General features: G+C 45.6%; 2 long non-coding RNA genes across 2 annotated transcripts; one reads left to right on the top strand and one right to left on the bottom strand.

The window, feature by feature from the left end:
- Window positions 1–43,901: 43,901 nt before the first annotated feature.
- On the bottom strand, window positions 43,902–47,083 carry LOC131280848 (uncharacterized). Its single transcript, XR_009188496.2, has 3 exons — window positions 46,806–47,083; window positions 45,306–45,397; window positions 43,902–44,140 (listed from the first exon to the last, which is right to left on the bottom strand). It is a non-coding gene; the product is annotated as an uncharacterized lncRNA (long non-coding RNA).
- A 589-nt stretch (window positions 47,084–47,672) lies between these two features.
- Window positions 47,673–56,647, top strand: LOC131280847 (uncharacterized). Its single transcript, XR_009188495.2, has 3 exons — window positions 47,673–48,562; window positions 50,095–50,238; window positions 51,280–56,647. It is a non-coding gene; the product is annotated as an uncharacterized lncRNA (long non-coding RNA).
- Window positions 56,648–72,089: the final 15,442 nt, after the last annotated feature.

The raw sequence follows: 72,089 nt of genomic DNA, 5'->3' as shown, positions 1-72,089 counted from the left end.
GGACAACTGCCAGACATTGTATGTCCTCCCATGGCCCACTGGATGGACGTGGGAGAGTGTGGGCTATGATGTGGACCACAGGCCATGGGGTGCAGCGATGCCCAGAGATGTACTCACCAGACGCAATGGATGTGTCATGATGATGGGGAGAGTATTACTGTGGGGGGAGTGGTGGGGTGGGGGCGGTGGGGGTGAATGGGGACCTCATATTTTTTGAATGTAATATTTTTTTTTAAATGAATAAATAAAATAAAATTAAAAAAAAAAAAAAAAGGAGGAGAAGGGAGAAGAGGGAAGCCAGGCGCCAGGAGGGAGGGACGGCCTGGGGCGCTGAGGCTGAGCCATCTGCGAAACCTCCTAGGCCATGGGGTAGGGTGGAGGGTCCTCGTGTACCTGCACCCAAAGGGGCTGTGTGTGGGGAGCACACCCCATCGTGGTGTTAAGCGTGTCAGGAGCTGTGAGTGAGCGAGTGTCTAAGTGCTTCTGGGTATGGGGTGACTTTGTGGCTGGGTTTACCTGAGTGTGTGTGGGGGGGTGACTCTGTGGGTTCCTTTGTATCTGCCTGTCCCTCTGTGTACTGGAGAGTGTTTTTTCTGTGTGTGTAGGTGTGAGCTCATGGAACCTCCTAGAATTAGCAAGCGCTCTCCGCGTGGGCAGGATATAGGACTGAGGAACTGGGGGGATGCAAACTTCTTTGGAGACTCCCAGAGGCAGGGATTGTGCCCAGACAGGGGCCCAGGCATGAGTCCCCGAGAGAGCCCAGGAGTGAGAACTCAGCTCAGATGCAGCCCAGGGTTGGGAAGGGGCCTCTCCCTGGAGCAGAAGAGGCCAGCACAGGACCTGATCCCCCAGGGCCTGTTCCCTGTTTCCCTCCTTGTTTGCACCTGGTCCCTTAACCTGCCCCTGAGCTCCGCCTGTGTCCCCGTGGTCGAGGGCAGGGCTCGCCTTCCTTCTCCCGTGGAGCAGCAGTCCCGTTCCTGGTGTGAACTCAGTCCAGGGAAGATGAGCAGGGACGTCCCAGAGCAAAAGGGTGCTTGCCTGAGTCACCCACGAGCAAGGGAGCCTTCACATCCCCTGGCTCCTTCCTGAGCCACGCCCACCCACTAAACCCGGCTGGGAAGTCGCCTTGGTGCTCTGGGGTCTCGCGCTGGCTCTTCTGCAGTGCCATCTCCAGCATGTCGGTGACCATCGCCATGCCCTGCCAGTGCGGGCCCAGGTGGCCTCGCTTTAGCCAACCTGACAACCGGGCCAGACCTGAAGTTCATGGCGGTTACGCGCCCCACGCCAGAGGCACAACGCCTGTCCCAGCAAAGAGGATGAGGCTGCACCAGCTGAGCCTGGCCCAGCTCTTCCTGTGCCTGTGTCTCCTTCCTCCAGGAAAGCGGCGTAGCAGCAGCGCCTCCCGGGCTCGTCGGTGGGAGCCTGTGTTGAAAGAGCTGCTTTGGGGCATCCCCACCACAGCGACCAGCAGGCTCAGTAGCTCTCAGAAGCACTGGCTGAAACTTGTCACCTTCTGCTGCTCCTGCATGCTGCTCTCTGGACCCTTCCCCCTTCGCTCCTCCATGGCCCGTGATCCTCTGGTCAGGTCCCTGCTACTGCTGCCCTGCCCACGTGCTGACGCCACTGCACATGGGCTGTGCCTTGCAGCACCTGGGGGCTGGCAGAGAACTGGGGCTGTGCTGACACCCACCCCAAGTGAGAGGACAGGAGCTCCCTGTCTGCAGGGCCGGTGGCCAGGAAGTGCTCGGCAAGGGTGAGCCACAGGCCCCCCACTGCCCAGGGCTTGCTGTGTGCCTCTCATGCCACCCTGCTGGCAGCCCAGGACTCCAGAAGCTGTGGGCACAGGTCCCAAGTGCCAGGCCCAGACTGGAATGCTCTAGCCACCCTGTCTGCCCTCAGGACCCCTAAGACCCACTGCACCTCCTGGTAGGACCCGTGGAAGCAGCAGTCGGGAGGACATGGGCCTCCCATTGCGCCATCACTGAACTTGGGGCACCAGGAGGGGATGTGCAGCACGTTTGCTTAGGGCCTTGGCAAGTACAGTGGGCACTGAAGCTTCTGCCCTCGGGGAGCACAGCCCAGGGGAGACCTGGGAGGCGGGTGGACAGGGGTGGCTGTGAGCCCACAGTGGGGAACCAGCCAGAGTCCCCGGCGTGGACAGCGAGAGGCCATGGCCTGGTGCCTTGGGGAGTGGACACGGCCACGTCCCCTTGTCTGCTTGTTTCAGGGGGAGCAAGCCTGGCTGGCGCTGCTTGTGCCTCATGTCCCAGAGGGTGGGAGTCAGCGCTGCCCCGTCGTAGAGAAGCAGGGCCTTCAACCAGCATGGGTGGGCTGCGCCGGGTGATGGGCAGGTGGAGGGTGGAGCAGGGCCCCTGGGGATGTGCCATCACGCCCTGCCCAGCGTCCTGCTGTTCCCCGGCTGTGGCCTGCTTCTCCTGTTTGGGACACGCTGTCACATAAACAGCAGCCAGCTGGTGATCAGAGGCTGCGGTGGGGGAGGAGGGGCACGGAGCCCTCCTCAGCCTCTCCTGCCTGGTGGCCCCGGGGCCGGGTTTGGTGACAGAGGGCGCTGGGCGCCGCCAGGGGAGGTTTCTCCACCGCCCTTCCCGCGACCTGCGCGTGTGCACGAGCCGGGGGTCCTCGCCCCCTGGGGCCACGCTGCGCTGCGCGGGGGACTCAGGGCGTCCCACTGCACCCGCGGCGGCCCGAGGCGCTCAGTGCGGGTCACGGGCTCCAGCCCCGGGCACTGGGCGTCGGGACCCCGCGGCAGGGCTGGCCGCCAGGACTCGCCCCGCGCCCGCGGCGCCCCCCCCTCCTTGAGGTGCTTCCTTGTCTCTCCCGACTCCCCTGGGGGCCTGGAGCCACCACGGCCCAGCCGCCCCGGGAGGCCCCTCGGTCGCGGCCCTGGTGGGGGGGCCGCCCGAGCTCCAGGCGCTCAGCGCGGCGCCCGCCGGGTCCCCAGCCCCGGCGCCGTCCTCCTCGCCGCCCCCAGCGCCTTGCTCGGAGCCGGGCGCGCTGCGGGCTCCCTTGGGCCGCCGGGGCGCTGCTCCCGCCAGGGTGCCGTCGCCTCCCGGCCCCCAGCCCTCGGCGGAGCCAGCGGCCTGGGGGAGCCGGGCTCGAGCCCCGAGCGCCGCCGCCTCTGCGCCCCGCGCCCCGTCCTCGGCCCCAGCGGCGCACCCGGAGGGACACGGGGCCACCGCGAGCGCGAGGGGACCCCAGCCCGCCCCGCCCTCCTCCAGGGCCGCCCGGCCCCCGCCACCCCCAGTCCCCGAGCCCTCTCCCCGCCACCCCCGGGCCCCGAGCCCGTCACCCGCCCCCCCCAGGCCCCGAGCCCGTCACCCGCCACCCCCGGGCCCCGAGCCCTCTCCCCGCCACCCCCGGGCCCCGAGCCCTCTCCCCGCCACCCCCGGGCCCCGAGCCCTCTCCCCGCCACCCCCGGGCCCCGAGCCCGTCACCCGCCACCCCCGGGCCCCGAGCCCGTCACCCGCCACCCCCGGGCCCCGAGCCCTCTCCCCGCCACCCCCGGGCCCCGAGCCCTCTCCCCGCCACCCCCGGGCCCCGAGCCCGTCACCCCACCCCGGGCCCCGAGCCCGTCACCCGCCACCCCCGGGCCCGAGCCCTCTCCCCGCCGCCTGGCGGCCTGGGGCGCTCCCGGGGCAGACGCGCCATTTCGCGCTCGCGGGTCGCGCCCGCCGCCGCCTCGTCCCTGGAACTGGGCTGGGGACCGCGCAGCAGGAGCGGCGCCGTCTCGGGAGCGCGGGGATGGCCTCTGAGCCCGCGGGGCCGTCACCCTGCTCCTGCCGTCGCCGGGCCCGCGGGTCCTGCTGGGGTCCTTGGGTTTGGGGGCGCTGCTCCCCGCCGTTCTCTCTCGTCCGGCCTGGTTTTCTGTCGCGGCGGCGGTGACTCCCTTAGACGTGGGGAGGTTTCTGTGTCGCTGGTGCTTTCCCCCACGAGGACCCTCGTGGCCCGTGGAAGCGCCCTGGGCCCTGCGGTCTCGTCGTGTCCCTGGGTCAGCCCTGGCTGCTTGACGCCGAGGCCGCAGCCGTGCGCGGGGACCCTCCCGCGGCTCCTTCTCCAGCCCGCACGTGGGAGGTGACCCGGCTCAGCCCGCCCTGCTGCCTGCTGCCCCGCCCTCGCGTGCACTTGACCTGGGCAGGGAAGGCCTGTCAGCAGAGGGGCTCGGGTCTCCCATGCGAAGCCAGTCACGTTTCACAGTCAGATTAAAGGGGGCTCCGTGGGGCCATCTTCAGGTGGCACTCCACGCACTTTGTCCCTTTACAGGACCCCGGGTCGTCAGGATTCCAGCCGTGCCCTGTGACCGGGGCCCAGTGTCCTTCCGCCTGCCGCCTTCTGTCCTCTCGCATGGAGTGACCTGCCTCAGTCGGATCTGGTGCCTCATGTGCCTGATGCTGCCTTTCTGGAATATTCCTAGGCCATTCAGCCCCGCCCTGCGGCCACTGGAGCGCTGGATGTCTCCCTCCCATGAGGTCCTCACGAGTGTGGCTGAGCAGCCAGCCCCGGCCAGGAGTCCACCCCTGGTCGCTCGCTTTTACACTGTGCGCTGCTCCTCAGCTTCGTGCTGGGGCAGGCGAGCTTCCAGAGAAGCGGGCTCCTCCGTGCGGTCTCCAGGACCTGGGAGTGGGGCGAGGCCGCCCTTCCCCCTGCACCAGGAGCCCCGTCTGATCTGAGCCCACACGCCCTTTCAGACATTTCCAAAAGTACACGGGTGAGTCCCACCGTCTGCGGCCTTGCTGGTCTCTTTCACACGAAGCGTGCTGCTGAGCGTGGCTGTTGCACATCTGTTACGAGAAGGCTGCCACACCAAGGCTCTTGATCGTCTCTGATGGGCACGTGGGCGCTCACACTTGCTTAGCCCTGGCGGGCAGTGCTGCTTTGAGCCTTCTCTGACTTGTCTTTGGTGCACGTCGGTGAGCACTTGTGTGTGCATACGTGGAGGGGAAATGCTCAGTCACGGCATGTTGTGTGTCCACTTCGATAGCTGATTTACACAGTCATGCTAGGTGTTGCCACATATCTACTTTGATAGCTGATTCACACGCTCATGCTGCTTGTTGCCCCGTGTCCACTTTGGTAGCTGATTTACATGCTCATGCTTGGTGTTGCCATGTGTCCACTTTGATAGCTGATTTACACACTCATGCTGGGTGTTGTCATTCATTTTAGCTTGTTTTTCAGTTTGCATTTCCCTGAATGCTTTTCTTATGTTTATTGGCTACTGGGGGGTTTCCACTTTGGGGAAGCCTTTTTCAGATGCATCACCCATTTTTCTAATGTCTTCTTTTTTCAGATTTATAGGATTTCTTCATGTGTTCCGAAATTAATTTCTTTCCTGAGAGTTGGGTAAATTCCAGTTATTATTTCCTGAAATACTCTCTCTGCCCCTTTTCCCTTCTCTTCTCCTTCTGGAACTCTCATGACGTGTATGTTGTTGCATTTCATGTTGTCATTCAACTCTCTGAGCCGTTGCTCAAATTTGTTCCATTCTCTTCTCTCTCCAATTTTAGCTCTTCTGTCTTCAGAATCACTAATTCTTTCTTCTATCATTTCAAGTCTGCTGTTGTGGGCCTCTAGTGTGTTTCTGATCTCGCCTGTCATGTCTTTCCCATGAGCTCTGTTACTTTCCTATTCAGGTCTTCACATTCTCCTTTTTGCTTGCTCTGCATCTTCTTGAGGCCTTTTAACTCTTTAGCCATATTGTCTTTTAGCTCATTATTTGAATTTGGAAATTTGTATGCATCTTGGTGATTATTTGTCTCAAAAATCGTGTCTCCTCTGGGATTTGATATATGCCTTTTTGTGGGGGTTCATGTCTTCTAATTTCTTAGTATGGCTAAAGATATTTGCTGATGGTTAGGAATCTGATTAGGATGTCGAGTTTTCTCAGATGCTCACTTTCTCTCCCTTGTAGAGATTTAGTGGCAGGAAGCTGTGTGTTACTGCTATTCTTTGATTCTTGGTTCATCCTGTTCTGATTAAGATTGCCCCTGTTAGTTGCTCAAACCTGGGCCTTGGACCCATAACTGGTCACAGACCCTATTCCGGGGGTCTTGGCAAAGGATGCTGGAAAGGCTGAAAAAGCCTCTCTCACTTATTTACTTTTAATTTTTTCACATGCACTTCCTTGGTCCGCCAGCAGATGGCGCTCCTTGACAGCCCTCTCAGTGCCATGCCTGGTGGAATGTGTTTGTTGTGACAGACTGGATCAATGTGACGAGGGTGTCTTGCCAGGAGGCCAAGAGCCTCATAATTCAAACTTTCTCAGAGCAGCTCTCCAACGTTGCTGGCAGCCCCCTCCATTTTCCCAGGTAGGAAATAATTCCACTCGCCTGTGTCCTCAACAACCAGTCCTGGACAGGAGTCAGGGAGGCTGGAAGGATCCGATCCCTTTGTTCCTGGCTCTCTTTAGCCCCTTGCCAGCTCCAAGGCAAACAATGGTGCAGCCTGGAAGGGCTCATGGGACACAGCACACAAATTTGTGGGTCAGCTGAGTCAGCCTCAGGCCTCTCTCCCCTTTCCTGGGGAGGTGGATCCCTGGGGCACCCTTTCTTTGTAGCCCAGCCTGAGGCCTGAGAATACTAAAGTGTCTACAGGGTGGGGAGGGTGCTGGCAGCAGCCATAGCTGTTAACTCACAGTTTTGCCATCACGATTCCCCTCCTTTCTCAGTCTCTCCTCTGGGCCATGTCCAGCCTTCCCCGGTGCCCTAAACCCTAGAAGATCTTTTTCCAGGCTGTTTCTGCCTGTCCTCTAGCTGCTTTTCTAGAGAGAAGAGAGCCCACATCTTTATCTTTCTACTCCATCTTCCCAGAATCCCTCATGTATTCTGGATACCAGTGTTCTGTTGGCTCTCCATCTCTGTTGGAGACTTCCCTTACTCTGCAACTCTCACAAGTCTTGTGTCTCCTACTTTGAATTTGTCAGCATTGTCCTGACTACTCATGACCTTTGTGTTTTCATTTAAAGTTTAGAGCTTAGCCTGTCCATCTCCTTCAGCTAATGCCTGGAGTTTTCACTGGAATGCCTTGATCAGCCTGGAGAAGTGATCTCTTCTCCCTGGTGTCTCTCTCATCTATTTTCATCTTGTATGTGTCCTTGTTTCTAGGTCTTTGTTTTATTTTCTCTCTGTAATGTTTTATGGCACTTTCTGGGTAAATATTTTGTGTCTTGATTTTTTTTTATGATACTATAAATGGCATCTTTTCCAAATTTCAGTATCTAATGACTTTTGCTGGTATGTAAACATATAATTCTATTGAGTTTTCTATGAAAATTTACTAATTTTGTCATCTACTAATAATCTTGATTTCTTTTCAGTCTTTATACCTTTTTGTCATTTCTTGCGTTATTCTTCTGCTGAGACTCTCCAGGATCCTTTTGAACAGAAGTGTTGGTGGCAGGTATTTTTGTTTCCTCCTCAGTCCCAGCAGGAAAGCCTTCATCTCACTGTTGTCCTTTGTCTTAATCAGGTGAAAGAAGCTCTGTTGTAGTCCTCCTGTGCTAAGACATTTTCTTTTTAATCCAAATGCTTTTCTCACCATATATTGAGATCATCTTACATTGCTTCTGTTAATGATGTGAATTAACTTCATTGATTTCAAATGGTAAACCAAGCTTCCATTCCAGGAATAAACAATCTTGGTCAAAGCATTATCCTTTGGATGCAATGTTTACAATTTGTTTAGACATTTTGACTTGGTTTATGAGAGAGGTTGACCAGTAGAGCTATACCTTTAAATTAATTTGTGTAAAGTTGCTCATGATAGCTTCTTGTATTTTTTATATTTTTATCACTTGTAGTTAGGTCTCCATTTCTAACCTGGGTATTGGTTATTTATTTATTCTCTTGCTCTTGCTCTGCCTCATCAAGTGTTTTTCAGTTTTGTTAGTCATTTGAATGAAGTAACTTTTGGCATTACTGCTTCTCTGCAGTATGTTTCCTGTTTCATTAGTTCTTGTTTTTTACATATATCACTGCCTTCTTTCCTTGGCCTCTGCATGCTGTTCTTGTTTGGACTCCTTGCTTTGTTTATGTAGGTGTTGGTCCTTATGCTTTCTTCTCTACTAATGTATGCATTTAAGGCAATAAAATAAGATGCATCCACAAGTTTTAATATATTGCTGTTTATTTTATTTTTTAATTTTCTTTTTTAAAGTTAATAGATCACAAAAAATGTTACATTAATAGTATGAGGTTACCATATAACCCATGATGCATTGCCTTTTGAATATCATTCAGTTCAAAATACCTACCAGTTTCCATTGTAAATTTTATTTTGACCCATTGGTTATTCAGGCTCATTGGACTTACCCAGGTCAGCTAACAGGGTGCTACAGATGGTCAACCACCACAGCAGGAAACCAAGAGTGCCCACAACAGCAAGCAGAAGAGTCACATCCATCAGCCATGTGGGACCTAAGCCCTCTCTTGATATAGAGGTGGAGTGGATATCACCAACCCAGGGTCCTTGGGATGGAGGAATAAAATATGGATTAGAGTGGACTTACTGGTATTCTACTATAGAACTATTGTGACTCTAGCAATTGAAGAAATTGTATTATTAATGTGGCGACAGTGGCCATGGTAGTTGCTGAGGGCAGGGAGAGGGAAGAAGAGATGTGATGTGGGGCATTTTTGGGACTTGGACTTGTCCTAAATGATACTGCAGGGACAGAACCTGGACATTACATATCCTGCCATAAAGCACTGAATGGACTGGGGGAGAGTGTAAACTGCTATGTAAACTACAATCCATGTGGGGCAGTAGTGCTCCAAAATGTATTCACCGAGTGCAATAAATGTGCCACAATGACGAAAGAGGTTTTGTTGTGGGAGAAGTGGGGGGCTGAGGGGTGGTGGGGTTGGGTATATGGGAACCTCTTACATTTTTTAATGTAACATTTTTTTGTGATCTATGTATCTTATTTTAAAAAGGAAATTAATCAACAATTCCAAAAAAAAAAAAACCAAACAGGAAAAAAAAATCTTAAATATTTTACTATCCAGACATTTGGTGATTTTCCCTTTTTTTTTTTATTGATTTCTAGCTTAATTTCATTATGTTCAGAGACCAAACTCTGAATAATATTAATCCTCTGATTTTACTCAGACTTGCTTTATGACCCTGTATAAAGTCAATTTTTGTAAATTTAAATTTTTGCACACATGAAAATAATGTGTTTTCAGCAGTTGTTGGGTGCTATGTCTTTGTATATCTGTGTATCCGTTGTTTAATCACATTGTTCACGTTTTCTCTATCCTGTTGACCTTTTTCTCTCTTCACTCAGATCCTGATAGATTTGTGTTCAAATCTCCCAGTATGATTGTGGATTTGTCTCATTCTCCTTTTAATTTTGTCAATTATTGAGTATATCTTTGGATGCTCTTTTATTAGGCACATAGAAATTGAAAGTTATCTTTTGGTGAATTTAACTTTCTATTATTGTGAAATAGTCTCTATGGATTCTTTTCTTTATATTCTTGTTTGTATTTTTCCTCTTTTCTTTTGGACCTTGTTCAATAAAGATATTTTCTTTGCATTTCCCCCCCCCCCCTCATTATATAGGTAGTAAATTTATGCTTTTGTGTAAGTTTTTAGCAGCTATTTTAGTGATTAAAACATATGCACTTGACTTATCAAAGTCTAATAATGTACTTACATCTCTTCCCGGACAATTTAAGGACCTTAAAGCACTTTGTGTCTCTTCGCCTCTTGCCCCGTGTGTAGGCCATTGTTGTTAAGTACTTAAATTCTGTATATGCACACGCTTCTGTGTTTCAATGGACATTATGGTTAGTGCTGTTTTGATACATTCACTTCTATTTACTCATATTTGTTACCATGCTTATTACTACTTTTTATCACCACCTTGTTCTCTAAGTTTCCATCAGGGTGCTTTTCCCTTCCATCCGCAGAATTTCCTAGATGTGGATTTATCTCATTTTCTTGTTTTGCAAAGAGGTCTTTGTTCCTCCTTTACTTTGAGGAATGTGGTTGTGGGTGAGACCTCTAGGCTGGCGCCCGCGCCTCCCTGCGAGCGCATCGTCCAGCGTCACTTGTGATCCTCCAGTTCTCTGCAGAAACCCGCTGTCTTCCTCGCCCTCCTCTCCCCCAGCCCCTTCTGTCTGTGTCTTCTTTATCTGAGGTTGTGTAAATGTTCTTTCGTATTTGTAATTATATTTTTAGTAAATAATAAATAGGCTTCAGTTTTAGAATGGTTTTACATTTACAGAAGAAGGAGGATGACGTGGGGCTCCCCTATCACCCCAGCAGGTTCCTGCACTGCTGACATCTTGGTTAGTGTGGGGCGTCTGTCACAAGGAATGAGCCTGTGTTGATAGGTCATTATTGATGCGCCGTGTTTGGGCTTTGTAGATGTTTCTGGAAGGCTGCTTGCTGCAGGATGTCTTTCTTTCCCGTCTTGCCAGTCCCTCTAGTTTTTAGCTGCAGTCCCGGAGCCTCCTGCTCGCGCGGGCCGAGTGTTCAGTGCACATCCCGGCGTAGGACAGACAGACACCCGGGCCCTTGGGCTCGGCTGAACGCAGAGAGCTGCTCTCACCGCAGCGGAAGCCCCGCGCGGCCCCGGCCCCTGCCTCGGGAGCCCAGGCGTGGCTCCCGGGACCCTGAGGAGGCCGAGGAGAAGCGCCGGCTGCGGGGCCGCGGCTGCTGGGGCAGCGCAGGGAGGGCGGCCCTCGCGCTGGGCGCGCCCGGCCCCGCGGGGAGCTTCTGCCCGCAGCTGCAGCCGAGCCCCTCCGCGCGCAGCGCCCCGCACGTGCTGGCCGTCGTGGGTTCAGGGAAAGCGCGAGATCCGCCCTCTCGTCCTGCGCGCACTCCTGCCCTCGCGCCGTCGCGCTGAGCGTCCCTGGAGAGGGGACGGGGCGGGCGGGCCAGGGTGCGAGCCGGGCCGGGGTGCCCGCTGCCCCGCACCCGGTGTGTGGGGTCCCCCGTGCCCGGGCCCTGCGGGGACCCCGAGGAGCAGGGAGGGCTCGGCACAGGCCTCGGCGCGGGGAGAGCTGGGGCGCAGGGCTGCGCCCGCCTGGGGCCCGGCCCGCGCGTCCACGCGGCTGCTGGCTGCCGGGCTGTCCCCGCTCCCGAGCCCCGCGGCAGGGGCCGTGGGGGGCGGGCGGAAGCCCCTCCCGCGCCGCGGTGGTGGCGCCCGAGCAGCCCGGGTGTCCAGACGCCCGTCAGTGCCGCCCCCCGCATCGCTTCTTGGGGACACGGGCCTGTCCGGGGGAGGGAGTTACTTTCCTGTCGTCTCCCCAGCCCGCCTGCCCCCCCCCCATGTCCCCCCAGGCAGGGTCGGGCTGGAGCTGCCGCTGCCCTCGTGGCGCGTCGTGGGGTGCAGCGCCCTGCCCAGGCGGCAGCTGGGGGCTCGGGGCGTGCTCTTGGCTCCGGCTGCTCCCAGCTGCCCCTCGGGACACGGCGGCAGAGCCAGCGGAGACGGGGCCCCCGCTACCCTTGGGGAGCCCCGGGACCCGGCGCAGTCACCCCTGCCCTGCCTGCGGGGCTCCCCGGGGACCGGCGCAGTCACCCCTGCCCTGCCCCGCGGGGAGCCCCGGGGACCCGGCGCAGTCACCCCTGCCCTGCCCCGCGGGGATCCCCGGGGACCGGCGCAGTCACCCCTCCCCTGCCCCGCGGGGAGCCCCGGGGACCCGGCGCAGTCACCCCTCCCCTGCCCCGCGGGGAGCCCCGGGGACCCGCGCAATCACCCCTGCCCTGCCCCGCGGGGAGCCCCGGGGACCCGCGCAATCACCCCTGCCCTGCCCCGCGGGGAGCCCCGGGGACCGGCGCAGTCACCCCTGCCCTGCCCCGCGGGGAGCCCCGGGGACCGGCGCAGTCACCCCTGCCCTGCCCCGCGGGGAGCCCCGGGGACCCGCGCAGTCACCCCTGCCCTGCCCCGCGGGGAGCCCCGGGGACCGGCGCAGTCACCCCTGCCCTGCCCCGCGGGGAGCCCCGGGGACCCGGCGCAGTCACCCCTGCCCTGCCCCGCGGGGAGCTCCGGGGACCGGCGCAGTCACCCCTGCCCTGCCCCGCGGGGAGTCCCAGGGACCCGGCGCAGTCACCCCTGCCCTGCCCCGCGGGGAGCCCCGGGGACCCGGCGCAGTCACCCCTGCCCTGCCCCGCGGGGAGCCCCGGGGACCCGCGCAATCACCCCTGCCCTGCCCCGCGGGGAGCCCCGGGGACCCGCGCAGTCACCCCTGCCCTGCCCCGCGGGGAGCCCCGGGGACCCGGCGCAGTCACCCCTGCCCTGCCCCGCGGGGAGCTCCGGGGACCCGGCGCAGTCACCCCTGCCCTGCCCCGCGGGGAGTCCCAGGGACCCGGCGCAGTCACCCCTGCCCTGCCCCGCGGGGAGCCCCGGGGACCCGGCGCAGTCACCCCTGCCCTGCCCCGCGGGGAGCCCCGGGGACCCGCGCAATCACCCCTGCCCTGCCCCGCGGGGAGCCCCGGGGACCGGCGCAGTCACCCCTGCCCTGCCCCGCGGGGAGCCCCGGGGACCCGGCGCAGTCACCCCTGCCCTGCCCCGCGGGGAGCTCCGGGGACCCGGCGCAGTCACCCCTGCCCTGCCCCGCGGGGAGTCCCAGGGACCCGGCGCAGTCACCCCTGCCCTGCCCCTCTCTTGTCTTGAAGGCGCAGCTGTCCCAGGCCCTGGAGGAGCAGGGGGTGGCGGCAGAGGGCGGCCTGTGGGGGGCCTGTCCCAGCCCCCGGCCCCATTGCTAAATTCCCGGAGTCGCACCTTCTGTGTTGTCCTTGGGATGGAGCCGTCCCAGCTCCACTCACCGCGCAGGCGCCGCACGCAGCCTCCTCCCGCCCTTGGCCTTGAGCGGCAGCGGCTGCGGGGCTGGGAGTGGGGAGGGCGGTGGTGGCCTCGCGTCGCGGTTCTCCCCGCGGCGGTGGTGGCGAGTCCCGGCCGCACTGGGCCGTGCCGGGGCCTCCGTGCCCTCGATGCCCAGCGGCCCGGGGCTGAGCGCTCCCCGAGGCCTCCCTGGGGCCCGCCCCTTGGCCGGCCTCCCCGGGCCCGGCGTCCACCTGGCGCGGGGAGGGTGCGCTGCCACCAGCAGTGGGGGCTGCGGGGAGCCGGGGCCCCTCTGAGCCTCGCCCGGCTGTCGGCAGCGGCGGCCGGCGTCCCTCTCCTGCGCAGGACGCCCTCGGCTGGGAGCGGGGCAGGGCCCGTGGTCCTGGCTGCAGCCCGCGAGGGGCCTCGGGTTGCTGAGCCGGGGAGCAGGCGGGGGCCGTCTTGGGGTGAGGCCGCAGGCTGGGTGCCCCCGAGGAGCTGCGCCTTGCACCCGCATGCGCTGATGGCTCAGTGGGTCGTGGGCAGCTGTGCCCGCCCCGGGAGCTCTGGGAGCAGAGCCGTGGGTTGGGTCACCCGCGACCTGTGTCATGAGCCCCGGGACCGAGGCTGGGTGCAGAGGTCAGCCCGTGTCCAGGAGCAAGCGTGGCCGGCGGAGGACAGACCCCGGGGTCCCGGCACCTGGCCTGGGTGTGTTCCAGGAGGAGAGTGCTGGCCTGGAGGAAAGATCCGGAGAGGCCTGGGCTGTGCATGGGGACTGGGCATCCCCCCACCCCCCGGGCTGCAGGAGTTAGGGCCAGGGGCGGTGCTTGTGGTGCGCTCTGGAGGGCTGGAGGGTGGGCCCGAAACTGCAGGGTGCTGCGCTCCTGGAGGGCTTGTCAACCGTGGACTCTGTATCCCGACTGAATGTTCCAGGAGAGCAGGAAAGAGTGACCAGGCAGGGAGAGGCAATGACGTGAGGGGCTCGGGGGCAGCGCAGCTGCGTCCTCCTTGGTCCAGGGTGGCAGCGGGCGGGGTGGGCACGTCCCACTTGTTCTTCCAGTCCAAGAAGAGAGGGCTTGAAGCTGGCCTCGGGCCTATTGGGTGCCACTTGAGACCCGTGGCCAGAGGTGCTCTGCAGTGCCGTGTGCCAGCACGGGTGCCGCCTGGGTGAAGACTGGGCCTGGGGTCCTGCCCAGGGGAGCAGGGGAGAGAATGGGGTTTTGGGGTGCTTGCTAAGTGCAGAGGGAGGGCAGGCCCTGAGCCAGTGGGCTCCCGTCCCTTCGTGTGTGCCGGCTGGAGGCACCCAGGGCCCGGCTGCTGTCTGATTTTCTCTGTGTCTGTCTCCTGCAGTGAGCGTTCCTCCAAGGGAAAGTCGTGACAATAGACTTTGGCGTGAATCCTTCTCCTTGCAGGGAGAACAATTCAGGAAGGAGGTGGTGGGTGAGCAACAGGGGCCAGGGGCTTGGAGCCAGGCCCCCCCAAAGGCCACACACAGTGCCTGGTGGATCAGGGCAGGCTTTGCAAACTGTGAAGTCCTGTGCAGGAGCATGTGGGTGGCTGAACCGATTGCTTTTGCCTTTTCAGCCTGTTTGGTGGGGAGGTGGGGAAGGCAGATGGGTCTGTGGGGGGGAGGCAGGATGGGTGGGTCTTTGTGTCGCCTGGGGGTAGGGAGGACAGGTCCATGGCCTGGAGGGAGGGGGGAGGCAGACAGGTCTGTGGCCCGGGGAGGGGGACCAGCCAGAGGCCTGTCCCTTCCTTGTTACAGCCTCTCCTGGGCTCTGGAGAAGTGAGGGGCAGGCTGGGGCGTCTTTGGGGCTCCCTGGGGAGCCCTGCATGTCTGGCAGCTTCCCGCTGTCGCCCTGCCCAGGACAACCCCTGGGCCCGAGAGCACTTGGGACTGGAGCTGAGCTGAGCACTGGCTCTCGCCAGGGCGATTTGCGGATGGCCGCCCCGGCCCTTGGCTCTGGGTCCCCACTTCCAGGAGCTCCACGGAAAGCCTGAGCCGGCTCCTGGCCCCGTCGTCGGCGCCATCTGCTCTTGGACAGGAGGAGCTGCTGGCCCGGAGCCAGGCCTGTCCTGGGGCCTCTGAACGGGCTCCGGGGGCCCTGCCCCTGTCCCGCGGGTTTGGTGTCACCACTCAAAGGCTCAGGGAGGGTGTTCTCTGTGCCTGGGCATTTGCAGAGGCCCTTTCTGATGCTTGTAGAGGGTGATGCCTCCCGGCGATGTTCAGGTAGAGCAGGGTGCTGCACAAGCACTTGGGAAGGGTGGAGCTGCCACTCCATCAGGCCCAGAGGACAGAGCTCCATCCACGGATGACTCTCAGGCCCTGGAATCTAATGGAGCGTGCTGGGCTTGTTTTCAGACTTGTTTGCGATATGTAACCCCTGTTTTCCTTCAAGTTTTTCCCTCCTGAAATGGGAATATTTATACTACATCATTGTAAATTGGAAGCAGGAAACTTGCTTTCTAGATTTACGGGTCCATCAGAGGAATTTTGCCTTAGCACAGACTGTACCCATAACAGATTTTGGTAAGACTTTGTACTTAGCATTGTACTAAAATGCTGAACCTTTTTGGAATGCTGTGATGGAATGAATGTATTTTGAATGTGGGAAGAACATAACTTTTGGTGTCTGGAGGGTGGACTGTTTGGGATTGAATCACACCCCCCACAAAAGACATGTTCAGGTCACAACCTCTGGTCATGTGAGACATATTTATAAATATGACCTTTGAAGAAGTGATCAGTTAAGGTGTGCCCAACCTGAAGAAGGGAGGCCCTAATCCATTATGGCTGAGGTCCTCAGCAGCAAATGAAACTGGACATGGAAGGAGAAGCCACAGGGAACAGCCAGAAGCTGGAAGCCAATGGAACCCAGAAGAGAAAGGATAAGATGCCACCGTGTACATTGCCATGTGGTGGAAAAGCCACATTTCCCAAAGATGGCTGGAGAGCCAGAGACACCAACCCCAGAGTATGTGAGCTGTCTAGCCTCCGAAAGCATGTGCCAAAAAATTCCTGTTAATCCAATCACTGGATTGTCTTTGCTTTAGCAGCCAGGAAACTAAAACTGGGGGTTTGAATCCTAATCTAAGAAGTTCTGGAGTTGGCCCAGTTGGATTTCAAACTTTTAGAATAATGAGTCATCTTTTCCTTTGTAAAAAAATGAAATTATTGAAGTATATAACTCATACAAAAATATACATAAACAATAAGTGTATAATAGTAGTTGTAAATTTATAAAACAAATATACATTACCTCATAGAGGACTCTCATAACTTACCCTACCACCAATAACTTACATTGTTAAGCCTTTAACTAATGATTAAAGAGCACTGTCAAAAATTACTACTAACCAAAGTATTTTTCCCAACAAACCCTATTATTATTATCTTGATATCATTTATATATGAACATACATAAGAGTATCATGAAAGTTGTGAACTTACAAAGCAAACATGCATAACATCATACAGGAGTCCCATACATCACCCCGTCATCAACACCTTTCATTGTTGTGTGACACTTGTTAAAAACACTTTTAGTTACTTTTATTGATATAATCTTCATTTCTAGACTCTCTTCCAGGTCTCTTTCTCCTGTATTTTCTTTTCAGGCTCTCGTACACCCTTTAGTATTTCCTGAAATTCTGGTCTCTTGTGTAGAAATTCTCTCAGTTTCTGTTTATCTGTGAATATTCTAATTTCACCCTCACTTTTGAAAGACAGTCTTGCTGGATATAAGATTCTTGACTGGAAATTTTTCTCTTGTAGTATCTTAAATATATCCTACCCACTGTCTTCTTGCCTCCATGGTACTGGTAAGAAATCAGCGCTTAATCTTATTGGGTATCCCGTATATGTCAGGCATTGTTTTTCTCTTGTTGTTCTCACAATTCTCTTTGTCTTTAGCATTTGACATCCTGATGAGTATGTGTCTCCGAGTTGGTCTATTCAGATTTTTTCAGTGGGAGTACGTTGTGCTTCTTGAACATGGATATCCACTTCCTTCAATAGGGTTGGGAAATTTTCTACCATCCTTTTTTCAAATATTCCTTCTGCCCCTTTTCCCTTCTCTTCGTCTTCTGGGTCACCCATTACATGTATGTTTGCACACATTTTGCTGTCATTTAGTTCCCTGAGAAGTTGTTCAATTTTTTCCATTCTTTTCTTCATCTGTCCTTTTGTACGTTACTTTCAGAGTCCATTTCTTCAAGCTCATCAATCCTTTCTTCTGCCTCATCAACTCTGCTATTATATGATTCCAATGTTTGTTTTTTATTTCCCCTCACCCCTTGTGGCTTGCTTGCCATCTGTTCTCTCTGTCCATTTGCTGAGCGCGCTTCTATGTTCTTGCTTGTCTCCCTTCTTTGTTGTGTCATCTTGCTGAGTTTGCTCTCCACAGCAATTGCAAGCCGGGTGGCACTCCACGGTGCTTGTGGGCCAAGAGGCGCTTTGCGGCATCTGTGGACTGGGTGTCACCCCACAGCAGTTGTGGGCCAGGTGGCCCTCTGCAGTGTGTGGGTGAGCCTGCCTTTATAAGCAGGCTGCAGGACACAAACCCAGGGCCTTCCATATGGTAGACTGGAGTTCATCTGATTGAGCCACAGTCGCTTCCCCCATGGTTCCAATGTTTTTAAATTTCATTTACTGAACCTTTCATTCCCATAAGATCTGCTATTTTTCTATGTATGCTTTCAAATTCTTCTTTGTGCTCATCCAGTGTCTCCTTAATATCCTTAATCTCTTTAGCCATTTCATTGTATTAATTAAGGAGATTTGTTTGAACATCTGTGATTAGTTGTCTCAACTCTTTTATGTCAGCTGGAGGCTTATCTAGTTCCTTAACTGGGCCAGAGCTTCCTGTTTCTTGGTGTGGATTGTCATTTTTTGTTGGTGTCTTGACATCTGGCTTAGTAGAGTATTTATTTAAACTCTTTAGTTTAGTGCTTCCTGCCCTTTCTGCCTTGCTGGTTGTGTAGCAGGGGCCAAGGTTGTAGTTGGTACTATAAGCTGCCCTCATTGCCTCAGGGGCCAATGAAGCTTTTCCCAACTTTCTCCTTTGCCAGGGGTAGGGACAGAGACACAGCTGTGTGGAATAATCCAAGTCATGCAGGTGGAGATTGCAGTTGCCCGGAGAGACTGATGAAGCTTCATGCCCCTTTCTACCCTGCCTGGAGCAGGGATGGAGCTGCAGGTGTGGGCAGCAATCTGTGCAGTGTGGGTCCAAAATGACTGCAGTTGCCCTGGTAGACTTCAGATTTTCCATCTGTGCCAGCCAAAGGTACCTGTAGTTACCTGGATAGACGGGTGCAGGGCCCACCAGCCTCGCACTGGCAGAGGTGGGGCTGAAGCCTCGGCTAGAATTGCATGTCACTCTGGGTGAAAGAAACTGATTGCTACTGTCACTGTGAATTTGTCATCCTGGTTGCCTCTCAGGCTGGGGCCCTCATCATTTGCTGTTAATATCCCCATTTAGAACTAGAATCTCAATAAATGTTATCATATACCTGTCCTGCAAGTATATGTTGGAGCAGATAAATTGTTTCTTCATTTTAACTGGACCACTCATGGAGAAGAAATGGACTCAGGATCTGTATTAAATGGATTGACTCAGCAGCCTCATTGACACCTGATGTAAATGATGGAGGAGAGATTTTGGATTTTCGAACCCAATGGTTTTCTATGAGATTTTATAGAGTTTGAAATGGTGCTGCATCAGGATGAGACCTGGGGAACCTTGGGAAGGTGTGAACATGTTTTCGTGAGGGAGGAATGTGAAACTCTGAGGCCCAGGGTGACAATGTGGGAGGCGGAACTTGTAAATTGGCCCCCTGAGTATGTCCTACTCAGACCCCCAGAATCTTTGTGTATAATGAGACGTCAATTCTGTGATTATGTTATTTCTATGGCACAGTTGACTTCAAGTAGAAGATTATAGAGTTGGGCCTGATTAATCACATGACTCCTTAAATGCACAGAGACTGCTCTGGCTGGTATGAGGTGAACTGTGAACTATTAAGTGTGTGTTATTCTGAACCACTAATTCAATAGCTCTGCATAATTTGTTTTGCAAAAATAGAAACCTATACCCTAATGCCTATCTCTGCTATTCAGATTTCTTATTTTCATATAAATGTCTGCTAAAACTAACATGAGTAAAAGAAATCAGAGAACCGCAGATGAAAACCTTGCACCCCCTTTCATGGAACTCTTACAAAGTCCTTACTTCCTGAAGGAAGGACACTCTGAGGGACATTTCACTCACTTGAGGAATGTCTCCTTAATGTTCTGAACCCAAATTCTGAAATAATGAAGATGGTAACATACTTAATGTCAGTTTAACAGTGTCTGAGAGTTCATGATCTAGCATTATTTCCTATGGCAAGTTGTTATTAGCCTCTGTTTACCTGAGCTCACGTTTGGAGGTTTTTACTAAGTATCTCTTACCAGCATGGATGAAACAAATCCAAGAAGAGTGCTAAAACAATGACCATTATTTTCTTCCAGATCAACTTTGACATCTGCAATCTTCCCTCTTTTCATAACTCTTCCTTCTTCTCTAAAGTCCCAGTTGAATGGAAATGAGAAACAAATCATCTCAGGAAGCACCTGTGGCTCAATTGATTGGGCTCCCGTCTACCATATGGGAGGCCCTGGGTTCACATCCTAGGGCCTCCTTGTGAAGGCAAGCTGGCTTGTGCATCACAGAGAGCTGACAGCCTGCACTCTATGGAGAGCTGATGCAGCAAGATGATGCAAAAAAGAGAGACAAGCAAAAACAGAAGAACACACAGCAAATGGACAGAGAACAGACAGCAAGCAAGCTGCAAGGGGTGGGAGAATAAACAAAAAAAAAGAAAAAAAAAAACAAAAAAACAAATCATCTCTCTTTTCAAAATTTTTTTTTTCTCAATCCCCATCAAGGAGTTCCCATTTCTCAGACTGGGAGAGTCACCAATGCACTGCAGCTGGGATCACAGTCAAGGCTAGTCAAATGAAGCCAATCTCAAGACTCTCCTGTGAATCAGCTCATCACTCACAAATCCAGAACAATGTGCAAACAAGCTGTAGCATCTGGCAAGCCAGAGTTATATCTTTACACATCTACTGGTTCAAATTATTTGTGAGAAATCATTCTTTCTGCTAAGCCATTTTAGTAATGTGAACCTTTGGGGTTCTGGCAGGGTGTTCCCAGTAGGACTTAAAGTAGAGAGATGGAGGATAAGGTTGAAAGGCTGGTTAACAGAGAAAGTGCAGCACAAACACCGCTTTCAAGGGCCTGGATTAGGCAAAACCTAGTTTGCCTAGATGGCCTCCAACCACCAACTTCTTGGACAGAGACACACACTGGGCACCATATGTGTACACTCTCTGCCGTCAAGTTGAAGCACTCTCCAATCTTCTTGTGGTCCAACTTAAACACTGAGTTCCTTTAGATACTAGAGCAATATCTAAAGGATGAGGAAGTTCTGTTGGCAATAAATTTACACAATTTTTATATACCTAGTATCCAAGGAAAGGCTCCATTTCTTTAGGAGACACTTAATATAGATTGGTAGGTTTTCCCCACCTACCTTTAATGTATGATGTTCTAAAATGCTTTACTGGATCCTGCAGAAAGGTTATTCCACTGGGTAGTGGAAGGCCCTGTCCAGCCTCTTCTCTAGGAGGCCCCTGGCCCCTCTGTCCTGTCTCTTCCCATGTAACTACAGGATGTTGCTCTCAACTCCTTCCCCCTGATGAGAGTGAGTCCCTAATGCCCTAACAGCTCTTTTCTACCTGGAAATCCTGAGACACATATCTGCACCTGTGGGCAGGCCCTCTGTTCTTATCTTTCCTCTCCTCTATTTCCTTACAATTCTTGTTCTGATTTCCAGAGGAGTTCCTTAGTATTATATTGCAAATCTTGTGAAGTGTTTTTTATATCTTGCTATTATCTTTTTAATTTCCCAAAGCAATATTGTTAAGTTGTATTCTGAATGAAGAAGCATCAAGGGGTGACAAGGCCATGGAATTAGTGCAAATGGTGCAGGATTCATTAAGTCACCTCTCCCTCCCTGTGCTGGCCTGCCATTGGCCAGTTGGCAGAGTGAGAGGAGAAAGGAGCCGGGAAGGGGTGAGGCATGTGTTGGAGGGAAGGTCAAGTCAAGTGAGATCACAAAAGGGGCACGTATTATGTGGGTGAGCCACCTGCAGAGGCTGCTGTTTAAGCATCTGCTGCTCTTATGCAGATGACTTCTGCTGTGAGTAAAATATACCTCAAGGTACTGGTAAGTCTATCCTTCTCTGCCATGTTACCACATTTCCTACCTGCAAGCCCCACAAGTTAGGATAATTCTCTCTCCCTGTCAATGCTTGACTCCCCAGACCAAGGCTTCCAGCAAACACTAGGTTCCAGACCCTCACAGCCCCTGCTGTTGGTAGGGACATTCCCTCAGGGCTGTGGCTGTCAGTTCTGCCTCTGCTGCCCGAGGCTGGTGCCCATCCAGGCACCACCAACTGACAGGCTGGGCCAGGGGCCACCTCCTCTCCTTTTCCATGTTTCACTGTGGACATAGTAGGACCCACACCTCAGAAAATGTGCAGGTTGGGATTAATCAGCTACACATTCAAAGCAATTTGCAGGTGAAGAAAACCCAGTTAATATTAGATCTTAGGAGATGGGTCCTTAAGACATGGTATTTTTCCTAGCTATATAATAAAACATATAGAAAGGGCATAAAAATGTAGAGCTTATATGAAGAGTTACAAATGAACATGTAACCCCACCTAGGTCAACACCTACAGCAGCATACCTGTTAGAAGCCCCCACATGTCCCTCTCTTCCTCCTCTTCAGCAGGAGGCCCCAAGGAACAGGCCCAGCTCCTCCTGTATGGCAGGTGGAGGCCCCAGCACTTGAGCCTCATCACCTGAGCCACAGCTTCCCCACTCCCTATACTTTTAAAATATTTTGTGCCCTTCTAAATATCTAGAAAGAGTATATGTTTGAAATAAGGACTTAAATTTGCCCACTGTATACACAGCAGTGTTGATAAACTATGCACATGTAACAATGGTTACATCTAAAAGTGTCTTCTAAATAGAAAATATCTGGTCTGGAGCCATTCATTTCTCCCAGTCCCTTCTCTCCACTACAAACCCAGTGTATGAGTGACAGGCACATCTGCCACTAGAAATGGGTTTACAATCTCATTTATGAAAGCCATTTTCAGAAGACAGCCTTTCTATGAATTTTAACACAAAGAGTACAAAATGTCTTAGTTTAATAACCCTACTTTTTTCATACATAGGCAAACTTTCTAATATCTAGACACTAGATATTACAAAATTAGGACAAATTTGCCCAATATATACACAATATGTGCAGTACAGCAAAGTTAAATGAATGCACATAACACCAGGGCAATGATCAATGGATCATCCATCATCCAATGGATGATCAGATATTCTCCAGTACACACTAGTAAATAACTTTTGTACCTTCTTCCCTACAACGTCCTCAGACCAATAAAGGAGTACAGTTCCATTTCTACAGACAATATTTCCCACCAGTTTTTAAAGGTTTATTTACTTACCACCACCACCCTTTGTTTATGTGCTCCCTGTCCTCCCTCTGTGTCCACCTGCTGTGCATTCTTCCATGTCCACCTGCCCTCTCCTTAGGCAGCACTGGGAACCGATCCTGAACCTTCTGGAGTGAGAGAGAGGCTCTCAATCTCTTGTGACTCGTCAGCTCTCTGGCCTGCTAAGTCTCCCATTTTTTCCTCTGTGTCTCTTTTTGTTGTGTCACCCTGCTGCTCCAACTCCCCACACTGGCCACCACTTCCGTGTGGGTCAGCATTCCATGTAGGTCGGCACTCCGAGTGGGCCACTTCTCCACATAGGCCAGCTTGCCTTCACCAGGAGGCCCCAGGAATTGAACGCTGGACTTCCCATATGGTGGGCGGGGCCCAATCATTTGAGCCACATCCACATCCCTTTCTGACCTATTTTTAAAAGCTATTTAGTGCTCTGCTACCTCAATTTTCAAGCAAATCAAACATTTCTAAAACATTTAGAAAGACTAGTTATTTCAAAAAAGAACTTACTTGTCCTCTACATAAATAGTATTGTTAAATAAAACTGCACACACATAACAATGGTTGTACTTTGTCTGTCTGTGATAGATTATGAATCTATAATCTAAGCATTGCCATCTTGGCTTCAAACCATCCTCTCCTCATTCATTTTTCTCCACCACCAATTCAGGGGACAAGTGCAGGCAAGTGTAATGACTAGAGGTGGGTGAACAAAGTCAGACCCAAAAGTCATGTCCAGAAGAAAAGCTTTCCATTGAATTTCCACATAAAGTATACAAAACATGCTAATTTTATTAACTCAACTTTCTCATACACTGGCAACCTCTCTAACATCTAGAGGACAAGATATGGTAAATTAGGATGTGTTTGTCCATTATATGCACTAGATACACAGCACGGTGAAAAATCAAATGCATGAATGTAGGGACAGTGGTTAACCTTGCCTCTTAGAATCACACTAGCATAGAGCCCTTGGCACGTCCTTCTCCCTCCTCCTCAAACCAGTGCACAAAATGTGTACTACCCAGAGAGGAGCTTTAGTCAATCCAAAAAACCCCACAATAGTTCATATGGATTTTAACAAAAAGCTATTTAGAAAATGTGCTCTTTCACTAACTCTACTTTTAACAAATGAGGCATCTCAGATCATAAAGGAAGAAGAGATAATTTTTTAAAAATTATTCACCATCCAGGCCCATCAAGGCCTTTGCAGTCTTTGCTGGAGGGCCTGGAAACACAGCCACTCTCTGCTTTTTACTGTGCTTTTGCCAGATCTTGTGGATGGTGTACTTTAAAGGAGCTCGCCTTCTGTCTGCTGTCATCAACCCATTGACACATATCCCCTCAATGGTCGAGCCAGCTCAGATGTACCTTTTAACTATAGAAGAAGTTAAGGAGAAGCCTAAGGAATTCTGCATGAGGTAGGTCAAATATTACCCTTAATTTAGCTACATGGTGTGACATCATAACCCACACTAAAGTCCCAGGGGGGATATGCACTGCCAAACATATAGATAGAGATATTGTGCCTTTTCTATTATGTCCAATTCCTTTGTATAAGTATGTTTAGCCCTAGGTCAGGGACCATGGGATTGGAAAAAATGAAAGAAAACTTTTGTGAAGTGGGAAAGTTAAGAAATTATCTGTTATACTGGGTAGTACAATGGAATTGTCCTTTTTGCCCACATTTTCACTTTCCAAACAGAGAAAATTCCATGAGAGTCCCTAAGTTACTTGCATTCAATTCAATCTGAGGATGCAAAACAATTTAAACTAATAAACCAGACTTACGCATTTTCCCCATCCCTGTTGGATGCTGCACAAGGAGGGTGATAAGTAATGTGGTATGTCTGTGTAATAGTAGGTTTCCTGGTCTATTTGTGTGCTAAGAGTATCATCATTAGTGTGCTTGTCTACCTGTAGCACACACAGGAAACCAACAAACCTTAACAAATAGGGTCTCTGGATTGGGAACATTCAACCATCATTGAAATCCTCTCAGAGCTCAGATTGGCTCTGATCTGGCAGGATCCCTGATAGTCAAATACCCCTATTTCCTTTGTAGTTGTAACTCTAGATTACTGATACAGAGAGTTTATGATAGCCAAAGAAAAAACACAAAACAACACTATTTTCCTGTGGCAAAAATGACTACTAACCTATGTAGTACCCTGACTCTGCTCCTATGCTCAGACATGGGTTTCCTAGTTCCGGCTGTGTGCAAGCCTTCCTTTCCATCCTCCCAGAAGAAGACCCTCTAGCAGCTCAGCCACATCAACAGGGAGCCCTTTCACCCTCTGCTCATCTTCCCCTGTTTTGGGTTTTGCTTCTGAGGACTCTGCTTTTGGGGTACTGGAGCCACTTTGCTCTACCTCATCCAGAATAACCTGGGAGTGTGTGACCCCCAAACCCCAATACACTGCTCCCCAACAATCACTAACTGGGGCAAACATAGGAAATCTCCTTTTCGCAGACTGGAGCAGAATGACTCTTAGACTTAACTTACCCTCCATGTTCTCCTGCAGGATGAACCTCCCCTGAGGGACTTAGCTTGATACCACACCATACTCAGCAAATGATTCAAAATGGCTCAGAGTTAAAAGTTTAAAACTTGAAGAAGCATAGATAGGATAAAATCTGTGTGACTTTGGATTAGGCAAGAGTTCTAAGACAGCACACACAAAGCATAAGCCATAAAAAAACTAAGAAATTGTACTTCATTAAAATAAAACCTTTTGAGTTTCAAAAGGCACCATTAAGAAAATGAAATGACAAGCCAGAAATTAAAAGATAATATTTGCAAATCATGTTTCTGATAAAGGACTTGCATTCACACTATAAAAAGTACTCTTAATTTAATAAGAAAAACCCCAATCTTTAAATCCAGAAAAAGGCTTGCCTAGACAGTTACCATAGAATACATATAAGTGATTCATAAGCATTTGAAAAGGTTCTAAGTATCATTAGCTATTAGGGAATTTCATATTAAATCCACAGTGAGATGCCACTTCACACCACTCCTTTGGCTCTGTGCAAAAAGATACATACAGAGAGCTGCTGAAGAAGTGGAAAAACTGGAACACTACTGCACTGCTGGTGGGAATATAAAATGGTTCAGTCAGAATGGCAATTAGTGCGCCCATGGCTGAGAAAGTTAAACTTAACCTTTCTACATGACCTAGTGGGTCCACTCCTAGAAATCAAGTGAATTATAAAAGTATGTGTAAAAAGATGTGTGCAGGAATATTCAAGACTTTGTTAGTTATAATAGTCAAAAGATAGAAACAATTCAATTTCCCATCAACTGGGGAATGGATATACAAAATGTGGGGTATCATCAGAGTGGAATTCTATTAGGTAATTAAAAAAACAAAGGAATCTGATAAATGCTACAATACATATGAACCTCAAAAGCTTTATGCTGATCAAAGAAGCCAGTCAAAAAGAGTACCTATGGTCTGATTCCACCTGCATGAATTGTCCAGAAAAGACCATTTATAGGATCATAAAGCAAATTAGTGGTTGCTGGGGGCTGAGAGATAGTGCAGAGATTGACTGCAAAGGGGCTAGAGGGAATTTGGAAGATTAAAGAACATGTTCTAAAACTGGATTATGTTTATGGCTGTACAATTGTATAAATTTACTAGAAATCATTGAATTGTGGATTTAGAATGGGTGAGTTTTGTTATCTGTAAGTTAGGTAGGGATGAAAGACTTTGATAAATTATGAAGAGCTCGCATGCCTGGTGCCCTGGGTGGCTGAACCACCAACCTGTCAGTTAATAGCTGAGGCCAAAGCCAATGGCCTGGAGAGAAGCATCTTGAACATTCATGGCATGGTGGAGAACTTTCCCCCCACCCCTTCGGTGCTCTGCTGAGCACACATCTGGCATGAGAGACTTTGAGTCAAGACCCTGAGTGTTTTGAGTCAAAGCCAGATGCTCTGTCTTCCCACCTGCCCCCCACCACCTAGAGCCCACCTGGCTCCTGCAGTCTCTTGGGCTGAAATAACCTGTTCTCAGTCCTCAGGCTGCTTCACCCTTGGAGCTAACCAGGATCCCCTAGCCGACCTGGGGTGAGGAACTTGGCCTGGAAGAGGGCAGAGTCAGGCAACTGACTAGTCCTGTGGTGAAAACTATCAAAATTTCAACTCCCCTAAGGGAGGTGTGCAGTAGGAAGGGCTTAGTAAGCCTCCAAGAGCCTGTTTAGGATCCCCTGGAAGGAGCGGTGGTCTGGAAGAGGGTTGAGAGTCATTTTTCGGTGGTGAGTTCAGTCACCAGGGTCCCATTTGTATTTCCAATGGGAACTCAACCTGACAGAGGTGAGGGGTGATTTCCTCACACAGGTTATTGCATCCTGCTCCCTGGGAGAGAGAGGAATAAGAAGAGAAACAGGGCAGGGACAGACTCCTAATCAGAAGGAATCCATCCAAGTGTAGAGTCAAACCTGCCCAAGAGGAAAAGTGACTAGAGAGCTTTCTGAAGAGCTAACTGGCCCAAGAGCAAGTTTAGCTCAGTGGAGGAGTGTCTGCCTTGAGTATATGAGATCCCTAGGTCACTTCCCAGCTGCTCTTAGAGCAGCGATCCACTGGGATATCAAACATCCAGCGGCTCCTTCAGGACAGGGCACACATAATTATTAGTTTTGTGTTAGCTTCCCTTGGGTCTCTTATTTTCCCTTAAAAAAAAGGTTACTTTTAAAAAAAACTTAACTTAGTTTACTCTGTAAAACACACTTCAAAACTTGCACAGGGAAGGCTGCAGGGTACGTGATTGATGAACACCTTCAGCCTTTGAAGCTCCACAGGGGCCTAAAGGGAAGGCTGTTCTTCCTTAGCTTTTGCTTGACTGCTTGCCTGTGTGTCTGTTTTTGTTTTCTTGTTTTTTTCCCCTCTCTCTTCCTGATCTCCCTTTTGTAAAATTAATTGCAGCTGCCTTCTTTCTTGTTTGCTGTTTTCCCTCTTTCTAGATTTCCCCTTTTCTGTGTATACCAATTTTGCTTACCAATGCTATCTCTTTTCCTTCCTCCATCTTTCTATCACCTGCTTTCAGTTGTTGTTTTTACATTCCACCTCTCCGTGTTTAGTCCTCAATTTTTCTGGTTTTTATTTCTATCTCATCTATTCTGTTTTCACTTATTAACTTTTTTTCCTTTGTCCATTCATTTTACTTTCCCTCTCTCCTTATCATTCTAGCCTTTAAATTTATTCTATACATTCTATATATATTTCACTGTTTGGTTTCCCATTTCATTGTAGGTACTCCACTTAATTATTCCTATTGTACTACACTGCTTACATGAGTTAAATATTTATTTTCCTGGTTCTTATACAGGTCCTCTTCTAACTTTTACTATTATTAGCAGTATTATCCTTTTACTTTCCTTACCTCATTCACTTTCTCTGTGTCTAACTTTTTCTTTCAGGGTAAAATAGAATTTATTAGTTTATCTATTTCTCACCCTCCCTCCATGCTCTGTGTCCATGTGCTGTGTGTTCTTCTGTGTCTGCTTGCATTCTCATTAAGTGGCTCTGGGAAACAAACCTGGGGACTTCCGGAGTGGGAGAGAGGTGATCATTCTCTCACACCATCTCAGATCCCTATTTCAGGGGAACATAGAAATCAGCAAGAAAATAGAAGATGAAGGAAGTGTCAGTGAGAAAAATTAACATATACACTTAAACAGCAACTAAATAAAGTCCTAGAGCAGAGAGATAAGCTAATCAATGGAATAAACCCATCAAGATAAAAAGATGACCAGACAGCAACAAAAATTATGAGCCATACCAAGAAAGAGGAAGCATTGCCTAGAACAAGAATAAACTAAAAACTGGGAAGAGATGCAGAACATCAAAGAACTAATCAAAGCTGTCCCAACAAATATCATGGACCAACTTAATGAAGTGAAGGAAGAGATGAAGGATGTTAAGAAGATACTCGGAGAGGAAGAGGACTTGGCCCAGTGGTTAGGGCATCTGTCTAACACACGGGAGGTCCACAGTTCAAACCCCAGGACTCCTTGACCCATGTGGAGCTGGCCCATGCGCAGTGCTGATGCATGTAAGGAGCGCCCTGCCATGCAGGGGTGTCCCCGCATAGGGGAGCCTCACATGCAAGGAATGCACCCTGTAAGGAGAGCCACCCAGCATGAAAGAAAGTGCAGCCTGCCCAGGAATGGCACCACACACACGGAGAGCTGATGCAGCAAGATGGTGCCACAACAAAGAGACACAGATTCCCATGCTGCTGACAACAACAGAAGCTGACAAAGAAGAACACACAGCAAATAGACGCAGAGAACAGACAACTGGGGCAGGGGGTGGGAAGGGGAGAGAAATAAGTAAAATAAATAAATCTTTAAAAAAAAGAAGATACTGGGAGAATATACTTAAGAAATTGTAAGCATAGATAAAAAGATGATGGATACAATGGTGAAAACAGGCACAATCAAAGAAATAAAAAACACACTGGAAGCACACAACAGCAGATTTGAATCAGCAGAGAAAGGAATTAGTGATGTGGAAGACAGTACATCTGAAATCAAACTGATTGTAGAGCAGATACATAAAAAGAGAAAAGGTCCAGGAGGGTCCTAAGGATTTGAACTACAACACAAAATGCTCAAATGTATGCAGTATAGGCATCCCAGAGGGAGAAGAGTAGGGAAAGGGGACAGAGGAGTCTTGGAAGAAATAGTGGATGAAAACATCCTACTCCTACGGAGGGAGATGAATATACATGTCCAGGAAGCTCAACCACCCCAAACAGTACAAATCCCAACAGGCCTACTCTAACTCATATACTTGAAGGCAGCAAGAGAAAAGAAAACCTCCACATAAAAGGGAAGTTCAATAAGATCAAGTGCTGATTTCTCATCTAAAGCCATGGAGGAAAGAAGGCAGTGGTACAACATAGTTAAGATGCTAAAAAAAAACAAAAATCTTCTGGTCAAGAATTCTCTATCCAGCAAAGCTGGCATTCGAAAAAGATGAAGAGTTCAATATATTCACAGATAAACAGAAATGAAGAGAGTATGCCAACAAGAAATCTGCTCTTCAAGAAATATTAAAGAGAGTTCTGCAGGTTGAAAGGAAAAAGCAGGAAAGAGAGCTATAGGAGAATGTAAGAAAAACTAAAAAGACAAAAAGAGAAATAAAAGCAACATATGACATACATAACCCCATAGAAAATATGGCTAATGTAAGTAATTCCTTGCAAGTAATAAGACTGCATGATAATGGATTAAACTCACCAGTCAAGAGACACAGATTGGCAGAATGGATAAGGAAATGTGACCCATCCATATGCTGTCTACAGGAAATGCACCTTACACCCAGGGATTCAAGGAAACTGAAGGTGAATGGCTGGAAAACAATCTTATCAGCAAATAATAACCAAAAAAGGGTGGGAGTAGCTATACTAATATTGGACAAAATAGATTTTAAATAAAAACTATTATAAGAGACAAAGACAGACACCGAGGCACAGCATCAGGCAACAGTCTGGCTTGCCTCTCTGGCCAGCTCTGGCGCGAAGTAGGTACCGCTTCTGCTAGGGTAAGGGTGGCTGGTACGGGCGCTCCGCCCTCGGCCTGGTACGGGCGTCACCGCCCTCGGCCCGCCCTTCGGCCCTCCCACCGCACGTCATCTCATGCCCCCCCCTGCTTGCCGAGCCGACCGCCTGATCTTATAAGGCCATTCAGCCCGCCCGGACCAATAGGGAGCCGGGGCCAGCAACAGCCCTCCCCGCGCCGGCCTGCAGCGCCTCAGCTCCCGTACCATAGATAGGCAAAAACCCCATGCTCACCAATCAGCTCTCGCCCTGCACTAGCCCTACCCCCGTTCCCTCGGGCTTATATTGTCAAACACTTCCTCAATAAATCGGATCTGTGCCATCAGCCAGTCTCCGTGGTCTGTCTCCTCTAGCCGGGCCGCGTCGTCCTCGCCTCCTGTGACCCCATGAAGCCCCGCAGAGGCTTCAAGACACTATACATTAGTAAAAGGGGTAATATTTCAAGAGAAAACAACAATCATAATCATTTATGCACCTAACCAGGGCACCTCAACATACATAATGCAAACACTGGAAAACCTAAATGGAGAAATAGATGCCACTACAATTATATTGGGGGACTTTAATATACCATTATCACCATTAGACAGAACATCTTGACAGAGAATCAATAAAGAAACAAAGATTTTGAAAAATACATTTGAGGATCTCGACCTAATAGACATATACAGATCATTACACCTAAATACGTGGGATATACATTCTTCTCAAGTGCACATGGATCATTCTCCAAGATAGACTGTATGCTAGGTCACAGAAGAATTCTCAGTGAACTCAGAAAGATTAAAATCATACAAAGTAATTTCTCTGACTACAAAGGAATGAAGCTGGAATTCAGTAAGGGCCGAAAAAGTATATTAGGCACAAAGATATGGAAGTTATCCAACACACTCTTAGACAAACAGTGGGTCAAAGAGGAAATTTCAAAAGAAATCAGTAACTACCTTCAAACAAATGAAATTGACAACACAACATATCGAAACCTATGGGATGCAGCAAAAACTGTAAAAATTCATAGCCATAAATGCGCATATAAAAAAAGAAGAAAGAAAAAAATCAAATGAACTGCATACCTTGAGGAATTAAAAAAATACAACAAACTAACTCTAAAGGTAGTAGAAAGAAGGAAACCAAAAGCTGGTTCTTGGGGAAAATCAACAAAATAGAAAAACCCTTAGCTAAACTAATCAAGAAAAGAGAAGATGCAAATACACAGAATAAAAAATGAGGAATTTCATAACTAACCACATGGAAATAAAGAGTATCTTAAGAGGTTACTCTGAAAAATCATAAGCCAACAAGAAGGATAATTTTCAGGAAATAGTCAAATTCCTACAAACACACAAACAGCCTACATTGAAGAATGAAGAAATTGATAAATTAGGCAAACAAATAGCAAGTAAAGAGATGGAATCAGTCATTAAAAACATCCCAACTAAGAAGAATCCAGGGCCAGATGGCTTCACATCTGAATTCTACAAAACATTCTGGAAAGAACTAACACCAGTCCTGCTTAAACTCTTCCAAAAAATAGAAGTAGATGGAACATTGCAAACTCATGCTATGATGGCAACATTACCCTAATACCAAGGCCAAACAAAGATGCCACAATAAAGGAAAATTGCAGAACAATCTCTCTAATGAACTTAGATGTTAATATTCTCAACAAAATACTTGCAAATCGTATTTAACAACACATCAAACAAATTATACACCATGACCAAGTGGGTTTCATTCCGGGTATGCAAGGATTTTTCAATATAACAAAATCAATCAATGTAATACCACATATAAACAGATCAAAATAAAAGAATCACATATTCATCTCTATAGATACAGAAAAAGCATTCAAACAAATACAGCACCCTTTCCTGATTAAAAATGCTGCAGAAGATAGGAATACTAACCAACTTTCTGACCATGATAGAGGGTATATACAAAAAGCACACAGCTAACATTATATACAGTGGTGAAATCCTAAAGGCTTTCACTCTAAGATTGGATACAAGACAAGGATGCCCACTATCACTGCTCCTCTTTAACCTTGTGTTAGAAGTCCTGTCTTGATCACTGCAGCAAGAACAAGATATAAAAGTCATCCAAATTGGAAAGGAAGAACTAAAAATCTCAATATTTGAAGACAACATGATCCTATACCTAGAAAACCCTGAGAAATCTACAACAAAGCTTCTAGAGTTTATGAATGAGTTCAGTAAATTTGCAGGTTATAAAATCAGAGTGCAAAAATCAGATGCATTTCTATACACCAATAATAATCAATCTGATGAGGAAATCAATAAAAAATACCTTTTACAAAAGTAACTAAGAAAATCAAATACCTAGGAATAAATTTAATGAAAGATGTAAATGACTTATACAAAGAAAAATATATAACACTGTCAAAGGAAATCAAAGAAGACATAAGTAAATGGAAGAATATTCCTTGTTCAAGGATGGGAAGAATAATATCATTAAGATATCTATCTCCCCAAACTAATCTAAAGATTTTTCCAACCCCAATAAAAATCAACACAGGATTTTTTTACTGAATTGGAAAAACTTAACTGTAGCAGTTTGATATGGTTATGAAATCCAAAAATAGATATTAGATTATATTTGTAATCTAATCTGTACCTGGGCATGATTGAGTTATGATTAGGGCATAGGGGTGGGGACTCACAGATAAAAGGCATGAGGAAGAACAGAGTTGAGGGATTTTGATGTTGGAGTTTTGATGTTGGAGTTTGATGCTGAAGCCTTAAGCTGGAACCCCAGGAAGAGAGGAACCCTGAACACAGAGAGAAGCAAGACCCTAGAAGGGGGGAACCCAGGAAACCTGCACCCTTGCAGATGTTGGCAGCCATCTTTCTCCAACATGTGAATATAGACTTTGGTGAGGGTAGTAACTTATGCTTTATGGCCTGGTATCTGTAAGCTCCTACCCCAAATAAATACCCTTTCTAAAAATTAACCAATTTCTTGTATTTTGCATCAGCACCCTTTGGCTGACTAATACACTAAGTATGAAACTTATTTGGAGGGGCAAGAGGCCCTGAATAGCCATAGACTGAGAAAAAGAAAAATGCAATTGGAGGCATCACACTACCTGACTTTAAAACGTACTACAAAACCACAGTGGTCAAAAGTGCATGGTGCTGACACAAGGATAGACAATCTCACCAATGGAAATAAATTTAGAGTTCTGATATGGATCCTTACATATATAGCCATCTGATATTCCACAAGACCACCAAGCCCACTCAATTAGGAGAAAATGGTCTCTTCAACAAATGGTGCTTCGAGAACTGGATATCCATATCCAAAATAATGAGAGGGTAATGACATCCCAAACCTTACACAAAAATAAACTCAAGATGGATCAAGATCTAAATATAAGAACCAAGACCATAAAAACCTTGGAAGACAATGTAGGGAAGCATATACAGGACCCTGTAATAGGAAATGGCTTCATGAACGTCACACCCAAAGCATGAGAAGTGAAAGAAAAAATAGATAAATGGGACCTCCTCAAAATTAAAACCTTTTAAACCTCAAAGCATTTTGCTAAGAAAGTGAAAAGCAGCCTACACAGGGGAGAAAATATTTGGTAACCATATATCTGATAGGACCCTATGATCCAACATATATAAAGAAATCCTATATCTCAAAAATTAAAAGACAAAAACCCCATTCTTAAAAAATGGGCTAGTGATTTGAACAGACACTTCTCCAAAGAAACACAAAGGCTAAAAAGGACAAGAAAAGATCCTTAACATCCTATCAAGGAAATGCAAGTCAAAACTACAATGAGATACCATCTTACACCAATTAGACTAGTGGCCATTAAAAAAAAACAGAGGACTACAAATTTTGGAGAAGGCGTGGAGCAATGGGAACCCTCATTCACTGCTGGTGGGAATGTAGCATGGTCTAGACATTGTGGAAGTCAGTTTGGTAATTCCTCAAAGAATTAACTATAGTTCTACTTTCTTCCCCAGCCATTCCACTGCTGGGTATATGCCCAGAAGAATTGAAAACAAAGACATGAACCGATATATACACACCAATGTTCATAGTGGCATTATTCACTATTGCCAAAAGTTAGAATCAACCCAAATGCCCATCAACTGATGAATGGATAAACAAAATGTGGAATGTACATACAATGGAATATTACTCAGCTGTAAGAAGGAATACAGTACTAACACATGAATAACATGGATAAATCTTAACAACCTTATGTTGAGTGAAGCAAGCCAGGCATTGAAGAACAAATATTACATGACCTCTCTGATAGGAATTAAGCAAATTGAACTGACTCAGAGAGCTGGAGTCTGGAGGGCATATTTACAGGAAACAGAAAAGGAGAAGAAGGTTGTTAGCCAATGCTCATATGTGCAAAAACTATGATAAGTGGAAGTAAGTAGTTGTGCAGTGAAGGAATATGACAGAGCTATAGTGATACTATTGGTTTGGGTGGTACAAGCTTGACAGGGGTGAAGGGTGGGGAGGATGGGATGGACCGTCTATGAAACTGGAAGGAGGGTTGGGATAGGGAACAGGTGAACACTGGGGTTTTTTGCATTTGTGTTGAAACTACTGCATGGAGAAAATTCTTTTTACAATATGACAAGGAATGGTTACTGGTTTAGTGTGTTGGGTGGAGGGGCATTTGGGAAAGGGCCCACCTGGGGCAGTCTTCTACAAAATGTGCAAGTGATTGTTTTGTCATAGTATGTTGTATCAGTAGGGGGAGACACATATAATGACTGGGAAGGAGTTAGACTCTCATACTGGGGAAGCCCGATATGATCTCAAACATAGGGAATGGTGTCTCTCGGGAGCATGGGCAGTTCCTAATAAGGGAGGACACTCTAGTGTGTGAAGCCCTCAACATTGTTGCAAGTATCTATGAATCTTGTCCTTCATGAGTGAAGCTAGGTGGTCACTGTGGGCCCTGAGGGGTAGAGGAAAGCAGGAATAGAATAGATGGAAGAGAGGGTATTTAGGGTCCAAGGGAAGTGTTCTTCATGATCTTGCAATGGTGGATACAGGCTATGCTAAATTTCATCAAAAATTTATAAAAGTGTATGGTCTAAAATGTAAACCATATTGTAAACCATTGTCCATGGTTAGTAGCTATACTTCAATATTTTTACATCAATTGTAAAAAATGTGCCTTGCACATGTAAAAAGTTTATGAATAGGGAAGGGGGGAAAGAGAGAAGATGTTGGGTAAATGAGAGTCCCCTATATTTTTTTGTGTGACTTTACTGTGACCTAAACCTACTTTGAAAACAAAATGCAAAGAAGTAAGACACTGGGGAAGAGATAGAAGAAAATGCCACTGTACATACAGGACATCAGATATTACAGTGATGAATAGCAAAAGGTAAAAAAAGTTAATATCCTAAATTTTTTACTTTATTTTCATTTAGCTTTTAAAAATTAATATGTATTTTATTTCATATGTTTAAACTTATTAGTATTTCACTTTCCTATTAATTTAATTTGGCAATATGCTTGGCTTCATTATTGAAGAAGTTTAAATCACTGAAGGGTTACCACTATGGCAGGAGGATCATTGCAATGGATGTCAGTGATGGGGGATACAGGGAGGAAGTTCACCTGAGCATTCACATAAGGTACAAAAATATGTTCAAATGTTCATGGGGCATTGCCTCAGTGGGTAGAGATTCATACAACAACCAAAAGAATATTGAATTCCCATCCTGAGGAGCTCTGCCACATTCTTTAATGGAACACTGACAATCCACACATTCAGGGGCAATGACTAGTGAAGAAGGATTGCCCATTTATGGGTCCTTGATATTGACAACTATGCTTATGGGCCTTTTGCTCTTGAAATTGTAAGTTAGCCTAGGGTTGTAGGGTGCCTAAGAGTTACCTTTTCACAGCCTTGATGCTGTGCAAAGGAGGCCTCTCTCTAAGTCAAATTCAGCATATAAATGTATTACCTTCTCCCCATGATGGGACATGACTCCCAGGGATGAGCTTTCCTGGCACCGAGGGATTACTACCAAGCACCAGCTGGTGATGTATCTGGAAAAAGACATTGAATAAAAGGGGGAAAAGGTAAAGACAAATGAGTTATATGGCTAAAAGACTTCAAAGTGAGTCAGGAGTTCCTCAGAGAGGTAACACTTATGCATGTCTCAGCAGGATCTCATAGACAGACAAAGTAGATAATACTCCAGGGCTCCTGAGGGCTCTGGAGACACTTATGTCCTATGGCCATGGCAGATAGCTCTAGAGTTTGGTGCCATGCCAATGGGCACTACTTTGGTGTTTGCACTCCTGAGTGTGACAGGGTTAGACTCAGATGTGAATTCTCTACAAGTGCCTCTTCTGTCCCTTTTATTTGAAAGTATAGTTTGTGCTGGAGTTGGTAGGTATACATCTAAGAGACTTGAATTTCAGGGCCATCCATGTGCCAGCTTGGCTCTGAGCCTCAGCAGAGTTGCAACACCTACTCTCCAATTCATTGGACTCACCCAGGACAACAAACAAGGAGGTGAGGATGCACAAGCACCACAACAAGGAGCTGAGAGAGTCTACAACTGCAAGCAAGTGGGTCCCATTCATCAGATGTATGGGATTGAAACCTCCTCTCAATTAGAGGTGGAATGGGCATCACCATCCCAGAACCCTAGGATTGGGGAATAAAATATGGCCTAGAGTAGACTCACTGGTATTCTATATTGACAGTGTGATTCTAGCAATGTAAGAAAGTATAACATTAATGTGGAGACAGTTGCTACTGGAGGTGCTGAGTTTAGGAAATGGCAAAAAGAGGTGTAAAATGGGGGCATTTTCAGGACTCAGAATTGTCCTGAATGACCTTGCAATGAAACATACTGAGAATTATATATCCTGCCAGAAACTACAGAATTGTGTGGGAGAGCATATAAAGTATCATGTAAACTATAATCAATGCTTAGTGACAATGCTCCAAAATGTGTTCATCAATTGCAATGAATGTACCACATTAATGAAACAACTCGTTAATATGGGGAAAAGGGGGAGGTGTTGGGAGTAGGCATATGGGAATCCCTTACATTTTTTTACGTAACATTTATGTAATCTAAATATCTTTTAAAAATAAATAAAAAGTATATTTTAAAAAATAAAAATAAATTAAATGTCACTGGGAAAGTTGGGGATACTTTGGATTTCCAGTGACTGCGTTAGGTTTACTCTGTGTGACTTAAACTCTGAGGCCCAGGACATTCACTTTTGGGCTTCAGAACATTCTTGTCACACCTTCACTGACGGTGAAAGGGAACAGTGTTTCAGCCAAGTTGGGAGGTTTCACAATGGCTTGCTCTTGAAGTGCCATCTGCTGGTCAAGTCGTCATGACCTGGGAGATTTGTTAAACTGAACAACAAAGTTCTCTTTAGAGGGCACTAAGAAATACCTACTTTGAGCACAAAAGAAGATCTACTGTGACAACTGCCTTTGTCTTACAGAACCTAAACATACTAGAGAACTAGATCTAGTTCTGACACTGGCCTCAGTAACCAACCTGTTAAAGTTCCTCTCTGACAGATGAGTCACCTGGGCTTCCAAGAGATTAAGTAGCTAGTCCAAGATTACACAGCTACTTACTGAGAAGAGCTGTGCCAAGAAGTCAGGCCTCTGGACTTTCAGTGACAGATCACAGATTTAATCTCTGGCTCCAAGACCAGAGGGCCTGCTCCTGAGGTCAGAACCCATAGAGGAAGTGCTCAGCATGAGGAACGGGCCTTCGCTATGCTCTGCAGGTAAGGAGAACAGGGGTGGTTCACACCTATGTCCATCTCCTGGCATCTGCAAGTCCATGCAGTGGATTTCCAATGACCAGGCCAATCTCATCAAAGGACTAAAAGAACATGCTGTTCTAACAGCTTACTCTCACTAGCAGTTCTCCAATTTTCCCTGTGGGTGCTGTCAGTTTGGACCAAGGCTGGATGCTGTCCACTGAATCCCTGTCCACAAGGGGGCACTTCTAACACACAGCAACCACAGAGATCTGTGCCAGACAGTCTAAGAAAGGATTTCCAATATTACTTTCTCAAACCAGCCCCAGAACCACCTTGGCCAGGAGACTGGCTGTGTGGGGGCAAATGAACAAACTCCCCAAGCTTTGGCTGTTTTGGTAACTCACTGTAATCCAGGATGCTAATTCACCTGAGGACATCCATGTCCTATTATGCTTATGTTTGAAAATCTTTCCCAGTACAACAGTAGAGATCAGAAACTGTGATTCTTTTCCTGAAAGAAAATGGATGTGACAGACTAAAAAAGACATATTTTCACATTGTTTCCCTTCTGAACTATGGGCTAGAAAATGAAACTGTGAAGAGAGCACAGCTCCTTGAGGTCCAGGATCCTCAGCCCCACACCATTCTTGGGAGATTGTGAAGCTTTGCAGGGCCACATCCCACACTGGTTCCTGTACTAGATTTCAGGGATAAGCTAAGTAGGGCTTAGAAAGGCTGACTGTCACTGCTCTTGAAGGCTTCTCCATTCCAGCACAAATGTTAACACAGTCTAGCAAAGCACCCTGCCAGGAAGAAATGAACTTCCAGAGGAAAATATACATCTTATTTTGGTGGGGAAATAATCTTGAAAATAATCTAATGCCCAGTTTCTAGATTCCCTTAACATGTCACTTCCTTCTTCATCTGAAATTATGAACTATTTTAATTTTTCTCACCAGTCCCATGGTCAAAAATGTAAGTGATAAAAGCAAGTAATAGTGTTTTTTACTATCAAATAAATACTTCATTCAAACAGATAGGAATTCATGATGTATAAAACATAATTATATATACACACATACCTCTAATGATTACAGATCAAGAGAGAGTCAAACTTTTTAATGAATATGAGAATTGAAAAAGGAAGGACTGCATATTCATACCGACACTGAAAACTAAAAGCATTTGCTGGACAAATGAGTTTTTAAAGATGACAAGAGGGCCGATTTCAGGCATGTACTTAACACCTCTACTCTTCATATTATTTTTAATTGAATATTTTCTGATGTTGAATTTCCTATTTTAGCCTAACAGCTTTAGTAAGAGGAAAACAGTATAGTATGGATTTTCCTTTCTGGAACTTAACTTTAAACAACGAAAATGAAAATTAAAGCAAGTTATTAAATCACTTTATCAGCTTATTCTTAATTGAAATATGTTGTAAAATTAATATTGTCAGCCCTATAGTTTTTTTTTTTTGTTTCCCTTCTCCTTCCCAATCTTTGTTAGAGAAAAGTTACGATGCTAATTAGTTTCATTTTAAAAAGTCATCCCGATTGATGTGATTTTATAGAAAGAACAGCAAGGAAATCAAAAGTATTAAAGCAGGGTTCTTCCTAAGCCTACAATACAAGGAAAGTGACAAAGTAGAGGAGTCAACCCTCAGAGGAAGGAGCATTTTTAAGTGTAATCTGATCTCTCCTCCTTTCAAAACCCTGACGACTCCTGATCCAACTAGTAGGCAGAGGTAGAGAGAACCAGGACCACTTTTCCTGCACTGTTTTGAATCTGTAAACAAAACTTCTCATAAATTAAGTGGGTACATAAGTATATCTGCTATAAAGTTTACTTATGCGTAAACTGTGCAGGTGGAAGAAAAATAAAGAACCTTCAAGGGAAACGCCTTCTGGCTAGGACCTGATACCCTTCACTCTTGTGAAAGACTTTCTTGATCCTTATTAGATCTCTTGTTGTATGTAATGGGTATAGCTTAGTGGTTGAGTACCTGTGTCCCATGTATAAGTTCCTGGGTTCAATCTTTGTTATGTCATGAAAAAAAAAGGAACGAGGGAAATTTTACTTCTTCTAAGAAAAAAAGAGATGAAAAATATTGCTGGTGTCCACAACTGAATGGAGTAATTGAATAAAGAAAAGTGGATATGTGATGTATGTGAAGGATAAGAGTAAAACCTGTTAAAGTAAAAGGGTGACATATTAAAAGAGCTTAATCATGCTTTTTTCCCAAAAATGTTAGAACTTGGCTAAACAGCTAAAAAGAGAACATCAGAAAACTATTGATTCATATTAGGCACTAAAGATCATTGGACTGTAATAATAAAATTTAAAACTTCAATAAAAAAGAGTTTAGGGGAAAGGTTTATCATGAGGATTCTATTTTGTTCATTAAATAAATGCTCTTGGAGGTCCTTTCAAGTCTACAGTTCTATAGAATTTATCTACCTTGATCTCTTACAACCATTACTCTACACATTTGCTCTGATTCAAAAATAAATAGGGGAAGCAGATGTGGCTCAAGTGATAGGGACCTTGCCTACCATATAGGAGTACCTGGATTTGAACCCTGGAGCACCCTGGAGAAAAAGAAGTGAAAGTGTGCCTGCATGGTGAGCCAGTCCCCACCTGGTGAGCTGAGTGCATACGCAGTGAGTCAAATGGCCATGCAGTGAGCCAGTGTCAGTACGGCAAGTCCAGTGCCCATGTGGGTGCCTACACTGCAACCCAAGTGCCCACATGGCAAACCGAGTGCCCATGTGGTTGCCCACATGGCAAGGCAAGAAGGCAAGTGCCCATGTGGTGGGCAGAGTGCCCACGCAAGTGCCCGTGTGGTGAGCCAGTGCCCATGCAGTGAGCCAGTGACCACACAGTGAGCCGACTGCCTGGGCAAGTGCCAGCATGGTGAGTTAAGTGCCTGCATGAGTGCCCACATGGTGAGCCAGTGCCTGCAAGGTAAGCCAGTGCCCGTGTGGCAATCTGAGTGCCTGCACAGTGAGCCAGTGCTGGTGCAAATGAGTCATGCAGCAAGATGATGATGAAAGAAAAGAGACATGAAGGGTAGAATCAAGGTGAAGTGCAGCACAGACCAGGAACAGAGGTGGCTTCAGGTGGTGCAATTGACAGGGAACTTCTCTTCATATCAGAGTTCCCCAGGATCGAATTCTGGGAAATACTAGAGGAGAAAGAAGAGAAGACAAGGCAAAAAGAGAAATAGATATAGAAGATTACACAGTGAATGGACACAGACAGCAAAAAGAACAGGGCGGTGGGGGGGGGAGGGGAAGAAAAATAAATAAATAAATCTTTAAAAAATAGTAAATGGGAGAAAAAGCAAACCAAATCTATCAATATGGATTTTCTCATTGTAATTTCTGTGTTTCCAATTAAGCAGGCCTCAGTAAGGATTTAATTCCTTCACTTTCTTTAGAGCTGTCTTATTCAAGCACAAGGTTCTATAAAACACAAGATATTTTATCTAATGGGGCATTTTTGGGACATGGAATTGTCCTGAATGACATTGCAAAGACAGAGAGAGGACACTAAAATTCTATTATAACCTACAGAATTGAGTGGAAGAGAATGTAAACTACAATGTAAACTAAAATTCATGCTGAGTGGCAATGTTCCAAAATGTGTTCATCAACTGCAATGAATGTAGCATGCTAAAGAAAGAAGTTGTTAATGGGGGAAAAGTGGGAGGTGTGGAGAGTGGGGCACATGGGAATCCCCAATATATTTTTAATGTAACATTTTATGTAATCTATGTATCTTTTAAAAATAAACTAAAAGGATATTTTTTTAAAAGATATTTTATCTAAAATTATTGTTATGTTGAAAAACAACTGAAAGAGATAGAATAATCCAGGAAGTGAAAGGGTCTCTGCTCCTCAAGACAGAATAGAATCATATCATGATAAATATGATTATATGAATGTGTGCAATCACAGCCTCATTTATCGGTGGGCCAGAACACAAAACTCATCAGAATTGAGTTCTCTGATCAGATGCCAAATGAGCACACACAACTGTTAGGTGAGGAAACCCTCTAAAGGCAGCACTGCTTTCAAGCCTCATTCCAGCTATAAACCAGAAAGTTAGCACCAGATTTTAGTCACATCTATGATATCAAGGTCAAACTTGTATCCTTTGCCACTAAATTCGCTTAATTTTATGATATGCTTCCTAAGGACCAACACCAAAGGCAAGTAACTACAGCAAAAGACAGTCTGTCCTTTCAGGGTTCAAATTATGATCAGAATTCACATACTTTTTTCCTGATCTCTTTCGGCACTTTTTCTATATAATATTTGGCTTATTACTCATCCAACTACATTAATATTATATGTCTAACATTTACCAACACTTCACGATAACAAGGGACATTCTTACTCTTATTGGAGGTTGATAGAAACAGGAGTTGTAATTAACATAAATTACTGTAATTATTCTTGCCAATTTGCTTAAGAGTCACCCATGGTTGAATCTTAACAGAGACATAGAGAGCTTCCTTGGTCTATTAGTAAAAATAGGACCTTGTAGTAACACTTAATTTAGTGTTACAACAGTGGCAGGGGAGGATTGGCATTGGTGTGGGGTGTCAGAGATGGGGGATGCCTGGGAGGAGCTTCCCCTGGGGCATAGAAATAAGGAATATGAATGAGTTTATGAGTTCATGGGGAATTGCCCCTTTGGGTGGAGATCCATACAATAACCCAAAGAATTTAAAATTCCCATTATGGGGAGTTCTGTCACATTCTCTAATGGGACAGCAAGAATCCCCAGAGTACAGGGCAGTGACTAATGGAGGAGCATGGACCACTGATGACTGTACTTATGAACCTTTTCTTTAGAAATTGAAACTTAGACAATTATTATAAGTTGCCTAAGAGTAATCTCCTCAGAGCTTCCTTGTTGCTCAAATGTGGCCTCTTTCTAAACCAAACTCAACATATAAATGCATTACCTTCCCGGGGCATGGGACATGACTGAATGGGAGGAGCCTCTCTGATACTGAGGGATTACTACCAAGCACCACCTAGCCATGCAACAGAAAAAAGACCTTGACCAAAAGGGGGAAACGGTAAAGAAAAATGAGTGTATATGGCTAAGAGACTTCAAAGTTAGTTGGGAGATCATTCCAGATGTTACATATATGCACACCTCAGCAGGATCTCAGCCTCAGTTGTCATTTCCCTATGCATGGCTCTTCTGCCCCTTTATTTCAAGTACTAGAGTTGAAGGATGGATCTCCAAGAGACCTAAATCTTTGGGCTGTCCATGTTCCAACTGGGCCGCAAATCTCAACAGAGTTGAAACACTACTCTCCAGTTCATTGGACTCACCCAGACAACTAATAAGGGAGTGCTGATGGACAACATCCATTCCAATGAACAGAAAGAGTCTACAACAGCAAGCAAGATAATCCCATCCATCTAAGGGATCTAAGGGATCTAAGCCCACTCTCAATTAGAGGCAGAGTGGGCAGCACCAACCCAGAATACTCAGGATTGGGGAATGAATGAAGGATTACAATAGACTTTCTGTTATTCTATAAGTTGCCCCTAGAACCCCCAGCTGCCTAGTGGACTGATGCTTTAGGGCCTGAAAACACAGCCATGCTCCATTTTTCACCACGCTCTCTGTCAACATACATGAATGGTATACTTTAAAGGAGCTTGTCTTCTGTCTGCTGTCATTTCCCCCATCTCCTCTTGGACTTGCTTGAACCACATTGTTCCACAATAGTCAAACCAGCTCAGATGTACCCATTAACCTAGAGAGGAGGTCAAGGAGAAGCACAAAGGAGGCTGTGTGGAGGTGTGTCAAATGTTAGCCTTAATTTGGCTACATGGTGTGATATTGATATAGCCTGTGCATTAAAATCAAAATTATTTCCAAGAGTACCTAGTCTCCAAGATGGCCAAATAAGTAATAAAGGCCCTACAGTCTTTGAATGTTCAAAAGAGATGTGAGACTAAATGTGTATTCAAGGCTGCCTCCAGACAATGTAGAGCTATGCTAATCCAAACTAGCTTGGATGTAGAGAATATGTAACTCACCTGGAAGAAATAACCTATCTGATACTAAGATCTAAAGAACCTAACCAAAGGTCTGTTTACCATCACTGTTAGTCTTCCTAATCCTATATCCTCTGTATAAAAGAGTCTGGAAAAGGCTGTTCAGAGCTCGGTTTTTATTAAGACAAGAGTCCGCCGAGCCCGGCCGGTCAAAATAAACCAACTTCCTTCTCGGTACTCTCGTGTCCTATCCTTCGAAACCGCGCCTATCCGAATTTCTCCACTACAATATCATAACCCATTCCAAAGCCCATGAGGAATATGCACAGTCAAACTTCACGGTGTAGATTTGGTGTCTTCTCAATTGATGTCCAAGGTTTTGGTACAAATATGTTTAGTCCTGGACCAGGGACGATGGGATCAGACAAAATGAAAGAAATACTGTGTGAACAGGGAAAGCTAAGAAATTATCCAAGTTACATTGCATTATATAATTGCATTCTCCTTTGCACAATTTTCCACTTCCCAAACAGAGAAAACATTCCAGTAGAGACCTGCCTTAAATGACATAAATTCAATCTGAAGACATTAATTTAAACTCATCATCTAGCCTTACACTTTTTTCCCCATTCACTGTTGGATTATCATGTGTTTTAATTAACCATTCATATTTTAAGTAAGACTGCTCTAGTGAGGGTGATAAGTAATATGGCATGTCTGTGTAATAGTAGGGCTCCTGGTTTATTTGTGTACTCAGAGTATCACTACTGGTGTGCTTGTCTACCTTTATCACACACAGGAAACCCAACAAACCTCCATAATGTATGGTCTCTGGGTTATGAACATTCAACCAACCTTCAAAAGCATCTCAGATTTCAGACTGTTTTTTTTTCTTCCCCCCTTTCCCATCCTAATTTGGCTCCCTCCTTTGTCTGCTTATTGTGCCAGCTTGCTGTGTCAGCTTGTTGTCTGCTCATCTTCTTTAGGAGGCACCAGTAATTGAACCCAGTATGTCCCACATGGGAGGTAGTTCCCCAAATGCTTGGGCCATCTCTGCTTCCCTGGACTGGCTCTTCATCTGGCAGAATCCTTTGTGGTCAAATACCCCTCTTTCCTTTGCCATTGTAATTCTAGGTTATTGATACAGATGCCTTATGATAGCCAAGGAAAAAACAAAACACCACTATTTTCCTGTTGGCAAAATGATTACTAACCTCTGTAATGCCCTGAATCTGCTATGCCTCCAGACATAGGTTTACTGATTTCCTGCTGTGTGCAAACTTTCCTTTCCATCCTCCCCAGAAAGAGACCCTCTATGAGCTCAAGTAGATCAACTGGGGTCCTTTTACCCTCTAGCCATCATTCCCTATTGGGGTCTGATTTTGCTTCTGAGGATTCTGAGTTTAGGCTATGGGACTCACTTTGCTTTACATCATGCAGAATAACCTGGGATGGTGTGACCACCCATCCCCATTTAATCCACTCCCCAACAATCACTAGCTGGGGCAGAAATAGGAAACCTCCTTTCCCCAGCCTGGAGCAGAACGGCTCTTAGACATACTTACCCTCCACCTCCTCCTGCAGGATTAGCCTCCCCTGAAGGACTTGGCTTGAAACCACACCACAGCCAGCAAGTAGTTCAAAATGGCTCAGAGACCTAGATATAAGAGGTAAAAGTTTAAAACTGGAAGGAGAATAGATAGGATAAAATGTCTGGGACTCTGGATTAGGCAAGAGTTGTAAGATACCACACTCAAAGCATGAGCCATAAAAAAACCAATATATTGTACTTCATTAAAATTCAACCATTTGAGCTTCAAAAGACACCACTAAGAAAATAAAAACACAATCTACAGATTGGGAGATAATATTTGCAAAGTTTATTTCAGATAGTGGTCTTGCATTCACACTGTATAAAGAACTCTTTCAATTCAACAATAAAAGCACCCCCATTTACAAATCCAGGAAAAAGCTTGAATGGACAGTTACTAGAGAATACATATAAATGATTAGAATCATATGAAAAGGTGCTCAGGAATTACAGAGTAAAACCACAGTGAGGTGCCACTTTTCAACCATTCCTTTAGCTGTGTGCAAAAGGAGAGATAAATACTGAGAGTTGCTGAGGATGTGGAAAACTGGAGCACTCCTCTAATACTGGTGGGAATGTCAAATGGTGCATCCATTTTGGCAATTAGCTTGACAGTTTCTTATAAAGTTAAACATAACCTTTCTACATGAACTAGTGACTCCACTCCTGGAAATCAAGAGAAATGGAAAAATATGTCCAAAGAAGACGTGTGCAACCATGTTCATGGTTTCGTTATTTGTGAGAGTGAAAAGATGGAGGTTCTGAGGGGAGGGAGAGGGAAAAATAGGTGTAAAATGAGGGCATTTTTGGGACATTGGAATTGTCCTGCATGACATTGCAATGACGGATATGGGTCATTATATATTGTCATACCTTACACAATTTCTTGGGACAGAGTGTAAACTATAATCCACAGTTCATAGCAATGCTTTATCAATTGTAACAAATGTTCATCACAATACAGCATGTTGCTCATGTGGGGGAAGGTGTGGGAGGGGGAGGGAGTGAAGCACATGGGAATCCACTATATTTTTTTGTAACATTTATGTAATCTAAATTTTCTTTAAAAATAAAAATAAAACAGAATTGCATTCGGAGTATATTCTTTGACTACAGCAGAATTAAATTAGAAATCAACAATGAAATCTGCAAATATTTTGAAACCATATAGTTTAAAAAACAAAAACAAAAGCAACAAAACACACCATATGGGTCAAAGAAGTTGAATGAAAACATACAAAATATATTTTGAACTGAAGTGAGGAATAATTGAAAAGCAACATATCAAAAAGTATAGGATGCACCCGTTTATATCACTAAGTAATTACATTAAACTTGATATGCCCTTGGCAAGAGAGACAGAGAGAGATTGAAATTAGCAATGTCAGGATACAGAGCGCAGTGTCCAAAACCTAGCTACGGAAATTAAACGCCAGACCTCCCTTGGCCCCTACCCTCTCCTTTTCTTTCCTACCTCCATTCTCTCCCTTCTCTCTGCTTTCGCATTCCTCCTCTTTCTGTCTTCAGCTACCTCTCTGGGCCCTTAACTTTCTTTTTTTCAGGTCCTGCAAAGTAAGCCCAGGAAAAAACAGTTGATTCGACAATGGTTTGTAACCACTAAAAGTCCCAAAACCTAAAAACCAAAGAAGGATGTTCTCTTTAGCACCTGTCAGAAAACATTTTTAACTGCATGAGAAGGTCCCTCTAAATCATCTAAATGTTCCTTTCAGCAAAAGGGAAACCTTTCTTCTGGCCATGACCTTCCCTCCTAAACACATCTTCTCCTGGGAGCAGAGTCCTGGCAGGACTGACAGGGAGCCCCACGGTTGCGGACTCGCCCTCGGGGCTGCTCAGGCCCGTCTCCCCTTCCCCGTGAAGGAACCCGCGGGTCGCACGCCTGGGGGTCCGGCTGTCTGGTCTCTGTAGAGGCTCATCCCCTACGCTGATTCCTCTTTAGGGCTGAGTTTAGGACAAATCGCTGAGGCGATTCCCCAGACGCAGGTGCAAGGTCAGCACTGCTGGGGCCCTAGTGGCCCCATAGCTCAGGATCCCATGAAACCTCGCTGGGCTCCTTGCCGAGGGGCAGAGCTGCACCCAGCAGGGCTCCCAGGACGGGGCGCCCCAGGCTCGGCCACCCCTAAGGGCCCGCGGTTTCCTGCAGACTAGAAACCCCCTGGGAAGGGGAAGGCCTGGGGACAAGGGGGAGGGGGAAACGCCGCGGGAGCGGGAGGGGCTGAGACCCGCAGCAGCTCCTCTCCCGGGAGCTCGGGGTGAGCTGGGTCTGGTCTCCCTGTGGGAACTTCTCCCCTGAACCTGGAGGCGCAGGCGCAGCAGGGGCGGGATCCGCTCGCCCCGTTTCCTTCCCGCCCGCGCTGAGCTAGAGAAGGGCTCTCTGGCTGCTCCAGCAAGAGTCTCTTCCTTCCCTTAAAGGGGTAAGTCCCCGGGATTTGCACTCAGAGCGCTGGACGCAGAGTCCAGGGAGCTCACCGTGACACGCTAGCACCACCCTGAGGCCGTGGAGGCCTGTGGGCTCTTCCCAGCCTGTCCCCTCCTCAGGGACGTCCTTCCCGGTCACTTCCTGGGCACGCAGGGCCCCCGTGGGCTCATCTGCAATAGGGGTGGGGGGGAGGTAACTCAGGGACGACGTTGTGCGGGGCTGGGGTCACCCATGTAAGGACAGGCCGGTCCAGAAGGACTAATGTCAGACCCCGGAAGTCCAGGGAAATGGAAACCTGGGAAAACCCTTGACTCTGCGACCGGAATTCCAGGAGGAAGGAGCAGGCGCCCCCGCGCGGTCCCCGGAAGGACCTCACACGGGGGTCGGCCCCCCTAGGCCGGGGGCTGCGACCAGAGGAAACCCCCTCAAGCCCAGTCAGGCCTGGGGAGCCTCGCGGCCCCGCCCTGCAGCGTCTCTCTCAGGCCTCTCAGTCCTCCCGGCCAGGCCTGGAGTCTCAGCTCCGCGCTCCTGAGGGCGCCGCCAGCGTCCCGCCTCCCGGGGCTCCGCGGCCCCGGCTGACCTCGGCGTCGGGGAAGAACTTGTCCTCCGTGCGCAGGACGTGCAGGGAGCCCGTCCTAGGGTGGGACTGCAGGCAGTGCTGGCCTCGGTCAGGGGCAGGCGGCTCTGTTGTGACTGGGATCTGAGCAGCAACTGCCGCGGCCCTGACGCAGGCGCCTCGTCGCACCATGCTCGCGGCCGGAACCCGCGTGGGCGGCTCTAAGTTATCATTTCATGTAAGTAGACAACGTTTATTCCGGGCTTTTCCCTCAGTGACTAGATAGCCTGTCAGTCTCTCTGTCTGTCCCCTTTCAGATTTCCCAGTTCACCCTCCTCCGCACTTGCCTGCAGGGTGAAGCCTCTGCCCCATACTGGGTGAGGAGCTTAGAGCAGTTCTCGGCAGAGCCTGCTAGATGTTTCCATGATCAGGACACATGCCTGGTTATAAAACAGTAGTGGGTGTAAATTTTTTGAAGAAAGCTGAGGAATACAACAATGTATAAAAAGAATTATACACAAAAATGTATTCCAGGTATGCAAGCTAGATCAATATGAGAAAAGCAATTAATGTAATTCATCGTATCAACAGGCTATAAGGAAAACATCTGACAAAATTCAAATATTCATTTATGATGAAAAAAATTCTCAGCAATCTAGAAATAGACAGGAACTTCTCAATTGGATAAAAAAACACCTACAAAAATCCTATAGCTAACATCATACTTAATGCTGAGAAACTAGATGCTTTTTCCTCAGAGGTCAGGAACAAGGCAAAGGCTGTTCCCTCTTACCACACCTATTCAACATTGCACTTGAAATCCCAGCTAATGCAGGAAGACAAGAAGAGGAAATAAAGGTATACAGAATGAGGAGGAAGAAATAAAAACTCTTTGAGAATGATATGATTATATAGAAAAATGCAAAAGAATGGACAAGAAGAAAAAAAATTCCTGGATTTAATCAGTAATTGTGCCAAGGTCATAGGCTATAAGGATAATATTGAAACATCAGTTGCTCTCCTAATACCAGCAATGGGCAACTGAAATTTGAAGTAAAAAATGCAATACTCTTTACATTAGCACAACCAAAAAGTAAATACTTAGGCATAAATCGAACAAAATATGTACAGGATCTACAGATGGAATACCAGAAAACTCTAATGAAAAATTTTTAAAATACCTAAATAAATGGGAGATGTTCTGTGTTCATGGCTAAGAGGATTTAATATTATTAAGATGTCAGTTCTTCCCAATTTGATCTATAGATTCAATGCAATCTCAATCAAAATCCCAGCAAGTCATTTGTGGATAGTGACAAACTCATTCAAAAATTTATAAGGAAAGGCAAAAGAATTCCCACTTTTGAAAACCTTTAACATCCTTCCACTCTGGGGTAAGTTTAGTGCTAAACACTTAGAGTATACAGTTAAATTTTTGGCTTACCCCTCACCCAGGATCCTGGGACAGAATCCCTTCATTCAGAGCACTTATTGGGTACTTAGTAGGTGCCAGGCCCAGTTGTTGGCAAACGGCTGCATCCTGAGCAAAGTCAAGGTTCCCGAGAAGGGAACTCAATGTCCAAGAAAGAAAGGAGGGGCTAAAAGGAAGAAAAGACATCTCCAAACCCTTCAAGTTAAGTAGCGCTAATGAGGGGCAATGCGTTCCCCTAACAGATCCTGAGAACTTTCCATGAGCACGTTCCATGGGGCAGGACCAGTGCTTGTCATGATCTTATTTGTACATTGATGTGAGTCTTTTCCTCATTTCAGAGAAGAAGGGGTCCTTGTACAGCTGAGCACCTAGTGATTGACAAAGCCCAGATAAAACAAATGTGATGGCAGAATGCTGAGTGTCACAAAAATTTGAGAAAAAGTAGATCCTGCTGTGAATGAACAAAGGCATTGCCAATGAAGGTAAGTGGAGATGACTAATTAAATGGACTACCATAAAGAAAGCTGCTTTGCAAACTTTATTTTATGAAACTATTTTAAAATAAAGGAGTGGGAGTAAACAGTGAACAGACACAAAAAAAGCTTTATGAATCAGAAGACAGGATGTGGGGCCTGGATTTACACCTTTACACAATGTACCTAACTGGGGAGAATGACTTGAGGAGGGATGCTCAGAGAAGAAGAATAGAACAGACAAATGTGGCCTTCTGAGAAGCAGGGAAGGGTGGTCCAGACCTAAAAACTGCATTACTTCAGATGTGATAATGCATGTGCAATCACATTGTAAATGTTAACGGACCAGAAAAATACAATGGTTAGATACTACATATGCATATGCATAGCATTTTTAAGTAATTCTGATTGAATTAGGTATTCTGAGTATATCTTGCTTAATGATCCTAAAAAATATAGGGGGTACCTATTATTTTACAGGTCTCACAGATGAAGGAATTGAGATGGAGGCACCTAAAAACATAAATAACTTGGACAAGTGAAAAACTAGTACATGGCCAGCCCATTTGTGATCCTCAGTCCCGTCAACTTACTGACCTCCCAGTTTTAGGGAACTGTGGGTTTCAACCACAGCTTAAGAGAGCAAGGGAGAGGTCCCACTCTTCCACCCAGACCACTGTCCTGAAGTACAGGCTGACTGGAGCTTCCTATTCTTCTCTTCTTTCCTACCTTGCAAAGATGACCTCTGGTTTCCAGAATCAGTGTTGGCTATGAAGCTCCGGATGGTGGAGAAAGGCCAAACCTAGGTCTGTATCCCACTATCCCACTGGTGCTGCAGCTGCAATTGGAGGCAATTGTACACCAGAGGGCTTGGCATCAGCTGCAGTTGCAAGACTTGCATGTATGACATGGGGTGGCTCATGTGTCCAGTCAGGGTTCCTGGGTGACAGGCAAAGCATGTGAGAGCTGAGAGCAGAAGATGAGTTCAGGATGATCAATCTAAGCTCTTTACCACTCTCTAAACACCCTTCTTATTCCTTCCTTATTCAGCACCCTGACGCCGTGATGCAGGCAACACCTGCAGGCACCACTGTGTACAGAAGGTGTCACCTTTCATGTGGTACCTAGACATACTGAAATGAATGGAGCCCAGGCTGAATACAGCTGTGTGGAAAATCTCCTAATTGAATCTAGAGGGCCTTTTGTTTGCAGGTGAAGACATACCTATTTTTCTGTTATTTTGAAACCTAGGCTCCTAGAGAGAATGTTTGAGACAGGCTGCAAAGGATTTAAGGGAAGCAACTGTGGATTTCTACCTACAGGAATAAAAGAAAAGGGGAAAAAGATGTTGGACATCCAGGCTTTTTTTTTTTTTGTTTATAATGCAGCTATGGGGGATTGAACCCAGGAGCTCATCCATGTGACGTAGGCACTCAACCACTGAGCTACTCCTGTTCCACCATCCAGGCTTATTTTTTTTTTATTCCCCCTGTGGCCTTTTCCTTGCTGTCTGCTCTCTGTGTCCATTTGCTGTGTGTTCTCCTGTGTCTGTATTTATTTTATTTCCCCTCTGCCTTGTGGCTTTGCTTGCTGTCTGCTCTCTGTGTCCATTTGCTGTGTGCTCTTCTGTGTTTTTGCTTGTCTCCCTTTCTGTCGCATCATCTTGCTGAGCTGGCTCTCTGTGGTGCTTGCAGGCCGGGCGGCACTCCACGGCAAGCAGGCACTCCTGCCTTCGCAAGGAGGCCCCGGGATGTGAACCCAGGGCCCCATATGGTAGACGGGAGCCCACCTGATTGAGCCACAGCCGCTTCCCCCTCCAGGCTTTTTGAATCCTTGAACATTGAGTTGGGCATTACTAGACCTTCATGTGAATTTCTCACAGTTCTGGAATGTTTGGAACTTCCTCTTTTGGGAACTTGTGACCACCCCTCCAACTACTCCCCCACATACATTCTTTGCTACTTGGTGGTGACCAGCCCTGTAAAATAGCCATATGGATCACTTCCTTATTGGGTCCTTGGGGGCCATATTTGTTTTGGAAGCAGAATCTGTGGTTCATTACAGGTTAACACAAGGCACAGTTCTTATATTACACACACATCCAGTGAGGTCTGCAGCCATAACCCCTAATCAAATTGTTTATTCTTCTACAGAGAAATGGAAGCACAGTCTCAGCAAATGGACACATAGTCTCACATCACATCAGGTCAGGTTCAGAGGGAGCCTGGTCCCATGGGAGTGTACCCCATTGATGTAATAGGGTGCTTCTCTCCTCCCCTCCACGTCCCCCATTCATTTCTTGAATGTTTACTTAGAATTGTTTGTAATGATTTCATCTTCCTGGTAGCACCTTATATTCTATCAGATTCTCATCATTCATGCCTGGGTTCACGTAATCTTCTTTTGCATTCTCAGAACCTATGCTGTCCGCACTAGCAAATGCCTCTCCAGTCTCATTACCCTAAGGCCCTATTCTTATGTTGCTGTGCTACTTCTGAAAGCTCACCTCCACTGCCTGCCACACAAACCCTGAACTCTCCATGCTTCCTTTATAGTTCCTCCTAATTCTACCCCCACTTGTCTTAATCCAAGTCACTTCCCATGATGCTTGTATACAAATCCTCCCCTATAATCACTGTGTGCCTTCCAGCTTCCCTTCTTTTGTACATAAGCTCTTCTCTTGGCCTGCTGTACCCTCCGTATTTCCTCAAGGCACTGTTTATTAATTTTTATTCCTCTGCAATTTAATATCCTTGGTAAGCTTTTATGATAATTCACACTGAGCTGAATACTATAACATATTAAGGGAACAAACCTGTTTGGTGAAGGATTTGCTAACCAAGGAACAGGTGACCCTAAAATTGGAAGCTCTGAGAGGGACACTAGTGAAGAATGTTTTCCTAGACACCTGAGACACATCCTGCAGTTTCTGCTCAAATGTCTAGTGAGGGAGCTCACCCTTCCCACGAGCAGCCTTTGAACCATTAGACAACTCCGGTGGTCAGTAACGGACCTGTACGTATGGCTGCCACCTGATGCCTCATACTCTTCCTGCATTCTTCATTCAGCCTAGGAGTGTCACCAAACAAATCTGTGTCCCTACCTCTTTTAAGTCCTTCAAATATTTGAAACTGGTTGCCATCCCACTGTGGTCTTTCATTTTGATATTGTGATCTGGATATTTAGAATCAAGATCTAAGCTTGTTCTTAATTTATCACTACTTAATTTCATTTTGTCACTTTTAATCCTTTGTTCTCCTTTGCTGAAACTTATTCAAATTCTGTATTGAAGAGATACTACGCTTGTAGGAGAAAAGGGAAATATTTTCATCAAATTTCTTACATATTCTATCACACTGGTTTTTTTTTTCTTATATTAGGGAAAAGCCCCTAATAAAATAATGTGTTGTACTGTAGGCTGTACTCATGCTGTTTCCACAGGTTTTCTCTGTATGAGAGGATGGGTGAGGGCAGAATGCCAGCAACAGGGCTGTGTGAGTCCAGTGTTCCCTCCACTCTCAAGCTGGGTGACCTTGATCAAGATAAAGTCTCTGCTGAGCCTCAGAACTAACGCAGAAATGCCACCATCTACTTACTGGTATCCATTTGAGGATGCAATGAGTTAGAGCTTATACAACCTTTGCTCGGTAAGGGGCATCACTTACAATAGGTGCAAAATAAATCATATTTCAATTTTCCTTTCTTACTTGCAGTAATCCTAGGAAAAGCCTTTGCTGCTTTGTACCTAGAGAAAAGTTGGCAATAGGATAGAGGATGGCAGTTTAAAAGGATGGTCACACCATGAAACGATACTAACTTTTTAACAGTTTTTCATCACTGACTGAAGGAGGAATCTCTATAAATTTTATACCTGGCTTCACAATAAAACATTCAGATATCCTGAGAGAAATAAGAGTCTCTTACATTTCCTATAAGATGATTTGACAAATTAAGTCTCCAAACAATCCACATGCTTTCCTGAGTGAAAATTTGAAATATAGGCCAAATGAGAAGAAATGAAAACTGGAATATTAATTTACACAGACCTCTTAGGCTGTGATCTCAAGGATCTCTTGGCTAACTGGAAGGATTCCTAGAGATTGAGGGAAGGGAATATCGCCTGCTCTGCTAAAATATTAGGCTATAACTCCATCTGGTATATGGTTGTTGATGGATCAGATGAGGTTATAGCACTGCGACTGAACACATTGTTGAAACTGGGAACCCACAAATGGTAGAAAAAGGCTGTGCAAAGGAAAGAAACCATGGCAGAAAGAAACTCTGGTCTAATTTTGGGGATCAATAGCCCGCATTTGCCAATGGGAGCTAGAGTATCAGAATTGGAGCCTGGAACAACAGCAAAGTTACCTGACACACCTGCTATCTGTCCATAAAACTCTATCCTAGAGTCTGAGTCAAACCAAGATGGGTCTACAGAACCTAACTCCAAGACCAAATCTCGCAGACTAGACAGAGCTATTGAGAAACAATATATGGAGATACCTTGGAGGCCCTCAGATGTAGGTTCTTTATAATGAGAATACTCCCTGGCTACATCCAGAGCACAGCAGGCTCCATGTTCGTGAAACAAGGGCCAGGAGCTGCAGGAAGGCTGGTGGGAATCGGACAGGCCAGGATGACTGGAAGAACTCAAATAACATTCATCCTTTGGGTCCTTCAAGACTTCCTTCATTTTGTCCCTCTGCAGCTCCCTCCTGAGCCTGATGGGGCTGGGAGGGCAGAAGATTAATGCAGGAGGGGTAGGACAGCACAGTGATCCAGCTGGTCCTTGCTGGAAACTGAAGAGAGCAGTCACAGAAGGCGAGGAGCCATCCCTTCAAAGAGAAGAGAACAATCTCATCTGACTAAGGTACAGTGGGGCTGGCGTGGAGGCAGGAAAGGCAGAGGCGCTGTTGCTCAGTGCCAAGAAACCAAAGCTAACAGTGCTGAGAAGAGATATGCAGCTCACCCTGATTCTTAACCATACGGGAGAGAACAGCTGGTTTCTGTGAGTGCAAGAAATACCTGAGGCTGGTTAGCCCACATTGCGTCAGAGGGACTCTAAGTACCACGAAGAAAATGGACAGCCTTGTTAAAGACCTATGTCATCCTTGGTTGTATTATTGAATGTGGAAGTCCAGCAGTTTTTGTTCATCTCTGCTCCTAGAATATATGGCCACCTTGTACCTCTTTGTGTGTTCTTTCTGGTACTCTCCCCATATTTACCCTGTATATTACCAGCCCCGGATCATCCATTTTTACCTGGGAGCTGGTGATTCTTCTTCTCCTTCATCCTCTTCATTTTCATGATTTTCTGTCAAGAAATTCAGAAATGTCCAGAGAAACATGTATAGTTCCCACTACAAACATTACAAACCCAATGTCCTATGTGGGTATGGAGACACGAATTATCTTGTCGGAGGTCAGAAGCCATGGAGAGACTGTACTGAAAGTCTCATATTTCTTCTTTAAAGGATTGGCCTGGCATGAACTTCTCATCCCTTTGGCAAGCAGTCCCAAATCTCACCATCATGACATCTCTGTGTGGAATTGGGTGAGATGTGAAAAATGTCTTTTGTTCACCATCTCATGGAATGCTTCTCCAGCTTCCTTCTTGACTTGTCCAGTCACAAGGCTGAGCCATTGATCTCAGTGGCTCTATCCCAACCTGGCTCTCACAAAGAACTTCCTCCATTCTTAAATATATATATATATATATATATATATATTCAAAATTATATATATATATATGAATATTCAAAATAAGTGCATAGTGAAAGTGTGGACTTAGAAAATAAGCATCCATAACATCATACGGGAGCCCCACCCATCACTCCTCCACCATCACCTTGCGTTGTGATACATTTGTTACAAACTATGCAAGAGTATGGTCAAACCATTCCTAGTAACTATATCCATATTATACATTAGGTATATTTTTCCCCAACACACCCAATTTTTTAAATCAATAAAATTGATTTGTTAAAGCATACAATGTATCCAAAATGTACAATCAGTGGTATTTCATATAATCACATAGTTTAGCATTCATCACTTCATTATTAAAACACTTTCATTATTTCAGTGATAACAATAATAAACTAAAAATAGGCAAACAAACAGGGAAAATCCTCCCCTCTCAATCTCTCTATTTTCCTGGCTATACATAGTTGCTATTTCTGACTAATCTTGCATAATTTTATATTTGTTTCTTAAGCAGTTTAATTGAGATCTATTCACATATCATATGATCTATCCAAAGGGTATAATCAATGGCTCTTTTTTTAGCGGTTAGAAAAAGCTTTGTTGTAAAATTCTAAAATAAATAGAAATATAGATTGCAAGAAATTATAAATTTTAAAAGAGAGTGTAAGGCCAGTGGTATTTAATGTAATCAATTATAAAAGATAGATAATATAGCAACAAACACTTATAAATACAAATAAAAATCTTAATATAAAATTTAATTATAACGTAATTCTAATTTTTATATTACAGCTCTAACTACTGGACATAATAATCTCTAAGAGTGAAATAAATCATTGGTTTAGTTATTTAATTTCCTTTAGGCCATAATTCTTCCTGCATAATCAAATTCCTATCTGGGAATTCTTCACATCTTATTGGATTGAATTAAAGCAGAAAAAAATATGCCACCTCATAATTTTATGAGGCAGAAAAACTCAAAATCTTTTTCAACAGTAGTTGGGCTAAATCATTAGTGATCCAGATGGATTGTTTGAATTAATGGGTATGCATAAGAAAGGGTTAAATTAAAATGAGGTGTCCAAAAATATATCTCTTCTCCAGTCCTCCTCAATTAAAAGCAAGAGTTTATTTTGTTTGAAGAAAGTTAGAGAATACTGATCACAGGAATAATTTGCTAGTTGCACTGAGAAATTATTGTTCATACACTATCATATTGTTATTTTACATTTATCTGGTCTACTCAGCTCTTATTTGGTTATTATTTGCATGGAATCACTTTTTCCAACGTTTCCCTTTAAACTTGTTGTGTCCTTGCATCTGAGGAGGATCTCTGGTAGACAGCGTAGAGATGGCTCCTATTTTTTATCCATTCTATCAGTCTGTATCTTTTGATTGGGGATTTCAGTCCATTCACATTCAGTGTTACTGTTCCTGGAAAGGCATTACTTACTCCATTTTGCCCTTTGGTTCTCTGTTGTCATACCACTCTATTGTCTGCCTTCTTAGCCTTTAGTTTACCCGCCCTAATAATTTTCATTTCTAAACTCTTCTCCAAACCCCTCGCCCTTGTTTTTTCCTTCCAGGCTGCAGCACCCTCTTTAGTATCTGTTGATAACATACTCTACGAGTTTTTGTTTGTCTGTGAAGACTCTGAACTCACCCTCATTTTTGAAGGAGAACTTTGCAGGATACAGAATTCTTGGCTGGCAATTTTTCTCTTTCATTACCTTAAACACATCAAACCACTTCTTCTCTCCTCCATGGTTTCTGATAAGAGGTCTGCACTAAATCTTTTCAGCATTCCCTTGTACCTGTTTTGTTTTTCTCTTGCAGATTTCAGAAGCCTTTCTTGATGTCTGATATTTGTCATTCCAAAGAGTAGGTGTCTTGGGGTAGGTCTGTTTAGATTTATTCTGTTTGGGGTGTGTTGTCCTTCTTGATTATTAATATTTATGCACTTCATAAGGGTTGGGAAGTTTTCAGTCATTGTTTCCTTAAAATATTCTTTCTTCCCCTTGCCATTCTCTTCTTTTTTTTAAAAGATTTTTTTTTTTTTTTATTTACTTCTCTCCCCTTCCACCCCCCAGTTGTCTGCTCTCTGTGTCCATTCGCTGTGTGTTCTTCTGTGACTGCTTCTATCCTTATCAGTGGCACTGGGTATCTGTGTTTCTTTTTGTTGTGTCATCTTGTTATGTCAGCTCTCCGTGTGTGCAGCACCATTCTTGGGCAGGCTGCACTTTCTTTCCCACTGGGTGGCTCCCCTTACGGGGTGCACTCCTTGCATGTGGGGCTCCCCTTCGCGGGGAACAGCCCTGAGTGACAGGGCTCTCCTTGTGCACATCAGCACTGCACATGGGCCAGCTCCACATGGGACAAGGAGGCCAGGGGTTTGAACCGCAGACCTCCCATGTGGTAGGCGGACACCCTATCCATTGAGTCAAGTCTGCTTCCCTCCATTCTCTTCCTCTAGGACACCAATAATTGGAATGTGCGTTTTACATTCTCGTTCAATTTCCTGAGACTCTGTTCCATTTTTTTCCCATTCTATTCTCTTTCTATTCTCCTGTCTTTTTTAATTCAGATATTCTGCCTTTGAAGTCACTAATTCTGTCTTCAAAAAATTCAAATCTATTCCCATGTGCCTCTAATATATATAATTTTTAAATCCACTCTTTTTTTAATTTAAAATTAAAAAAAAAAATTTCTCTCTCCCCCAGTTGTCTGCTCTCTGTGTCCATTCCCTGTGTGTTCTTCTGTGACCATTTCTATCCTTAGCAGCAGCACCGAGAATCTGTGTTTCTTTTTGTTGCATCATCTTTTGTCAGCTCTCCTTGTGTGCGGCTCCATTCTTGGGCAGGCTGCACTTCTGTTTTGCACTGGGAGGCTCTCCTTACGGGGTGCACTCCTTGTACATGGGGCTCCCCTATGCGGGGGACACCCCTGTTTGGCAGGGCACTCCTTGCGTGCATCAGCACTGCACATGGGCCAGCTGCACATGGGTCAAGGAGGCCTGGGGTTTGAACTATGGACCTCCCATGTGGTAGGCAGATGCCCTATCCATTAGGCCAAGTCCGCTTCCCCTCTAATATAGTTTTAATCTCATCCATCCTGTCTTTCATTTCCATAAGGTCTGTTACTTTTTTTGCAGGCTTTTAAATTATCCTTTATGCTCACCCAGTGTCATCTTAATATCCTTTATTTCTTTAGCCAAATTTTCTATAAATTTGTTGAAGTGATTTAGGACATTTGTATGATTATCAGTGATTAATTGCCTTAAATCCTTTATCTCTTTAGGATATTTGATTTGTTCTTTTGGGTGGGCCATCATTTCATGTTTCCTAGTATCTTTGTAATTTTTCCTGGTATCTCGGGATCTGAATATATTGGTATATTTACTCTGATGGCCAAGTTCTCTCTCTTGCCTATTGTTTTTTTCCACAGCATTTCTTTGATATTTAGTTCAACTTATTCTCAGTCTACAAAATTGTCCTGCTTAAGTTTTCAAAATCAGGACAAGGACTCAGTAGTGGGGCACAGATTTTTCCCAGGTGTATACAGAGAGCATGAACAGTTTTTGTTCATGCAATTTCCAGACCTGCCAGGAGATGGCGATCGGTAGTGCACCATTCCACTGAGGTGTTTCACTTTCAGCTTTCCTGTGGTCCTGTGCTGAATCTCCAGAGTGGTGATCAAAGCAGGCTGTGCTGGCTGAAGTCACTGAAGAAAAGCATCCAACCCCCCCTACCTTTTCACTTGAAACACCTGACAGGGAGAATGGTGTCTATTTCCCTCTCAGTCAATGGCAGTGAGCCAGGCATTTTACCCCAGCTTTAAATCCTGGGGGTGGTGGAGGGGAGCCCTTCCTGGCTGCAACAGGGGCTTGGTAATGCACATTTGTCATTTCAGCTTCTTTGTCTTTCTGTCCCTCACCCTCCTGGGAGTTGTGTACCACTGTCCTGGTCTGCTGACCACCAAAGCAAGTCCATCAGAGCATTCAGCACCTACTCATTCTTGAAGGAGATGTCTAAGAACTTTGTCCTACTTCCCTCAGTGCATCCAAGGACTTCACAGGGACCTGCAGGTTGGCACCTACTGTCTAATCAGGGGAAATTCTTTCTATTAATGTGTCCTTTATAAACCATGATCGATCACCAGCTCTACTCTCTTCACTATTTAAACCCACTCCTAAAGTGAGGATGTCTTCCTTTCTGAAGTGAATTCACGAGTATTACCTCATTGGACTGCTACAGAAACCATGCAGCACATTAACTGAGCCCATTTTACAGATGAGGAAACATGAATCCAGGATGGAAAAACCAATCACCCACAGTTAATAAGAGCAGTTCTCAGCTAGAGGCAGGGGCTTTGATACTAGCTGTTCACTGTGACAAGCACCCAGCTCTCACGTCCTTTTTTCTGTCTATTGACACTGGGTGGATGCTGCCTTTCACCCTCAAGTCCAAGTTTCATCAGGGAAGGAGACACTTTTAATCTGTGACCAGTGTGTTTCTTATTTGCTCTCTCCCAGGCAGGCCTGATCCTTTGGTGGCCACAAATGTGAAGTTAAATACAGGATTTACAAATAAATATGTATATTAGGGACAAATGTCTGCTGAGGAGGTGCTAAGGTATGGCGTTTCCTGCAGGTCTGGGAACTTGGAGCAGATCCAGGCAAGCAGGGCCTGGGGACAACCTACCTGTGCTGAGGTTACGGGCAAGGCGCTCTGCCTTCATACACCCTCAGCCCGTTGCTCCAGGAAGCTCTGGTACTGGTAGTTGTGATTGTGAGTGAGCAGGTCCTTGATAGGCTCACTGAGCAGAGAAGATGCCTGCCTCCCTTCCTGTAATTTCTGCTTTTTAAAATCTTCAGTTAGGAAATCATATTCCCTGAGGTAGAAGAGAGAAAACTTAAAAGTAAAGGAACAAGTGAAATGTTATAAGGACTTTCACAGAGATTCTGTGAGTGTATCCCCAACAGCCCTACAGGCAGAATTTTTGTCCATGTTTCCTGACCTGTACATTTTTTTATGCACACACCTTTTGACACTGTATACTCCTAGCTATCTTTTGTCTTCTAGACCTCTCTATATTGTCACATAATGAGAATTTTTTGTCTAGTTAATTTTCCTTCTATGAAATACATGCCATAATCTATGGGCAACCATAAAGAGAGAACTTCACCACACCATGATTTTTAATCCCACAGGAGAGAACAAGTAGTTTCATAGAGTGCAAGTAATCCCTCGGACTAGTTAGTTCACCTTAGGCCATTCTGTTCCTATATGTACCACAAATAGCAAAGCATCAGGCCAAGTTCATCATGGATGAGTTAAGGAAAATAGTGCAATCAGTAGAGTTGTTCCTCCTTGAAACTGGAATCTTTGGCCTCAAAGATTTGTCTTTTTTTTTTTTTTTTTTTTAGGTGCCTTCTCTATAATTTACCTCTATAATACCAGCCCCTGATTATTATTACCTGGGAACACGTAGTCCCTGTATTTCTTCATGCATCTTATCTTCACGATTTTCTGGGAACAAAAAAAGAAATGTCTGGTCAGATTCTCACTTCACCAATTAGAAACATAGAGGCCTAAGTGGGCATGAAAACAAATTATCTTGTATGAATTGAGGATATACTGAGAGAAGTGTACAGATCACTCTCATATTTGGCCTTAAAGAAATGGCTGTCATGGTTTTCTGATACATGAGTCAATGAGTCCCTGCTCTGTTGATCACAAATCATGATACACTGTTCCTGAAATGAGGCAAAATGTTCAAAATGTCTTTTGTTCCTCATGTCAGTTGGTTCTTTTCAAGCCTCCTCTGGACTTTCCCAAATCTATCCTCCATCCAGCACGGGTCCCTATGTCCATCTCAGCTTCTCATAGACTTCTCTCTTCTCTCAGGAGAGAGTGTCACCCCAGTCCTACTTTCCTCCATACTTCCAGGTACTTCTCAGGGAACTGCAAGCCTGCACCTTCCATATATCAAGGTAAATGCCATCAAAGAAAGGGTCCCAGGCTAAATCAATATTCCCCAAACACTTATATCCCATTACATCCTTAAAACAATCCAGAAGAGTAAGGTTTGTTGTTCTTTTTTTTCCCTTCTTATGTACATTCATGATTATTAACTCTTTTTGGTAATACATAGCAGGACAGCTGCTAGCAACCAGGCAACATGTTATTCGAGCCATTTTACAGATGAGGAAACAGAAATCCAGAAAGGGTAAACCAGTCACTCACCCACAGTTAGTAAAGACAGTGCTCAGGCTAGTGGCTGGGAAATGACTGTTTGCTACAGGGCTCTATTCATGCTAACAAGCTACCTCCTGTCGCATCCTTCTTTCTGCTCATTGACACTGATGGATGCTGCCTTCTGCTCTAAAGTCCACATTCCATGGGGGAAGAAGGGGATATTTTCAATCCCAGAGGGCTTTACATCTATGCTCACACCCAGGTAGTCCTGAACCTGCCAAGCCCCCAACAGTGAACTGGAACACGGGAGAGCAGGTACCCGTCACATGTGGAGTGTGGAGGGGTGGACCTGCTATGGATCTGAGGACTTGGAGCAGCTCACTGGAAGCAGGGCTGGTGCCCACTTACCTGTGCTGAGCTTACTGTCAAGGTGCTCTGCCAGTCAGCGGCCCTCAGCCAGTTGCTCTGAAAGGTGCTGTGTCTGGGGTTGTCAGGGTCCTTGTGGGTGAGGAGGTCCTTGAGGTGCTGATTGAGGAGGTCAGAGCACATCTCCCTTCCCGTAACTTCTGTCACAACTGGGTCAGCTCTCGTGCTTGATCCTGAATTAGGAAATGGTATTTCCTAAGGTGGGATAAAGGGGAAGTTTAAGAGTGGAAATGGGCTAATGGTAAGTCATAAGGGCTGCAGTAGATAATTCTGTATTTCCCCAAGAAGACCATCAAGCAGAGTTCTTCTTATAAATGTTGGGTGACCTGCTCAAGATTTTTTTGGCCCAGTGAATAGAGACTCCTGCAGTATTTTTGCCAGGCAGAGCTCTTCTGACCTCCAGGCCTTTTCCTCTCATTATTGCCACATGATATGAACTGTTTTTGGTTCAGTTATATATATTGCTATGAAATGCCTGTCAAGAGTCTATCTTAACCTGATTTTGACCACACAGGAGACAAGAAATGTTCTCTTTGATTACAAGAAATCCCTAACACTGGATCATTCACACTGGCTCAGACAGTCTCTATGTAACTGTCACAAAATAACATGGAACAAGTAATAAGCAGTGGAAAGCAGTAGAACTGCTAGGAAAACAGACAAAATTCTTAAAGGGCTACTTTCTGGTTGGCTAAATGGCAAAACTCAGGGTGAGTTGCCATTTTTGTTTTTTTCCTGGATGGGAATTCTTTAGGTGGCAAAATTACATTAATAACCCATGTGCCTTTAGACTTACATCAGGATTACTGGCTTTTTTTCTGTCCACATCCTGGTGCTTCTTTTGATTTTCTGCTAATAAATTCAGGCAGGACAAGTTATACATTACTCAGTTCCCACCTCACAGGTACCCCCCAGGGGCCTACATATGCAAAGGGGTAAATATGAGAACAAAGAATATACAGACTTGCTGGGAAACCAGTAGTAGATTCAGTCTGTATAATAAGAGTACTCACTGGCCTCATCCAGAGGAGGGAGGACTTCCAGCTCATGAAACATGAAGGCCACGTTTCTAGGAGGTTCTTGGAAGTTGGGCAGGTCATGGCAATAGGAAGGACTCAAAGAGCCTTCATCCAATATGGCTGGCTGCTGTTCATCCATTTTCTTCTGTTTTTTGTAGCTTCCTACTGAGTGGGGTGAGGTATGGAGGAAAGAAGATTAAACCAAGAGTGATGGATGGCACAGCACACTGCGGCATCCCAATGAGGCCTCTTTGGAAGGCCAGTTGAGAGTTCACTGAGGGCAGGGGACATCTTCTCAAGGGGGAAGAAAGCAACACTGCAATGACTAGAGCAGAGTGTAGCTGCTGAGGGGGCAGGAAGTGAGGGCAGCCATTGCTCTCTGTACTGGGTGCACAAAACGCTGATGAGCAGGTGATCACTGGGGATTGGCAGGTTCATAGTTGAAAGCACAATGCTGTGAATGCTCTTTTGGCAATATGTCAAGTAGAGGTTGCTGGTTTGGGGTGTTGGGTGTGGGGGGCATTCAGGACAGGGTGCACCTGGGGCAGGCTTCTAGGGAGTGAATGTATGTTCATCTTGACATAGTGCCTTATGTCATTGGGTGAGACCCACATAATGAGTGGCACGGTGGTGGACTCCCATCCTGGAGAGGCCCACTATGTTCTCAGATAGAGGGACAGGAGTCTCTCGAGAGCATGGGCAGTGCCAAATAGGGGAGAGGAGACCAGTGTGTCAACCCTCAGTAACTATGAATGATGTCCTTCAAGGAGTGAAGAATTGTGGTTGCTGTGAGTGCCAGGGAGGGGGAAGGAGGAATAGAATAGATGGAACAGGGGACATTTTGGGGGTGATGGAAGTGTTCTACATGATCCTGCTATGATGGATACAGGCCATGCTGAATTGCATCAAAGTTGATAAAAGTGTATGGTCCAAAATGTAAACCATAATGTAAACCATCTACCAAGTGTATTAGTCAGCCAAAGGGGGGCTGATGCAAAATACCAGAAATTGGTTGGTTTTTGTAAAGTGTATTTATTTGGTATAGGAGCTTACAGAGACCAGTCCATAAAGCATAAGTTACTTTCCTCACCAAAGTCTATTTTCATGTATTGGAGCAAGATGACTGCTGACATCTGTGAGGGTTCATGCTCCCTGGGTTCCTCTGGGCTCAGCTCCTCTCTTTTTTCCACAAGGTCAGCTGTAGACTATGAGGCTCTCTAGACTTTGCTTCTCTCCACAAGGTCAGCTACAGACTATCAGGTGAACAGCTGTCTTTCTCCCTGGGGTTTCTGCCATGTTTAAGGGGCCATCTCTACTCCTCTGTGTTCTTTTCCTGGTTCAGGTCCTCTGCTCCTGGGGCATGCTTCTCTTTCCTCTGCATTCTGACTTTCTGGGGCTCCAGCTTGAAACTGCAGCATCAAACTCCAACATCAAAACTCCAACATCAGAAATCCTCAACTCTGTCCTTTGCCATGCCTTTTACCTGTGAGTCCCCACCCACCAAGGGGTGGGGACTCAATGCCCTAATGATGTGGCCCAATCAAAGCCCTAATCATAACTTAATCATGCCCAGGTCCGGACCAGTTTAAAAACATAATTCAGTATCTATTTCTGGAATTCATAACTATGTCAAACTGCTACACCAAGGTTGGTAGTATGTTTCAATATTTGTACATCAGTTGTAACAAATGTACCATCCACATATAAAATGTTAATAGGGGAAGAGGGTAAAGGAGGAGGATATTTGGTATATGGGAGTCCCCTATATTTGGTACGTGATTTTCTGTAACCTAAAACTTCTTAGAGAACAAAATGAAAAAAAAAGTAAGACACTGGGGAAATAAATGAAAGAAAATATCACTATACATATAGGACAACAGATCTTACAGTGATGAAAGGCAAAATGTAAAAAAAAATTTAAATATTTTTCATTTTTTATTATCCCAAATTTTTATTTTTCTACTTTTATTATTTTTAATTTTTTCTGTATTTTTAAAACTATCATTATTTCATTTTCTTATTAATTGTATTTGGTTATTTTATTAGCTTCAGTTTTGAGGAAGTTTTGGATCAGGGAAGGGTTAACACTGTAGCAGGGGAGAATCTTTGGTGTGGGTGTCATTGCTGAGGGTTACAGTGGAGCAAGGTCACCTGGGCATACATCAAGGCCTATAAATGTGTTCAGATGGTCATGAGCATTGCCTCAGTGGGCAGAGATTCACACAGTAACTGAAGGAATATAAAATGCCCATCCTGAGGAGCTCTGCCACATTCTCTAGTGGATACCAAGAATCCCCTGAGTACAGAGGCAATGACTAGTGCAGGAGGACTGCCCATTGACGGGCCTTTGATATTGATGACTGTGTGTATGAACCTTTACTCTTGACATTGAAAATAGCCTATTATATGGTGCCTAAGAGTTGCTTCCTGGGAGCCTCCTTGTTGCTCAGATGTGGCCTCTCTCTAAGCCCAGCTCAGCATATAAATACATTACCTTCCCCCCAGCGTGGGACATGACTCCTGGGGATAAGACTCCCCAGCACCAAGTGATTAATACCAAACCCCAACTAGCAATGCAACTGGAAAAAGACCTTGACCCAAAGGGGGAAAAGTTAAAGACAAATGGAGTTTATATGGCTAAGAGACTTCAAAGTGAGTCAGGCAGTTATTCCAGAGGTAACACTTTTGCCCACTACAGCAGGATCTTTTTCACTGCCACAGTAGAAAGTAACCCAAATAGTGGGGCTTGTGAAGGTTCTGGAGACATCCAGACAGTATTGTCAGGGCAGATAGCCCAGTATTTTGGTGTCTTTCCAGTGGACCCTACTTTGGGATTTATGCTCCCCAGAATGACAGAGTTGGACTCAGTTGTGGTTTCCTTACACATGGCTCTTCTTTTTCTATTTGAACCTGTAATTGGTACTAGAGTTGATAGGTGTATATCCAAGAGACTTAAATCTTTGGGCTGTCCATGTGCCAGCTTGAACCAGAATCTCAATGGAGTTGCAACACATACTCTCAAGTTCATGGGTCTCAACTAGGACAAATAACATGGAGGTGATGATGGACAACCACCATACCAAGGAACTGAGAGAGTCTACAACTGCAAGGAAGAGAGTCCCATTCATTGGCCCTATGGGATCACAGCCCCCTCTCAGAGGTGGAGTGGACATCACCATTGATAATCCTCAGAAATGGGGAATGAACATGGGCTAGAGTGGACTTACTGGTATTCTACTATAGACTTAGTATGATTCTAGCAGTGGAAGAAATTATATCATGGGTGTGGAAGCATCACTGGTGGCTCCGAGGGCAGGGAAAGGGAAAAACATGTAATATGAGGGGCATTTGGGGGACTTGGGAATTGTCTGGAATGACTTTGCTATGACAGATAAAGGTCATTATAAATCTCGCCATAACCTGCATAATTGGGTGGGAGAGAGTTTAAACTACAATGTAAACTTTAATCCACGCTTAGTGGCAAGGCTCTGAAATGTGTTCCTCATTTGCAGTGGATGTACCTCACTAATGAAGGATGTTGTTAGTGTGGAAAAATGTGGGAGGTGTGGGGACTGGGGCATGTAGGAAACCCTTATATTTTTTATGTGACATTTGTATAATCTAAGTATCTTTAAAAAATAAAAATAAAAATAAATGTATATATAAGGAAATTTTAAAAAAGATTAGATTCCTTTAAGGATTGCGTGATTAAAGTTGTTATATTTTATGAAGGCTTTATCTGCTGTTTGATAACTGATATAATTGATTGGTCTACCAAGTGATTGTCATTACCTTGATTTTTTTTTTTTTTAAAGATTTATTTTTATTTATTTAATTCCCCTCCCCTCCCCCGGTTGTCTGTTTTCTGTGTCTTTTTGCTGCGTCTTGTTTCTTGTTTCTTTGTCCGCTTCTGTTGTCGTCAGCGGCATGGGAAGTGTGGGCGGCGCCATTCCTCGGCAGGCTGCTCCCTCCTTCGCGCTGGGCGGCTCTCCTTATGGGTGCACTCCTTGCGCGTGGGGCTCCCCTGCGTGGGGCTCCCCTATGCGGGGGACACCCTGCGTGGTGCAGCACTCCTTGTGCGCATCAGCACTGCGCATGGGCCAGCTCCACATGGGTCAAGGAGGCCCGGGGCTTGAACCGGGGGCCTCCCATGTGGTAGACGGACGCCCTAACCACTGGGCCAAAGTCCGTTTCCCTACCTTGATTCTTATCATTGGTTTTATTTTATCAATTTTATTGATAAATAGAATTAATAATAAAGCATACAGTCTATCCAAAGTATAAATTCAGTGGTATTTGGTATAATCACATAGTTGTGTGTTCATCATTTCAATAATTATTAGGGCATTTTCATTATTCCACTAATAATAATTACTATTATAAAAATAATAATAATAAACATGCAAAAAATGCTGTTGAGTCTTGCAGTGTAGAGGTGTGGCACACAGCACACAAAGAGAAGCATAACAATGGCTCCAACCCTTGTGCACTCATGTTTTTTAATTTAAATGTAGAGGCTGAGTGAATACATATTCCTCAGGTATTGGTAGACCCCCAGCAATCCTGTGTTTCTAAGGTTATTTCACTCAATATTGTCAAGTGATATGGATTCTCTTTTTCTAGTTGTTTTTCTTGCTATAAAATACCTGCCAATAATCTAAGACTGATCATGTGGAAGCAGATAATCCTTTCATTCTGGTTTTATTCCCACAGGAGAGAACAGGTTATTTCTAAGAGTACAGAAAATCCCTGAGACTAATGAATTTATTTTGATTCAGAGTAATTCTAGGTTGCTAAACTTGAGAAATGAGTAAGACTGGGAAGGATATAAACAAAAAAGAGAAGACAGTGTTCTTTACGGAGATACATGACATCCCTGATATTCAGCAAATTGATCAGATTCACAGACCAAGAGACTGGAAGATAGGATTATAAGATACAGAAAGGGAGTAGAGGGTGGTGAACCGGTGCTCTTGTGGGCAAAATCTTCTGTAAGTTGGAAGGGTGTAGTTATGCAGTGGGTGAGAGTGACAGTGGTGCAGTGATGTGATTGGGTTGGGTGGGGCTGTTTGTGAGGGTAGTAGGGTGGGGTTGTTGGGTTGGACTATCCATGGAACTGGGGTGGGGGAAGGTCAGAGGAAGAAGCAGGTGAACTCTGGGCACTTGCAGGTCTGTCATTAAACTTAAAATTGTGGGAATATTCTTTTGGCAGATATGGCAGGGGAGGGTCACTGGTATAGGGTATTGGATCTGGGGGTGGTCTATGGGACAGGGTGCACCTGGGACAGGCTTCTATAGACTATGTAAGTGTTCATCTTGTCATAGTGTGTTGTATCAGTGAGTAGAGACCCAAACAATAAACGAGAACCTATCAAACTCCAACCATAGGGAGGCTGCTGTGTTCTCTATTAGAGGGAACTAAGGCAGTGCCTAATAAAAGAAAACAGACCAATATATCATGCCCTCAACATTATTGCAAGGAACTATGAATCTTATTCTTCAAACATTGAGACTTCATGGTTATCATAGGTTCTGAGGGGAGGGGAGAGGGAGAATAGAAGAGATGGAATACAGGGCATTTTTAGAGTATTAGAATTGTTCAACATGATCTTGCAAAAATGGATACAGGCCACTTGAAATTTCATCAAAACCTATAAAAGTGTATGATCCAAAATGTAAACCAATGAGCATGATTTGTGGCAATTCTTCAATATTTGTACACCAATTGTAACAACTTTATCATTTGCATGTAATATGTTATTAGGAAAGAGGGGTAAAGCGCAAGGGTGCTGTGTGTATGGGAATCACTTATATACTCTATGTGACTTTTTTGTATCCTAAAGCTTTTTTGAAGATAAAATGAAAAAAATCAATACACTGGTGGACTATATGGAAGAAAATGTTAGTGTAAACATAATACAGTACATCTTACAGTGATGTGACACACAATGTCTAAAAATTTTTTATTTCAAATTTGTGAAAATATTTTTGTACCTTATTGGTTATTTTTAAAATGATCTCATTTTCTTATTAATTTTATTTGGTTACATTTTTGGGTTATTTTGGAAAGGTTTTGGATCACAGCAGGGTCACAGTGGGGGCAGGGGAGGATCACTGGTGAGGGGTGTCAGTGACGGGGGATGCAGGGGAAGAGGTTCACCTGGGGCATGCCTCTAAGGCGTGTGAATATGTTCAAGTGTTCCTGGGGCCTTGTCTTGGTGGGTGGAGATCCACACAATAACCAAAAGAATACTGAATTCTTATCCTGGGGAGATTCTGCTACATTCTCTAATAGGACAGCAATAATCAGTAAGTACAAGGGCAGTGCCTAGTAAAGGAAGACAGACCATTACTCCAGGTTCTTGATATTGATCATACTTATTTTTTTTCCATTTTTATTTATTTATTTTTTATTACATTCAGAAAATGTGAGGTCCTTATATACCCCCCGCCCCCCTCACCCCACTCCTCCCCCCATAGCAACAATCTCCTCCATCACATGAGACATTCATTGCATTTGGTGAATACATGATGATCGTACTTATGAACCTTTTCTTGTGAAATTGAAACTTAGCCTAGTATTATATACTGCCTAAGAGTTACCTCTTCAAAGCCTCCTTGTTGCTCAAATGTGGCCTCTCTCTAAGCCAAACTCAGCATATAAATGTACTACTTTCCCCCGGCATGGGGCATGACTCCCCAGGATAAGACTCCCTGGCACCAAGGGATTATTACCAAGTGTCAACTAGCCATGCATCTGGAAAAAGACATTCACTAAAAGGGGGAAATGGTAAATACAAATGAGTTTTTATGGCTAAGAGATTTCAAAGTGAGTTAGGCAGTCATTTAGCAGGATCTCATTGACTGACCCAGTAAACAGTGCCTCAAATAGAGGGGCTCCTGAGGGCTCTAGAGACATCCAGAAACTATAAGCAGGGCACAGAGCTAGGATTTGGGGACCCTGGCCATGGGCCTTACTTTGGAATGTTTGCTCCCCAGTCTGTTAGACTCATTTATAGGTTCTCCACACAAGGCTCTTCTGCCTCTTTTATTTGAACATATAGTTAGCACCATACTTGATAACTATATGCCAAAGAGACTTAAATCTTTGGTCTATCCATATGCCACTTGAGCCTTGAATCTCAGCAGGGTTGCAAAACCTACTCTCCAGTTCATTGGACTCACCCAGGACAACTAACAAAGAGGTGATGTTGGACAACATCCCAAGGAAGAGAGTGTCTGCAAAGTCAAGCAAGATATTTCAATCTATCTGCCATATGGGATCTATGCTCCCTCACAATTAGAAGCAGAGTGGGCACCACCATCCCCTAATCCTCAATATTGGGGAATGAGCGATGGACTAAAGTAGACTTGTTATTCAACTATAGACATCATTATTCTAGCAATGGAAGAACTCTTATCATTGGTATAAAGGCAGTGGCCACCAGAGTTTCTGAGGCATGGGAGATGGAAGAAGAGGTGTAATATGGGAATATCTTTGGGGTATTGGGGTTGTTTTGCATGACATTGCTGTGATGGAATATAGGCCACTGTATATTTTGTTATAACCTACAAAATTGTGTGGGACAGAGTGTAAACTGTAATATAAACTGTAGTTCATGGTTAGTAGCAATGCTTCAATATGTGTCCATAAATTGTAACAAATGTACCACACTAATGAAGGTTGTTGTTAGCATGGGAAAGTGGAGGAGGGTAAAAGAGGAGTACATGTGGGAATCCCTTACATTTTTTATAATATTTATGTAATCTAGAAAGCTTCTTTAAAAATAAAATCAATTAATTTTTTGGAAAAAGATGCTATGATTATTCAGTTACACATGGGCCTTCTTCTTCCTTATGATCATGATTTTCTGCAAATAAATTTGGACAGGGATAGTCATATTAAACTGTTCCTTACTTATACATTATAAGTCCAGGGTACTATCTAAATACACGGCATGGTTATCTTGGTTTGAACATGGAGATTGTGAAATTTTCAGGACAGTTCAGGTTGTGTCCTGTGATCTGTGGGCAGGTTTGTTTGACCAAGCTATCAGACAGATTTCAGGACTGGGAAGATCATCAGTTTTCAGGAAGTTCATATGGAATAGATTGCTTGTTGCTACATAGACAACAGGATCTATGAGAATTCATGGGAAAGTGTTCAGAGGAAGCTCCTGACACAGGCCATGGTCATGGTGCTTACCTTCTGATATTTCCTAGTGAGGATCGAACAGGGCCCAGATCCTAGGAATCATGGAATCCACATCCCCAAAATTAGAATCAGGACTGCCAACCTCCTTAGGCAGCCATATGTACCCCAGGGACATTTTTCCAGGATAAATATTAACATTTCTGAGAGACAAGATGCCCCATTAAAGAGGAGCTCCTGCCGACCCTGGCTGTACACATGAGGCAGTGGTGGCTGAGAGCTGGCCTTGGCCCCTGCACACTCCCCACTCTGGGCTGCCTTGTGAGCTCCACCCACCACTGGCCCAGAAGGTTAGGTCAT

This window comes from Dasypus novemcinctus, chromosome 13 (assembly GCF_030445035.2).
Source record: "Dasypus novemcinctus isolate mDasNov1 chromosome 13, mDasNov1.1.hap2, whole genome shotgun sequence".
Lineage (NCBI taxonomy): Eukaryota > Metazoa > Chordata > Mammalia > Cingulata > Dasypodidae > Dasypus > Dasypus novemcinctus.
The sequence above is the reverse complement of the archived record's forward strand: the minus strand, read 5'-3'. Positions and strand labels throughout refer to the sequence as shown.